Below are 70,397 nucleotides of genomic sequence, written 5' to 3' on the forward strand. Positions count from 1 at the left end.
GTAGATATTATGTTTATATAGTACACCTCAACAGGCCACAACTGGGCAAAATTAAATTATGCTTGTTAAGCACTATACCAAAAATAAATAACAAATATATACACTTTTTGTAGTGCAAATAATGTAAATGGCCTGATCTTTATACTTGCGCGCTGGTGTGTGCGTCGAGCCGGCATGTGTGTGTTTGTGTGTGTGTGTGTGTGTGTGTGTGTGTGGGGCAAGTACTTTCGAGCAAGTACCGACTCTAGAGTCATATAGTAAGAGAAACAAAGTGTCTTCCCTGTTTTTTCTGACCACGGTGGAAAATCTGTAGCAGGAAAAGTTAATCCTCTCCTTGATTTCATAACACCATACCTGTCTCTCTCTCGTTGACTGACTCGCTTGTGTTGTTCGTTGTGTCCGACTATGCGTGCTTTCGAACACCTGCCCAACTCTACCTCTGATTGGCTTACCATGACATTTTACTCAACCTCAGCCAATTGTCAGCATTTATGCGCTTGCGTCGTGCACTGCCCACTAACCAACCAAACCAAGAACAGTAAAAAAAAGTATTTGCCTCTCGGCTCAGACTCAGAGATCTAGTTGGTCTGATGAAAAAAACAGCTTCAATTATAGTAACGCGCCGCATTTTTTGGCAGTAACGGTAACAGCGTTATTAAGATGGGAAGAGTAATCAATTGGATTACTCGTTACTGAAAATAAGTAACGCCATTAGTAACGCCGTTATTTATAACAGCGTTATTCCCATCACTGCAGATTAGAACAATTTAATGAACCAGATTTAAGCAAAAATAATACATTTGCATATGATCCAGTGGTATTTATTGAGGAATTTGACTGATCAGGAATTATGCAGCATTTAAAATGGGTCTTTGTAACTTTCAGTTTGTGTTGATTCGAGCAGCCGCTTTGGACAAAAGCGGTAGTGTTTTTACCACACCTGCTATCGTAAAGGTCTTTTCTTTACGGTGCTGTATGACCACTGTATTACCGAGTTAGCATTACGGGGAGGTCATATAGTAGCGATGAATGTTTTGCTCAAATGGAAAATTATTCATTTGCAATAAGAGAATTAGATGAGACTTTATTGTCCACCTTGGTGAACATTTTTCTTTGGCTTCTTCAAAACATTAAAACACAACCATGACACCACATGCTCACTAATAAACATTCAACATCAATTGTGCAATGAGCAGAAAAAATAGCATTCTTTTCACTGTTAGTCTCATTTGCTGTTACAGGTCATTTATGATCATCAGATGAAAAATTATACAGTTTCAGAAACATTGAAAAGTTACATATAGTAACTTTAATATACGCCTAATAAAAGCTGTAATTTGGCCACAAAACGAAACATGCCAGATTCACTTCAAACCTCCTGAGAGGAAAGTGAAAAACTAAAACAGAAACAATGTAGAAAGAGAAAGAAAAAAATGAATATCATAACAAGTTTTGAAAAAAACATTTTGTAACCCTGACTGAACTGTATCAATCTTGTTGGAGAGGGCAGGTCTGGATGTGTCCGCCTCAGGTTCATGTCCCTGTCCTGCCCAGTGTGAGTGATAAGTAACAAGGCCCCCAGCGAGCAGGACAGGTGTGTCGCTGATTCACTCTGCATTACATCGTGATTAATGGTTTTCTTAATGTACTCATGGCAGTAATAGAAGTCTCTCACGACTAACCTTGCATAAAAATGCAAATGAATAGAGACAAACTGCGGACAAAACACAGTGGGCAGGGCTAAGTCTGGAAGCCTTGGGAAGTGGGTGTGCATATTTCTTTATTTCAGGGAGAAGAAGTTAAAATGGTAGATTAGCCCTTGTTGTGCTGGAATAATTCAAGATCATGAGTCTTCATAAGAATAATTTGGGGTTTAAGAGGAAGGCCAACAGAGAAACATGATCATACAAGTGACTCAAAGTCTTTCTATTTTAAAAACTCTTTGTGTATTACCAACTAGGTTACCACTTTATTTTAACTCGCCATATTAAGTATTTATACGCAAACAAACAATTCATTAATGTTTATAACACACTAAAATGTAGTTGAGGGGCTTTAATGATTAATTTGTTTTTCTTATTTATCTTATCATATGACGCATCTGGACTCCACTTATTTGTTTTTACAGTCATGAAATTAACTTCTTCTTCTTCTTCATCATAATTATATTTAAGTATTCATCTATTCATTTCTAAATACTTCTTGCTACTTTTTTGTCAAACTACTATTTCCGAGGACAAGAATGAATCTGTAATCTTCATGTCTTAATAAGTTTTGAACACATTTATAACTGCTTATAAACATGTGATTGATGATGTGCATGTTTATAAACAGTTTATAAATGCTTTAGAATACATTACATTTTATAATTACTGTATATAATTAAATATGTTTACAGCTTTGTTAAACTATGGTATCAATCATTCATACAGATGCTTCGCAGAAGGAGTTACAGTTATTGATACATTTAAAATGTCCTTATATCTGCTTACAACTACATTATAGTGTTCTATAAACCCTTTATTAGGTGTCTATATACTCATGAATGTGTGGTTAGTGTTACACACAGCATAGACAAAGTTGCTTGAAAGATATAAGACTGCAGTACACTGTTTTTGAAGGAAAAAGTAATTTAAACATAAATCCACAGGAGCAACCCAGTTCAGCCACGGTCACCAGAGCATTTACATGGAATAATAAATATTTCAGAAGTTTACTTGACTGAGTACATCATGATTGCTGAGGCAGCCTGTTCATCAGTAGGTTTTTTTTATCCCCCTCTTTTATCATCATAAATAATGTTGATTAATTAGCAAGTCAAAATCACTGAGGATAATCCATGTAGAATATATCACTGTCAGGAGAACTGTTGAATATTGCATTTACACCAGGAGTGTTTTAATTACAGACATCTTAACATATTAATTAGGACTTGGAAGGAACAAAACAGTTGGAAATAAAAACCTTAAAAATAACTTTTTCTGGTCTGTTTTCTTCTCTTGTGAGCTGACGCCTCTTCACCTCTTCATTTGAGCCTTTGGTTCTCTTTTATTTACACCAGTAATTCCATTAGTATATCAAAACGTGAGTAGTAGCTTCACTGCTGTTGTTTGACTCTCCTTGATTAAAACATAATTCTAGGTATCTTCTTAATTACCAAATCCCATAAAAAGACCAAAGCTAACAATGAATTGATACTACCAGTGTTGTCTGTGTATCCACAGCTTATCCATCTGTGCCATAGAACTCTTAAAAGCACATCAGTGAGGCACTGTGTTGTACTGGTTGACATGTTCCTTCACTATGATGAACATGGTAACTGTAGTTTATTTTTTATTTTACATCGTCCTGCTGCTGTGAGTACTCATCCACAGTTGAAAATAGTCCCCAACAAATGCATTATTTACACAGAGTGACGTAAAACTATCCACAATTTCAAGGAAATTACTATAAATAAATGATTATATTTCTATAGTTTTAGAAATAAAACTATTTATTTGTGACTTATTATTTAAAGGTACAATATGTAACTTTTCTGCTATAAAATGTCTAAAAACGACCATACCTATGATATATATGTTTTTGAGTTGAGTAGCTAGGTAGCTTTACAACAAACCCCATTCACCCCGTAAAATCCAAAAGGTGACATTGGCATGTGAAATATACGGTGATAATGTGGTTTTAGCTGCTGGCTAATCATTAGCCAGCAGCTAAAACCTGCTGGCTCACTAGCTAACTGGTCAGCTAGCTACCAATACAGATTGAATCAAGAAAAACGTAATTGTGTTGGGGAAACTGCAGCTATTTTATTAGCATGATATGAATAAACGTTACTAAACGTAACGTGAATAAACTTGAATGGGTAGCTAGCTAAACCAGCCGTGAACTGATGCATTCTAATCAACGATAGTGTTTAGCAATAAAAACTCCCATAATTCCACGCAACTTCCAAACGTCATCAAACGTCTGTGTTTACAATACATTGTTTTGGTTGAGAGACCCCTAGCAGCAGAAAGTTACATAATGTACGTTTAATATGTATGTCATCAGTAGGAATGAACAGGTGTGAGGCTGAGTGCCACAGACACGTAAGTAATAACTAATTTGAATCAGACTTTATTTACAGCAGGGTCTCACTAGAATAAAAGAAATGGTTGCAATGGTCTAAAATGTTTAAGTCACAGTGAGGGGTTGTTTTGTAATAGGTCTAAGTCTCTCTCCAGGCTCCAAAAAGCATGTTTTACTGCTTTATGAAGCCATGGCACACTCATATCATCCTTTATGAAGCCAGCAACCAGCCTTCTAACACACAAGGCCATCAGAGCCAATCCCATCAGAAGAATGTGGGGCAGAGATGAAATTGGGCTCTTTAACTCCCTGTACCGTAACATGCTAATGCAGGACAATGACTCGCTCATTGCCTGCTATTATGGAATGTACTGGATCCCCAACATGAGGGCTGTGACAGAAATGATTGTATGATACATGAAAATGCAGACTGGGCCCCTTACGAGAGCGAGAATCTAACTTTTACTGTGGTGTTGTTAAGGAACATCTTTTGAAGTTGAAAATGAAGATTGATGTCTTACATTGCTGTTATTAATATATTGATGGTGCTGTCAAAAACATTACAAATAAAAAATTTTTACTTTATTGATACATTAGCCCAGGTAATTGATGAAAATCCTGTAAAACTCCTTAATTTCTTCCCCCTTACACGCTATTTGTCTACCATCTGCTCCACTTAGAGCTCCCCTGGGGATGGTTGTGATCGGTTGCAGATATCACTGTTGATGAGAGTCCTGGGTGCTCACAAGTTGAGTTTATTCTGTAAGAGAGCAATATATTCTGTACAGACTAAATATTTAATCTTATATAATATTTATCATTCAGTATGAAACAATAATTAAGCATAAATCCACACTATCAGAGGTCATTTCAACACTTTAAAGTGGTCATATTGTGCTTTTTGGCTTTTCCCCTTTCCTTTATTGTGTTATATATCTTTTTGTGCACATTATAGGTTTACAAAGTGAAAAAGCCCAAAGTCCACCCCAAAGGGACTTACCATCTCCAACAGAAAACACTGTTCACAAACTGCTCCAAACAGCTCTGTTGTAGTCCAGCCTTTACTTCCGTGACGAACGTGCGTCACTTTGTAACACACATTATAATGCTCGCCTAGCTGCTAGCATGGCACGCCCTCATGCTCTGCAACTGACAAGCTAGCTGTACTTACTGTGCATGTGCGACTCTCAACAAAGATGGTGCAGAAGTGAGATGCCTCACTCTGTAGCTAAAACAGAGAGCTCAACACACAGGGTGAAAAGAGGAGCTGCAGCAATGTGCAGTACAACAAAAATATGGTGTTTTCTGAAAATAAACATTCTGGTACAACCTCTAAATACAATTATGAACCTGAAAATGAGCAAATATGAGCACTTTAAAAGTGTTTATATGTGTCCAAAAAGGTTTACAAAAGCATGCACATCCAGACGATAGGTGCTGGACAGAAGGACATGGTGTTGGTATTTTGCCACTATAGTGCAGTTACCACTGACTCTTTGTGTAGTTGAAATTTAACACCCCATGACACTGTTAGCTGTTGTTAGCTTTACTCAACACTAGTATGCTATGTTAGAAATAAACTCCCTCGCAGTGTCATTTCTTTGCTAAAGCATGCCCCCATGTTAACACTGTAAGGGCTAAATAGGGTTTTAATAAAAATATCTCAGAAATTGCATTAAACAGTGAACATAAAGTAAACTATGCTAAAACAAAGAGAATTGTTTTTTTTAACGTATCAACACATTGTATTAAAACATGCAACACATAATTCATATATTAGCAATTTATAGCAGTATTTGTCATGACATACTGTACATTCAAATTCTATATTTATGTTAAATCCAGTACATGTACATACATTTATTTACATAAGTGTTCCATAATAATCTCAAATATCCTGTAAACAATATGGTTATTTTTTGGGCTCTGTGGACCTTCAACATCTTTTTAAGTTCACTTAACTCAACTTTAGATCTGAGAGGTGGTTAACTTTCTGTATACTTAGTATAATTAATATCAGATTTCCAAAGTGAAAATAGTCAACATGAGCTAATATCATATCTAAATCACAAGCTATTATGTGCCACAAGAGTTGCAAGTTGTATTATTATGGTCAGGAGAGAGTTAAGACCATCCAAATTTGTGGGGTCAAAGTTTAAAATCGAAAAATAGAGTTAAAAATATTTAGCTGTATTTGACAGTAAAATCAGGAAAATTTAAAAACTTTAAAAACACATGCATGACATTGCTTTAGATTAGCCTCTGAGCCGTTGGGCTAGCAAAAGACGCCTGTTGTGTTAGCGCACCAGTGAGATAAAGCCAAAAATGCTGTTAAATCACAGACAAGCAAGACAAGAATACAGTAATACTGTATTTTTTTTACTTACCAAAGTAATGCAATAGGAATGGAGGTCCAAAGAGAACTATGTCTTTCTGGGGTTACATTTCTTGAGGTTCTGTTCCATTGTGAAGAGAGGAGTTAACCAGTTAACACTCATGATGTCACAGTTTAGGTATGCATGGTTACATTTCAGAGAGTTATTAAACAACTTGATGTCAAAGTTCATTTCAAGAAAAAAGCTTTAACATTGTGTTTAACTATTTGTTGACAGAGTTTAATCTGACAGATTTCACTCAAACCAGAGTTAAATTAACTCTAAAAATTCTGAGAAGATGCTCCTAATGCTACAAAATATACATTAGATTTAAAATATGTATGCTTATGGGATGAGAGAAGCAGCAAAGTAGGAGAGGGGGCAGGTGGATTTAATCTCTCCGTAATCATGATGGCCGTTGATGTGAAATGAACTGTAGCCACTATCCTTGACCAGTTCGCAGTGGTCAGCGGTCCACATCCAGGAGACTAGATTGGATTTATTGCTACTGGGCCAAAGGTAACAAATACATGCAATATAAAGGCGGAGATGGATGTCATTATCACTGGATGGATTTTGTGCCCATCAAGAGGGGCAATCACATGGAATAGATTGATACTGCAAGCAATACTTTTATATTAGGCTTATATATCTTAACTGGACAATTCACTTACAAGAAGGCAAAACAGGAAGTGGTTGAACAAAGCAACTCTGAAGACAAACTTTAATCAGAAACACTTTATAATTTTTCTCCTGTTCGTGCATGCATTTTCTTCATTTCTCTCATCGTTTAACTTTAAATGTGATACTTCAAGAATCAGACTGTCAAACTCTGACTTTTGTGATTACTCACAAACCATTTTCGTCCTGAGGTTTCAGTAGACTGAGGTGGAAATATCTTCATCTCATCGGCAGGGCTGGCCGAAAGTTCCTGGGAGTCCTCGGAGAGATGAGGTTATGAGAGGTCATGTAGAACAGCTCGGTGTGACAGCAAATCAGAAGCCACCCCTCCGGATGGAGTCAAGTGAAAGAAAAGGAAACAAGGAGATGAAACACAAACACAAACCTCTGTGGGCAAACTCAGACTCATCCCCTCAGAGCTTTCTGCATTGTCAGTGACTTATGACCACATTGCATCATAAATAGAAATTTGCCACAACTGATGTTCATTAAATACTATATTATGATATTTGCTTGGTTGTTTTGGATACACAGGCTCTCTTTAATGTAATCTTGTATTAGGAAAATAAAGAAAGCCTACATATATATATTTGAAAGTGTTTGGTAATAGATTTTTAATGTTCATTTGTCTATGCCCCGAAGGCTTGGATCTTTGACATTTGAAATAATTGTTGTTCGAAGGATCATCACCAGGGGAGGGTTGTGAATAGTATAGGGACGATTTGAGTAAATGACTGTGTCAGCCTGTTTATTTGTAACATGATTGCCTCGAGCCCTGCCGCAGGACAGCTATTAGAGGGTCTGGCCATAAAGAGATAGAGAGAGAAAAGCCCAGCGATCACCCAAAACTTAGCACTTAATGTGACAACTTATCAGACAAAAGCTCCCCACAGAGAATGTGGAAATGAGAGAAAGAGAAAGAGGGAGGGAGAACATCATTGTCGGGTAATAGTACGATGAAGAAGAAAAAAGTGTATTATAATCGCAATTATCTGAAGTGGTTGCAGTGTCAAAGATCACATGTCTATTCAGAGTCCCAAGCATTGTCGCATATGTCTTAGCATATTGCACAAAGCTGTCCAATCCATGTTGGCCTGAGGGGAGGCAGGGAGCAGAGGCCTGTATTTAATTAAATGACAGTAATACCTCTCGCCTGTGGCACGGCCTGAAGTGTTAGTGGAGGATTTTTACTGCCGTCTGTAAGAGCTGCTAAATAAAAACTGCAGGTCCCAGTGGGCCTGAGAGGATGCATGTCACTCCCAAGATGTAAACAAAACAGAAATAAACTGCAAGAATTAGGGACAGAACTAGATAGAAAATATGAGGGTGGACCAATAGAAGGAGGTGAGGATGTGTGTTTGTTTTAAAGACTAAAATAATAATAATAAATGTTGTGGTGTTGAATAATTGTCACTGTCATACTATCATTATCATTGAAAGCAGAGATCAAATGCAAATTGCAGCTATGGTAGTTACAGAGAAAGCACGAAAAGGTATTTTATCACTCTCATTGCATGCAATTATCGACATAATTATCCTTAGATAGCTAACCTGAAGTAACAAGCACTGAAAATAAAAATCACAATTTGTCTAAAATGGAGAAAGAAGCACTAAACACAAAATATTAAATTATTTTTTCTTACGGGCAAACTGTTAGAGGATGCTCACTTCCCTGCAGCCAAGTGCTAATTTTGACACTGGTACTATAAAAACATTTCAGGCTTGTTCTTCTTCTCCAACAAAAATGACGTGTAGTTTATAGACTCCATGTCCCCGACACAATCGTAAACAATGAAAAACTCCACTTAAAGACAGACATGTTCAGAAAAGTGTCCTCAGAAAGCTCCCAGCATCACAAGTCTCCCCGACAACTCCGGCCTGGCTGAAGAATGCTTGTAATCTCTTCTGGCAGGGATGGATCCTGTGGCTCAGGCCAACTGTGGAGTGGACACTCCTATTGTTGCCTAAAACCTCAAAGGAGAGAAGGAAGATAGAAGGCCAGGCAGGAGGCGGAAAAGAAAAGACTGGGAGAAAAAGGGCTCTGGAAGCAGTTAAATATAGTGCAGGGATGGATGGATTAACAGTGTGGAGTTGACGGAAGGAGCAGGTAGCATCTTTAATCCTCCTCATAAAACTCACCTTTCCCTTTTGTCCTGGGTAAACCATTGTTATCATGGTATCTGCCAAATTCAGTAATATATCCTTAATATTTTTTGTTTGCTCTTTTAAAATCACAAGAGGGTGAGTTGGATTTTTGTATATTTAGTTATGATAAAACTAAAACTTTGCATGTTCCTGTTGACTGTAGACATTAATAAGGTGCTTTGATATGGAGAGGATGTGACTGCCCTTTTTGTAGGAAGAGTTTTAGTACAGAGATAGTGTGTTTGGAGGAGGTGGAGGGGGAGGGATCAAGATTTGGAGATTATGCTAAATCAGGGCCAGTCAGAAAAGGGGGTGGAGCAGAAAGCTAGACAAAGACTGAAGAGGATGCGGCCACTGGCATTTAAATGGGCAAGAGGGTGAGGAATCGAGAAAAGAAGCAAAAGGAAGAGAAAAAAAAACAAGAGCGAGAAAAAGCATAGAGTTTCTCCGGTATGGCTGACACTTTTTTTCTTGCTCCTCAAACAGATGCTGAGGCAGATGGTGGTGAATTAACAGAAGATGGGAGAAAAAGAAATGAGAAATCCTTAAACGGGCCCATGGAGGGCAGACATTAAAACATTGTGTGTGTGTGTGTGTGTGTGTGTGTGTGTGTGTGTGTGTGTGTGTGTGTGTGTGTGTGTGTGTGTGTGTGTGTGTGTCTAAGTGCACAGGTCCAGGGGAGAGGCTGTTAAACAGTATCTCAGCTGGGAGGACTAAAGAGGATGGGTGGAGGATTCCCAGTCAGAGATAGAGCTCGCGATAATAATCACAGGCGTGAAATTACAATGCTGATATTTGTTGCACCCCAGGGTGTGGTGTGGTGGGGGTACCGGAGCTCGGAGGGTCCACATATCACCAGAGGCCTGTGCTGGCTGACGGTCATCAATGATCAGAAGAGCGGCCTCTCGCCCACACCTCTGCCACTGTAGAGTGGTGTGGTGTTTGTAAGAAAAAACAGGAAAAACTGGGAAGATACTGTTTTTTTTCTATTTTAATTGTAATTTGCATTTACAGTAATTTTGGTTCCATTATTGTTGCATTTAATATTACATTTAGAATTTAAATTTAAATGTCCTTAATTGTGTTAAATAAAATATGACATTTGTTATGTTGTATACAGATAGACACACAGCCATGCTTATTTTATTTTATTTATTTGTAAAGGGGGTCCCAACACTCTTCGCTACGAGGTGTACACTGATCGTTGTAGCCACACTCATGGGTTGAACTACACACATCTGAGTCTGTTTGATACGTTTGATACTTTTTCTAATGTACAGTAATTAAATACATAATTTAGAGGGAGTTACAGTGTTTTGCACTCAACACCTGGACAAGAAAGACGAGTGTGTGTTTTGAAACATTTATTTGTAAGGAACATGTACAATATTAAACACAAATGTTTCCATTTGCTGTGTTGTACCAGAGTTAACATCAAAGCCTGAACAAAATGTGCGATACACTTGTAGCAAAACAAGGCAAACTATCAATTCAAGGTCTGCATGGTGGACAACAGAAACCCCATTATAATAGCCTAGGAGGATGGAAAACACAGCGATCTGCCCACTTGACGCCTGCTGGAGGGGGAGAGGAAACCATTGCAGTAATGTTTGTGCATATAAGAACTGCAGACTTAACTCGTTTTAATCCCATTTAAAATGTTGTTGAGACCAAACCGACAATGTCGAGTTTTCTTATGGTAGTTTCTAATATATGCAACACGGTGTATTTTGTTGAATCTGTGCTAACCTCTGATAATCAGTGTTCTGTGTAATAAACAACACGTTCCTGCCTGTTCTTCTTGTTTAATAGTGAAAGCAGAAGCAGAAAGGTGGCTGGATGCATGAATATCCTCTTGGCCAGGAGCCAAGCTCTGACAAGATATGACACCACATTTTCTTCCATCCACTCAGTGAAAGGGGGGAAAAGAAGCTCATTTTCATGTCCATCATCTCCTGCTCTTGCCTCTGTGAAGGCCCCCTCCTCCTCCCCCATTTCTGGGGTGAAAGTGAAAAGTAGATGTGTTGTCAGGGCAAAACTGATAATGGCAGTGGGACACAGACTGATCCCAATTGCCCTGCTTTCAGCTCCTGCCACCCCCGTGCTCCCCACCACTAAAGGGTCCACTGACAGATGGGATGGGGCGCTGTGGGACAGAGTGCTGAGTTGGCATAAAAAGCCCCCCAAACAGGCCTTTTTCTTGGCATCAGGGGCACAACTAGTTTACTGTTGGGATCATTACTGTCTACATTTTGCCTTGCATTCATCATGGGCATGGAGCCCAAAAACAACATAAAATCAAGACTTTTTTAATAGCAATATTTACATTTGAGCAAACTGATCATGAAGTTGAAATCAGTATGTTGAAGAGTGAAACTGGGAAACCACTCACTCATGATTTAAGTTAGCAAAGGTTTCATTGCTCATGAATTCATGTTGATAATTTGCTTTTTGTTTAATATACCTTCTGATTAGTTTCTCATCAGCATTGGGATACATTCAAAGCTGCATTCCAAACATTGACTGAGTCTGGGACCAAAGCCAGTTGAGCACTGTACCTCTACTCTACCCTAATGTGTTTATTTTCTGCCATTTGTAAAGTAGCCGGGTGCCTACAATTCACGGTGGTTATCACTTCACGGGCCCATTTCATTCAGATAATCTTCACCTCTCAGCAGAGGGAGAGATAACTCAGGGGATCTATCACCAGAAGGAGCAAAAAATGAGGGTCATTATAATGTCATCACAAGTTATCCTGCTGACCCCAAAGTCCCCGAGATTGAATATTGTTCTCTGGAGAGAAGACAGAGGACATGAAAGGAAGAGAGAAGGGACAGTTATAAAAAGAGAAAGAAGCATGTTGACAGACAAGAAGTGAGAAAAGGAAAATACTTTGAAATAATAACATATTACAATAACATACTTATGCAGAACCATGTTGCATTGGATCAGGTAATGGATAAGCTGCCTGTTAGATTTATACTAGAGAGAATAGGCTGGCAAAGACACACTTTATCTTCAGACATGAAAACAGCCCTTCCGCTCTGGCACAATCCCAGCAGGGGCTGGTAGGAAATTGCTGTTTTTACATTTCTGTATCATTTTCCCATAAGGAATATGGATAACAAATGAAATATTCAGCCCCATTGTCTGATTTATTCCTTTTATTATCCACAAATATCAGCCCGGCAGTCAAAGGATGCCTCGCCACATTCAGGGGACTCTTCCCACTCGGGGCCTGACAGCCTATCAAGTCTGCTTGCATAAACAGGTCAGGATCATGTGAGTGCTCCAATATGTTATACTTTAAGGTTTTCACCATGCACAATCACTATACAGAAATCGAAAATTACTGAGTAAAAATTCCCAGCGGTATCGTTGCACGCCCCTGTGCAAAAACTACACACCTATCACTTGAAATATAAGAAGTCAAATAAACAACATTACATCCACATAAGAGCCCAAGACACTTAAATAATAGCATGCTGCTCCTCATCCCTTACAGGTTCCTTTTGACATGTGGTTTCTAGCCAGAAGTGTGTGATCCCGCTGCAGTAAAAGCCCCAGTGTTGTTGTTATGTCTATTTGCAAAGCAGGAGAGACAGATGCCCAGTTACGGCAGCATCGTAACACAATGAGCCTCATCAGATATTAGTAATTGACCATTAATGAACTCCTTATGATAGCCCACTGAGGAATACACACAAGGGCCCTGGGGACCACATGACAGCGGGGGAAAGGGCCTCATGGCATTAACATACTCCCAAGGCTACAAGAGGCTTTTAAATGGCCAATCAATAAAGAGCATTAGTTCATCATGCCCTCTGAGGGACCCTGGAGGTGTCTGTTGTGTGTTGAAAGGCAGCACAAAAAGGAAAAAACGTGCAGTCAAGAGCCCTATTCTTTGTAAAAGATGAATGTGAGAAACCAAACATGAGCTGAATGTGTTGTTTATGGAGTAAGTAGTTTTGTATTATCTAATTTATTAGAGAACAAATTCACAGCAGCAGTTGTGTTTTATGGCTGTGAAAAAAAGATACATTTTCCAAAACTCAAGCAACCTATGCTGCACTTCCCAAAAGCTCTCTGTACTTTTCCAACATTTTAACCGCTACTGTAAAACCAGGACAAGGGCATCACAAATATCATGTGACATTTACTGTACATATCCCATTAGATAGCTATGAATAAAGCTAGACCTGCTCGGCAGCGAGCGGTTTTATTCTTAATTTTCTCATTTGTGTTATATGGCACAATGAAATGGATATCATTACATAGAATAGCACTATCATACAAATACCATGCTGTGTCCTTGAAGGCGGCATTATAAATGGTTCATCACTGGCAACCAAATGGCAAGACAAATTTATGGCCACTGATCTCTCTCATCATCAGAGCAAAGTACTCAGTAAAATTTCATTGTAACTTCCAGGAAAATAAATAAATTTGCCCCCTGACCTTGAGGAAAAAATCCCCTCCCACTCATCCATCTAGGTGGGGGGAGTGTCTCCATCACTCCCCCCCCTCTCTCTTTCAATCACCTCAATACATCTTACCTTCTTTGGCACTGTGTCCATACATAGATAGTAGGCTAAAGATAGGTGTCCCATCGTCACTCGCTCTATACCTCGGCCCCCTGAGATTTTTGTAGCGTCTCCTCTGTCACCCTCGTCTCTGTTAAAACCTCAGCCTGAACCCCTGAGGAGCAAAGATAGACAGAAAGGGATGTGAGAATACAGAAAATAGTAGATCAGGAGGGAGGGAAAGAGGGAAGAAAGAGAGCGAGAGTCTAAGTGTGAGGGGTGGAGGCGAGAAGGAGCGAGAAATGACAGGAGAGAAATATGCAGAAAGTCTCACTTTAAATCAAGATAAAAGACAAAAATAGACAATAATAGAGGGAACAAACCCCTGGACGGTGGCTCTCTCTAATGGAAACACATGGCTGAGAGCTGAGGTGTTGTCAGCAGTCTGCCTGCGCCCACTGACATTCCTGCCTGATAATCTGGCCTGCTATAAAATTAGAATAGCAAATACCCCACTGACAGAGATGCATGTCCTCCCTCTCTTGTGCCACCATAAAAAACTCCTGCCGGTGTCTCCGAACGCCACAAACTTCAATTTAAATTTACAGCGCCGCAAAAGGAGAAGTGATATGCATTCAAAAATTTTAATAACCTATTAAGTTATGACTTCAATTTCACTTTATGAATATTTTCCTTGGGGAGCGCTGCCATCACCAGAGAAAGACAGAAATTTAAAAAAGATAAATAGTGCCATTAATCTATAACATTTCTTTCCCATTATTCTTGAAAATGAGAAGTTATTTTTGCTCAGATCGTCATGTAATTAGCTCCTTATACTTGACTCAAAATCCAGAAAATGACCATGTTCGGGAAATTTGAAGCCTGTCATTTGGCGAGGAATAAAAATCATCATTTGTCTTAATATATTGTCTATCTGACAAGCAGTATTTGAAGTTGATTAGGTTTCAGTAGCTTTACATTAATAGCAACTACTGGATCAGAGGGAGGTAAGTCCTCTACATCTGAGAGTGACAAGCTGTGAGATTGAGCTGCTGCAGAGGTCAGTAAGCCTTTTGTTTTGAAAGATCACTGTACTATAATTTCTCAGACGTCGTTTATAACCCAATATCGTGCTTTACGGCATAAACTGGTTTTAAGCAGCAAAACTATTAAACAACTCATCACAACTCCACTTTGTAGAGGGTGAATGTGGGAGTGCAGCAGGGTATAATAGCTTTAATCTGTCTGTTGTTTGTCTCATGGGCATTAAACACCATCTTGATATGAGTGAGACTACAGTGCACACAGGAGGGGGTCCTCATAATATTTAATAGGTCATCAAAGGGAATGGGGGGTAGACTGCTGACATTTGCCTGGATAGTTAGGAGAAACCCCAGGAGTTGTCATATGACTCATTACCAGAGCACAGTCGACTTGACAGCCGGTTGCATCATCGTTCAAAGAGACTGTCTGGCAGAAAAATCATGATCCAATACATATAACTATTCAAGCCACAATGGCCCCATTAACTAGCATGAGATTTTGATTCTTGTTTCCACCCTGAAAATAGAGACTAATCATTTAATAAAACTCTATTACTGCCACCCTGAATGAGACAGTTGCTGCCGTTGGTGTGAAAACCCCTGTGAGTACAGCCGTGCTTCCCACATAGATAGATATAGATGGATTATATTTTGGCTCTTTCACTCTTAGTGCAACACTTCCTCACCACCTCCTCGCCCACTACCTCTGGTCAAAGACCAAAAACTACAGCCCTACAAGGGGTGAAGATGAAGGGACATCATTTGGAGCTGCAAGATTTTCCACAAGAGAAAAAATGAAATATGTTGACTGTGCCATTTGTTGACCTCCTCAGGCCTGCTGGACAGCAGGTGTCAGAGGAGTAAAAGTTAATGTGAACTCCAATGTCTATGTTATACTTTTACAGCCCATAAGATACATTTAAATAGACATTACAAATGCATATTTGTCATGAATATAATTTATAGTTTACAGATCAACATATTGTCATTGCCATTATATCTGCTCTGTACAAAAACTGCAATTCCTCCGGTAACATAACTTTACCTACAAAAGGTGGTGACACAATCTTTTGTAATATTATCATAAAAATGTGTTTTGTTGTCAAATGACAATAACCTATTTGGTTAAGTTAAAAAATGTAAGTTTTAGGGCTGTAATTTTATATTCATAATTTAATAACTGTTCAGATATGTGTGTGTGGGGGGGGGGAATCAATCTGTAATTATCCAAATGAATTCAAAATTTGATGTATAATCAGAGCATGCCTTGGAAATTGTTGTTGTCATTGTTAACGCAAAATGGTGGAAACTAGTGAGCCATGCTGAACAGGTAATGACCAAACCATGTGAAAAGTAATGTGTGGAAGCTTTTTTCATTTGACAGCACAGATGGAAAATTTGTTGATAAAAGTAAAGCTGCAGTCTTTTGAAAATGCAGCTGCTGACTGTAAAAGTAATGTTACCACAAAAACAAATCTGAAGTCACTTGTGAGGTTGTCACTCAAGTCTGGCAGCAAAGGAATTGTGACTGCGCCACAACTGAGTTGTGGAAGTGCCGTAGTTACCAGCCGCGACAGCGACGCTGGTATTACTTTTCACCTTGTGAGTCTGTGTGTGTGTGTGTGTGTGTGTGTGTGTGTGTGTGTGTGTGTGTGTGTGTGTGTGTGTGTGTGTGTGTGTGTGTGTGTGATCGTGTGTGCGTGTGTGTGCGTGCGTGTGTGTTTTTGTGTGTTTTTATGTCTGTCTATCTGTGGCCAGATTTTGTCACCATCATAGTGTCACAATTGTGCAAAATGCAGTGATAAATCTTTACAGTTGTGTAGTTGAGATTAAAAATGAAGGCCAGGTTCAAAGATGGGTGTGGTCCGAGCGTGGTAGTAGGTGGGTAGAAAGTAAGGAAGGAGCCTTGGCCCCCCAATTTTACACCCCTGGCCCGTCACACCGTCATACCTGGTGTGATCCCATTGCAAGATGGTCTCTAGTTTGGAATTAGCATTGCATTCAAATTAAGTCAAAATATATACATGCTCGATGTCAATCATTTTAAGTCAATTCTATTCTAGCTATTAGGTGATGCAACAATCTGTATTTGGGTTAGGCTGTTTTATTCAGGGTTATTGTATGTATTTCCCTCAAGTCCACACAATCCACAATTCTTTGGATATGTAGAGACCAAAATAAGACATTTACTTTTTAGATTAAAAACAGAATTTTCTCATTACATCAGGTTCCATATGTTACAGTCTCAAAAGGATGGGCATCACATATGAAAATAGTGGCCTCAACCCAATCTTGGCTTGATCATGGTTCAGCATCAAGATGTTTGCCATACGGCAAGCTGTAGTGTTGTTCTGTGTTACCACAAAATAATATTTACTGTTACTGTAAGCCTTTGTATAGTTACATTTTGAAGAACTACACACAACCTAGAGGAACAGCAGGCAGGATGACTAAATGCCATAAATCTGCCTGTAGACATCCCAATTAGACATACAAATTTGGAAACTGACCCTAAAAGTCTTCACATTTGAACTCAGAAAGTTTTTTGTAACAAAGCAAACAAACATGGACATTTCAAAAAAAAGAAGTCAGCTGTCACATTCAAGACCCCTCCAACTTTGGACAACCCCCATAGCCCTGCACAAAGCAACACTACAGCACTTACATGCCCCTCACACATTGATTCCCCTCCCAAGGGCCCAAACCAATTTCTCTTGTTTTCAGACACTCTCCCTGCCTGAACCTGCAGTGGCCATCAAAGACATTCATCTATCCGCCCAGGGTGACTATGACTGATCTTGCCACCAAACGATCAATTTGTATCCCTCTCTCTTTCTCCTTCTTTCTTCTCTCTCTTTCTCTCTTATTTTCTCTTTTCTTTCTCTCTCTGTCTCCTTTACTTCATTCTCTTGCTATTTTGTGTGCAGAATATGATGAAAAAGTGAGAGTGCAGATCGCCTTGACACCATGGCATGTGAAAGTAACAATGCAATCACCATTTGACCTTGGAGAACAACTAATTCACATGTTCATCTATCTATATTTTGACATGTGTAACTTTTCATTGCAGTGAAAGCCTACAAATCATTCATGCAAACATACAATCATAATTCTTTACTTGCAGAATTTTTGCAGGCTAGTTGATCTTTGACATGCTGAGCCATCCATACTTAGGATCTATAGACAAACAAAATGCCCTCGAAACCACACTGTAAGTTACTTCAGAATGGCTTCAGTATGCCTGATTTGTTCAGTACTATGTGTCTCTCCTTCATTCATTAAGCTGTAATTGGACGTGATGCTCATCCAGGAATGCAGCATCCTCAGATTCCTCCAAGGCATGCAAGGTGATGATGACAGTGTTAGAAAGAGCTATTAATCCATCTTGTAATTGCAACGAGCAGACGGCAGGGTTGGTCGTGTCTGTGAAAAGGCTGTGGAGAAACATTTGTCACCAGACGTGAACAATAGAAGGCATTATGTTATTTTGGTGCATCTGCATGTGTGATAAAGCTTTTCAATGTGTTTGTGGTGGTGTAAATCAAATTGTGTTGTGAATGGTGTGATTGTGTGCATGTGATGCTGGTCTGTGCATTAGTATATGGCTATGCATGTATGTTGATGATAATGTTGTTTGTGTGTGCATGGTGTTGGGTGTGTGTGTGTAGGGGAGGGGGGGGTCCCTTTTCCTTGCTATTCACAGACAATTTGTAAGGCCGGCTGTTGAAGCCAGGCTGAAGCCCGTGGAACAGCTGGAGCCCCTCCATGATTGATAAACGTGGCGGCGAGAACTTCATCTCCCCCTGAATGAAGACAAAGGCCCCACAATGCTCAGCCAGTGTGTTACGCCTGCCTGTCGTTAAGTGTGGACTGCGGACCTGCCCCGGTCCTCAGCTGGGGGAGTCGAGGTGCCAAGAGGGAGGTCAGGACCCAAACTAATTACCATTTTATGACAAAACGGTTCTTTTGTCGTCATTATATAATTGATTTACCTTTCAGGGGGAGATCATTATGAAGTGGCTTTGGGAGGGTGGGATTTAAAGTAGGCTAAAGGGGATTAGCTTCAGTTGTACATGTTCTCAATGTTATAAAGGTGGCCACAAGAATATATGTTTACAATTATAAATACGTATATATAATAGTAAAATAGCTCTCTAATCCAAATGAAGAGAAATTATATAATACTGTATATGTATGTTTTTTGATGATGAATATTCTTAACAAACACTGCACTTCATAAGTAATCAAAAAACAGATATACCAGATATGACAATTGTGATTAAAATCATTTGTGGCAGTATGGTTAATAAATATTGAAACAGTAGAAATCACTGACCCTATGAGTGGACATGTGCTTTGAGCAGCTATGTGCATCCACCATGAAAATGACAGAGAAATCAGCATCAATTGCGCATGATTAAAAACATATCACAATGTTGTATTGATCCTGGCAGATATCACCACATTTCCCAGAGACAGGTTTTAACAGAGACATATTCAGAGGTTGGCTGCCTCAGTGTCGTAAACTTTTGCTTAGTTTGTGACCCATGCATGATCAGGTCAGTGAGTCAAATCAGGGCCAGCTTTGTCAAAGTCGCCATGTGGTGATAATCGTTATATTTGGCTGTGATGAATCCCACCCAAGGATCTGTTTCCTGTGACTACACATACTGGAAAGATGTGTAGTGGCATTTGGATTTTCCATTTTTAGTCGTCTTTCCAGAAAAAGCTATCTGGCTTTGGAAGGACTTTGCTGTTATTCCTGCACAGTGTTTATTCTTGTTTTAGAAAACCCTAACTAATACATCTATTCAATGCATTATTTGCTTGTGTGTATAAACCCCTAGTTGCAAGCATTTCCTTCTGTGTGAGGCAAATGATGTTTTGCGAACGTGCTCCCAACTTTCTTTGTTTGACTCAGAGAGCAATGTAGCCTGGGTACATCCATCCTTGACCTATTTAATGGCTGGGTTCTGTTGAAGACCCGCCGCACAAATTGAAAAGTTTTCAGTCGCTAAGTGAAATGTATGGCTCTGCTCCGGTCCAGAAAAATTGGGGATTGTTCTATTTTAATTCCAAACGCAATTTCAGACATCCTTGCGACAAAGTGGATTTCTGGCCCATTCATTGCACCGCGCTTGTCGACATTTCAGCTGCCAGGACACACGATGAATGAGTGAATATTGATGAACACAAAAGATGTACCCGGGCCATTTTTTCCTGTTATTGTTGGCGTGGAGGTGGGGAAAAGAGAAGAGAGGAGGCACCCTTTGGATCCCCTGGGATTAAGGAAACCCTCTCCATATTCAGAATATTCCCTGTGAAGTTCAGAAAGAGATATCAATCTCACTTTGAGGCTCTGGGCCTTCATTTGTTTGTGAGACATGCGGAGCGTTGCTCAGATGACTGGGCCAATTCTTCAAATCCCACTTACAGTAGGAGTTCGCACAAACACACACACAAACACACACGCATACACACCATGCACAGCAGAGCATCTGCCACTTCCCTCATCTTCAGTGTGTTCCAGGCGTCAGTGTCTTCAGTGGTGTCTGCAATGTGGCACTCGAAGGTCTTGATTGAGGAAGCAGTCGCAGCTCTGTCAGCAGCTGAGAATTAAGAATAAAAAATACACCATGGCTGTTTGAGCAGAAGCAACACAAGTCTATATTCGATAAATGGGTTAGTTTTTCTTTGTCACATTCTTTGCAGGAGAAGGTGTGTGCATATGTGTGAGAAAGTGAGCAAGAAAGAGGTGGTTGTATAGAATAACTTGCTTAGCTGTATTTTCTTTCTCTCAATGAAGGGTTTGTAAGCCATAGATTTGGGGGTTCATCTGCTTCCAAATAAAACTTGACCTCTCATCCTGGATGCAGCTAGGGATCGTTACTGCTAGGGATCTTTGTTGCACATTAGCCCTGCGCTCTCTGCCCTAATGTCTTGTCACTTCCTACTGTGCACTTTCAAACTAAAGGCATGGATCTAAAAACATGAATAAATTACTTAGAAGAAATGTGACAAGTTGAAATTCAAATAAGCATTGACACGTTCTTCCACCATTATTTTCATGGTCTTCATCATTAAATTTGAAATCATGTCTCACAGTTTTCCTAAACATGTTTTGTCTTGTTGCCTATTTGTGTAAGATGGAGGAGGTGCTTCCCCTTATTTGGAGCTCTGGTCTGATAATCATGATCAGAGGTAGGAGAGCAACTTGAGGGAAACACATGTTAGATTGCCATAGTGGAACATTACACTGGTGCTTCGCATGTAAGATGTAAGGTTCTTAGCCGCTGACAGTACAGTAAGCAGGGCCAATAATTACTCTAAGAAGTGAAATAAGTACACGCATCCCCACAAATAAAGCCATTCTTCACCTCAATGAACCCCCCCCCCTCTCCGGGTCTTTCTCTCTCATGGTGTGGTTGATGTGTCCTCATGAAGCCCACCGCAACAAATAGATGCTCAATGTTATCAGCTGACATTTTAGAAGGCAGTGTTTGATAGTTTGAAGTGTATTTTGGTTTTCTTTCTCACCTCCTATATATTTTTTCCATTGTTTCCTCAAAAGCACACTCTTTTCTTTCTGTCTCTATTTTCACCATCTTCCCACCTATTTTCTATAGACACCAGTGTGTCAGGCATCCAAACCTGACTGTGGTTTGGTTTTAGCAAGGCAATGGGCCATGCAGGCCTTTTTTCCCACAGTGGGCTTCTGAGTGGAGTCTTTGCCCTCACATGCGTTCAGTTGGGCCTGCTTTACCCACACTATTGATTGCAGGTGATGTTCTGGACTCAGTCCAGCTGACCTCGAAGGGGAGTCAGATACATCATTGTCCGAAGAGGAACCTCTGGAGTCCAGACAGAAGCAGCACACGTGTTAAGCAGTCAGACTTTGTCCAGCCACTGAATCTGTCACCAAATGTTTTGGACACAAGCGTCTGGGCTGCTTAGCATGGTCCAGTAATTTCAATAGTGAAAGAGAAAATAATGTATATACTCCACAGACAAACATCCATTAATCAGCTGTTGTGTCTCCTGAATGGCCATCCATGCACCACACATTCCTCACTTCAACTTTACCTTCTGCTTGCTAATTAGAAATATTAATATGCAATAATGTTAACATTGGGTCTAATTTGTGCAGCGTGCATCTTTGTTTCTTACACACCTCACAGCAATTGATGGATATCCAATGAGATGCAGAGTCCCTTCCAAAGGGAGTAGCTCTGCTTGTGACACATCGCTGAGGCTGGGGGGAAGTACGCCTTAAATTAATTAACATCGGACCTCTTGTAGCTGCTCACTTCTGTAAACAAACATTTTAATACGCAGTAATTAATTAAATCTGCCAAGCTACTCTGCCCCTCCCATAGATCTCCCTTCATTCTTATTTTCCCATCTAGTTAAAGAGTTTATTATGTGCTGCGTGAGATGAGGAGTAAATTCACAACTTTAAGCACCATCTCTCCAAGTCACAGATTTCTACATATCTAACTAATATCTAATGTGTAATATTGTCTCCCATTTCTGCCCAGAATTCACATTTCATGTAAGGTGAAAGATATAAGGAGCAAATGTTACTTGGCACTTGTGAGGAATGGACCAATAAATCGTACATCGCACCAGTTCTGCCCTCTTTAATAGCTTCTGGGTTCTGGCTGTGAGAGAACAAAAAGGTACCAAAGCCTCTTGGGCAATACTTTGACCGACTGCAATGAAAAATGTTTGGTCTGACAGACAGTCACAAATGTGTGTGTTTGACATCCAATATACTGTACTTGTCCACTATGAGTGTGGGTGTCTTATTTTATGGTCCAATGAGATGTTTTCATGAGATACATAGTTTTTTTGTGTTAATTTAAGTTGTATTTAGCCCAACATGATCATTTTCTACCTTTGAATGATGTTAAACATTAAAATACAAACAGTTGAATTGACTATACTGCAAGTATAGAATATTCTCAAGTATATAAAAGAATTAGAGCAATGTCAATACTAATTGTATAAATGAGAAAACATCCATTGAGTGGAATCTGTAGGCCGACTTTATTAGAATACAACTGTGCCAAATATCGATGGATTAAGATTTATTTGGCAAGATTTCTTATTCAAGATGAATAAATGCAAACACTTTAATAAATCCCTCAAATTATTTACAGTGGATAGTTTTGCATCTATCAGAGATGGGGTAAAAAAAAAAAATTGCATGAGTTTATGGAAATCCACATCAGCAGGGAATGGATGCAGACTCAAGGGGCATCACTGCACAGGTAAGCTGCTTTTGGAGGGTTCATGTAAATCCTGAAGTCCAAAAGTCAATTACTGGGGCATCTCAAGCGTGTGTTACTGAAAGACTCTGATGTTTTATTGAAGAGAGGCTTTAATTCATCAGGCTTCTCAGCTCCCTTTCATGCAGCATGGAGAGAGAGAGAGCAAGGCACCTCCTTCAGATGGCCAGTGTCATATATCACATACACACACATGCATGCACGCATGCACGCACACACACATACACACACACACACACACACACACACACACACACACACACACACACACACACACACACACACACACACCAAAAGAGAGAGAAAGAACACACACTGATGCCCAAAAACAACTCTCAGGTGGTCTGCTTCACTCCACTGACCAGACCATTACCCCACACACACACACACACACACACACACACACACACACACACACACACACACACACACACACACACACACACACACACACACAGCCCTCTCAGTGCAGACCACACAGACTAACTACACAATAAATTCATCCATGCAGCATCTTGTGCGCTTTATGTACAAAATTAACATTTCAAACAAGCCAAAGACAAATTTATTAGAAAAAAAAGCAATTCTGTCATATTGTAACCACCCACAGTTTGACAGTGACCTTACTTGCTGCATTGCTGGGCCTTGAGATCTGACTAAAGTGCTTTCTTTTGATGAAATCCACAGCACCTTGGTAGCTCGTTTCCTCACAGCTGGTTTAATGTTTTGGGAAGACGGGGGTTATTGTATTGTACTGCCATTCCAATCTGCCGCTCACAGTGTGTCCCTGTGCTTTAGTCTCACTGGAATATGAATAAACAAATACTCTTTGCCGGCTGACACAGTCTCATCACAACAGAAAGAGTCCTCCGTCTTTAATGTCTCCACAGCTGGAATGAAGGCTCATGGTGGCATTGCCCAGAGTGAGGCAAGCAGACAGCTTATTTTTCCATTGTGATTAGCCAAACTGTGCTGCTCATATACAAATGGAAATGGGATGTGCATGAGTGTCCCCCTCTCCTTACCCTCTCTCTCCCATCTGTCAAGACAATAGATTTTAATCTTTAATCCATGAGCAGTCATTGAATACTTGAGAATTACAAATTACAGATGTTTTACTGTGTTTTTTTCTCCTACAACACCTCCTGCCCGCTGTCTGTCTCCCTGTTCAGGCCCTTCAGCTACCTACTATCATGATGTTGACACACAAAGGTGTTCAGACTCTGACATTTGCCACAAACAAATATGTACAACACAGACAGACACACACACACACACACACGCACACGCCCACACACACACAAACACACACACACACACACACACACACACACACACACACACACACACACACACACACGCTCACATTACACACCCTCATTCTGTGCCATCATGGTACCATATGACACTGTCATCATTTGGTAATTAAACCCTTGCTGGCTTTAAATATGAAAAGCTGGCAAGAGTTGATGATGATGATACTGGCTGTCGCTCAGCCCAGATTTCCAACAAACCATCCAGACACCAGGCAGGAAACATATTGTCCCGTTGTTGTCTTAGTTTGGCCATCCGTTTTCCATCAGAGGAAAATAAATGCAATACAACTATAAGATTCATATACGGGTTAGGGATATAATATTAAGAAATTTGTGAACTTTTGTCTGGAAAAAAGCTCAAACACATGTGACTTCAGCCCTGGTGTATGGTGTGATAAATGATGGGCACAGTCAAGTTACAGTGGCCTCCGAATTAGGAAAGGGGGATGGTGCCAGGGAGAGATGGGGGCATAAAGGGTGAAGGAGGGAGGTTTATTTAATGTTCAGCCCATGAGCAAGTGGGACATTATTTTTAAAAAGGGGAGAGGAGGGGTGTGTGTGTGTGTGTGTGTGTGTGTGTGTGTGTGTGTGTGTGTGTGTGTGTGTGTGCGTGCGTGCATGCATGCACGTGTGTTGGATGATGAAGGGTGGAAATGCAGGTGAGAACTTTAGCTGTCCGTGGAGAGGAGACAGGAAGAGAGGGTTTGAAGATACATACTTCAACATTAACCTGCCCCCCACACCGCACACACACTCCCTCCCTTTCAGCCCCCTGGCAATCTTGGACAGAGTAGATACCACTGACCAGTCTAATGGACTATGCCATAAGATCTCTCTCCCCCACGACGGCGTCCAACCAAAATCACTCCTCTCCCTCAATTTTCAATCTGCCTCTCCTGCAGACTCCGGTCATAACCCATAAATGTGGTGTGTGGCTCTGAGAAGAGCTTAGGTTCCATTACTGACAGCCCACACAGCTTTATGGCCATTTAAGATCCTCGATTTGGGTTCCTCCCATTTGGATGTTCCTGCAGACCCCCAGTGTGTCGCCTGAACAGATAGGGGGAAAAAAAACACTTATTATGATCATTAATGTCGAGATTAGCAAGGCAGACTCAGCTCTTATGACTGGAAATGTATTTTTAATACTCACAGCGATAAACAGTAACACTGTAAAAACAACACAATAGCGTGTTGTGTGTGTGTGTGTGTGTGTGTGTGTGTGTGTGTGTGTGTGTGTGTGTGTGTCTACCACCCTGTGAATCCTGCAAACACATTGGCTGTTTCTTGTGGGTTGTAGAGAAGTTGTGCACCACATATTTGGATAACTATTTCATAATTATATAAATTGTAAAGTCACAAAAGTAAAGCTCACTGTTTTAGTCCATGTTTATGTATTTACAATGTTTGTAATACTTTATTCAAATATATTTGTTTTTTAGTAACATTCTAGGTGAAATAATATATTTTCTATACAAAAGTATGCGTTTAAACCACTAAAATTGATAACAATATGCACCTCTCGTGAAGAACTGATGGTTTAAAAAAAGCACTGAGAGTTGCAAAGTAGACCACTGTTTAAATGACATTTTAGTAAGGAGTAAGTAAGGAACAAGCTGAGTATCTTAGATATAAAGTGTTCCATTATATCCATTACTGGTCCTTGGTCCAGTGGCAGCCTTATTACCAATTCTGAACTTCAAGCACTGTAAAGAGTCTTATAATACAAAATGTTTGTTAAATAGCCGATAGAGAAGCTATAATCTTTTAATGTTGAATTTTATAGCTTTACCACGCTCTGTCGTTCTTGTGGATATTGTAATATTGCATTTTTTTACTGGTTATTCATCTGTTAATGTTCCAGTTACTAAGTTTTATATTCTCCCTTATACTTTTTTTTTGTGTTTCCTCACACTGTTAAACACACAGAGAAAGTTTCCTTTGTGAAGTTTATGTATTTCTGTGATATCTGACTAGACTCAATCTCATGAGAGGAGCACTTTGAGAAAACTGTCTTGGAGCCTATAGTCAAGGTGTTTGATAAAAAAAAAAAACTTTGTCGACCCTCAAAGTAACAGATGTGATTGGACCTCTGAATGACAATGTACACTTGAAATAACTTCTGAAATTAAATAATAAGTATTAATTGAATTCAGAATTTTCACAATTGTATTTTGTATGCCTGTTTCTTGCTTGCCCCCAACCCCCACCACCAGTGTGTGAGTGAGTGTGTGTGTGTGTGTGTGTGTGTGTGTGTGTGTGTGTGTGTGTGTGTGTGTGTGTGTGTGTGTGAGAGAGAGAGAGAGAGAGAGAGAGAGAGAGAGAGAGAGAGAGAGAGAGAGAGAGACTCTCATTTTGTTATAAGCCTGCACAAGAACTGTTATAGCTCATACAAATTAATGAATCTCGTTTTAATAAATCATTATTATCGATTGTCGTGTCGCTTAAGTGTTCATGAGGATGTGACATTTTTGGGCATCTAACTTTATGATGTCTGTCCGCTAATAATTACCATGCATGTATTATTTCTCTGACAAAAATTGGCATAAATAATTTCACAACATTTTAATAATTGCAAACTGAATTTAATAGACTGGAAAAGCTACACAACTACAAACCAACTCAATACTTTCAATAATTTCCTGTAGGCTAAATAAACTTTTTATTTTATTTTTAAAGTCGGTTTAAAATCCAGTTTTTAAACACAATTCAGTTTTACAGTTCCTTTTAATTCAGCACCTGCAACGATCTGTGTTCTTTGATTTCTATTTTTTTTTTCCTATATCAATTCCTAGGTTATTGGAGCAGGGATGCTTCCGCTTTTTGTTGTCGCCTAAACCGTTTAGTTTTGGATGATCGGTCAAAGATTTTGACAACCAGCGGGGAGAAGCACAACGCCCAGCCGGGGAGGGAGCGCAGGAGGCCGGACAGATCTACTGGGCTGCATCGGGGAGACGCACCATTAGACAAGGAGAGAGCCATGCCTCACAGCGCTGGTCGACCAGGTAAGGATTTCTCCCTCTGCCTCATACTAATGGCAGTGTTTGTTTGCAGGTATGTTGGTTGCACTGTGTGGGGCAAAACTGTGAGGAGGCTTTCTGCTTATTTGTCTGGATTTTTATTTTATATATTTGTTATTTTGTTGTTAAAAAAAAGAAAAAATCAAACAACGCATAGTGTGCTTTTTTTCATATTGTGCAGTGGCTTCATATATTTACACTTCGTTTTGTTATTGATGTCAAAAATTAAGGTCAATACATTATATTTTGATATTTTGTATTATTATTATTATTAATATTATTGTTGTTATTATTATTGTCATTGTTGCATCATTTTTTTAATAGCCTATTAATATCATCTAAGCTTGCAGGCTGTAATTGAAAAACATAGATCACAATCTAATTCACCTCTCAATTTTGGGTTTAGATGGAAAGATCAATGGAAAACAGTTGTAATGATCTAATTAATTATGGCAAAATTAAAAGCAAGTAGAAAATCAATCTGTGATGGTGTCGAGGATAGAGTCAAATTGATATCCATCTGCTCCCGTTATAAAGCGCATGAATAAGCAATCTAAGGACGCAGCTGATATCCTGCAGTTTGGCATAGCCTATCCATATGGCTTTGGGTGTCACGAGACACCAAATCATTGTGGGGTATTACAAGTGACTCCCGATATGATGCGGATGTTTTGACTAGTAGGTAAAAAATAGATCCAAGGGAAATGTGTTCAGAATTAGTTTGGTAAAATTAGACAAGAGTGGAGAGTGGAAGTATTAGATGCATTGCACCTATTGCAGGTGAGTTTTTTTATATGGCGTCTATACAGCTAAGTAGACTAGTACAGATTGAAATTGCTTACATTTCTAAAAGGCTCATACTGTTGAAAATAAATAAATCTATCATTACACTCTCACCTCAATACTCCAAGGTTTATACACCAATGCTTGCACAGGACAGAAGTAAAACGTAAGTTAACAAGCTGTACAGTCCAACTTTGAACTTGCAGTGGCTCCCAAACTGGGGTCAGGGGACCATTAGGGGTCCTCAGAAATATTGCAATTCCAGCAAAATGTTTAAAAAAAATTGTTAAGATTCTATTCATATTTTATGTAACTCTCTAACAACTCTCACATCTACAAATATTAGTGGGAACCCCTGCATCGTCGCAAACACGCAGCAAAAACACAACGGGAAGATAAAAAACAGCAATATCGATTGTTGACGTGAACGCGCATTACAGGCCATATGTTTCACAAAACGGAAGAAAAAGATTTGTTTCGTCCATTCATCATCCGCCCCTTCCGCTGCTGTCTTCCAACCTCAATGTTCTTATTAAATACCCCAAAACAACTGATTCTTTTTCAGTCTATTAGTTAGCCTACTTTTTATTAGCCTACTTATTTATTTGCACTTTGGCTACAATGGGGATAGTGTTTTCTTAAAGGAAACATCAATCAGAACAGGCCTAAAATGTAACATATGCTGATATCAATTAAAAACAACACTATGTTTAAAAAGCTGGAACGTTGCTGTAATTATTTGAAGTGTCTGAAATATATTAAAATCAACTGTTTTATAATGTGTGACAACTATGCCGAGGCTCTTCATTGTATAACGCAGGCCAACAAAAAACAAATCGAAAACAATAATCGTATTAGGTCCTTGGTGGCTGGGTTTTTAAAGGGGGAGAAGTCAGGACTAACAGTTTCTTAATTATCACGCCGTTTGTTTTGCTGTAGTCCTATGACACGGGGACGTCATCCTAGCAGTGCAGAGAGGTATGGGGGGCAAATCGGGGTGTTGTGGGGGAAATAGCAGCAGCTTTAGGGCAAAAGTGCACTGACGTGTGAAATTACAGCCCATGGTGCTACATATTGTACCAGAAGCTCACTCCCCAAAAAAAGCAAAAATAAAAAGATGTATCGTCCTCAAACTTGTCCAGAGGGCAGCTGGACGCAACACGGAGTCCTGTGCCATGAAGTCCACAAATCCTTTAAATAACATATTATTATTATTATTATTATTATTATTATTATTATTATTATTATTATTATTATTATTATTATTGTTATTGTTATTGTTATGATTATTATTATTTTTTTTTTTTTTATTTCCACAAATACATACATTGTAGTAAATGAAAGGAGATTGCAGTTGTATACGTCACGTTGGATGACTTTACCAAAACACTCTGCACTCTACACTGTGCACACACACTGTTAATATCATCAGTGCATATGAATACAAACAAACATATATATATTATGCTGGAAAAGCTGCAGCTACTTTGGCTAAACAGTCAGTTATACAGAAGTTAATTGGGTGTTTTATTCTTTGTTTCCTTTCGGATTGAGGTCTACCGGAAGAGATTAAGAGCGCATAATACAGCTACAGTAGGTTTACCTCCAACCTTTGACCCGGCCAGCTCCAGCAGCATCAGCCTACCTACCGGCCTGCCTGCCTGCCTGTCTGCATTAGCACAGCGGGCTGTGTAACCTACTGTATGAGCGCCATCTACAGATCGATGCTGCACACAGGCTGTTGGTGAAAATGATGGTGATGATGATGATGATGATGATGTTGATGATGGCCTACTGACTGACTCTCCCTCTGCAGGCTGCGAGCTCACCTTGCACACATCCTGACCACACACGGTTAAATGCAGTCAAGACATGAAGCACAGCAGCTTTTTTAGTAGCGGAACATTGGTTTTGCATCATTATGCTGAACTCAGAAGATGCAAAGACTTCTTTATTAAAGAGTGTTTTTTTATTGATTTATGAACAGGACGCTAAAAAAAAGAATGCAATGAGAAAGAAAAAAAACACATTTTCCAAAGAGATTTTATTTTTTTCATGAAAAAAAACAACTAAGCTGTGATATTTCAGGCTTTAAACTTTCCACCAGAGGCTCACTTACTGGGCCGCCAGAGGTATTTGTAAAAAATAAACCTATAGTTCAATTTCATTATTATTTAAACTGTAAGAAAATTGGGAGAATTTAAAATTAAGATTGTTTAAAATATCTTGTTTAGGTCCTTCAATATCACTTTAAAAATGTAGTGCCAACAATAAAGAATCTTCCCATGTGGGTCCCAGTCTCATCATGTGTTTCTATTGGGAGTCCTTCATATAAGCAACATTTGAGAAGCGTATGCTTTAAACAACATAACCCAGCCTGACAGTTCTTTACCTCTCTTCTACCCCCTGCCTTTAATTTCCTTGATTCTTCACCCCAAAGCCTCATCATTTCCCATTTCGTCTCCCTCCCCTTCCTGGCTGTCGGATGCAGGGACCTCCTCATTTGAGCTGCAGGTTTTTATGTGGGCGAATCACAAAGTGTTGGAATCTATTGCCTTTGTCTGACAAGTCATCCATCTCTATGCGAGGGGATCTGCGGGATGGAGGTAGTGGGGGGGGGGGCTGATCTGTGGGACTGCAGCTTTTAGAAACAGACACACAAGGAGAGGGGCTTCATTCTCAGCCCAAAGCTTCGCTCAGGCACAGCCCATTCTGGAGGAGAGGGGGACGCACTGCTCTGTACTTCGCCGTGTCCATGTTGTTGTCATCTCCGCCCCTATCTGATTAAACTACAGAGCCCGCCTGTGCTCCACGCCGTCAGAGGAGAGGGATTTTCCGGCCGCAGATTCCCGAGCGGACCCGTGGAGACTCAGCTATACTCTATTTGTTTTCCTCATGATGTCCTTTACACACAAACAGTGACCCGGTTTGAGTCAATGTTACTGCGACTAGTGCGCTCTGCACACGCGTGGGTCATGCTCTGCACCTGACAGCCCTTCTGCAAGACTTTTGAGTTTAGACTTGAACAGGAGGAAAACTTAGCATCGCCCCAAGAAGTTGTCCACTGCTGCGGACTCTTCGCACACGGAGTGTTGTACACCAAATTATATAGGCTATCCTTTTTTTTTTTTACCGCTTCAAAGCTCCATCACCGAGGCGAAACGGCGACCTCAGTCGATTACCTTTCGTTCCTTTGCTATCCCATGGATATTCACTGCAAAGCGGACCCCTTCTCGGCGATGCACCGTGAGTATACTGAATTAGTTTACATTTCGGTGTTGTGACTTTAACTCCTGCAAGATCGAAGATGTTTGCAATGACTGCGGTCTAATTTAGAAAACATGCAGTTAGATATTTTTAAAGGTCCTTTGATATAGCCTATATATTTTTCATTTTAAGTCCATTAAGGTTCGTTGTTTGCCAATGTATCCTTACTGTACTTAAGATGAACGCAGCTCCAGATTAGTAGCCTAAATTAAAAATAAATTATTATTATTATTATTATATAGCCTACGTTCATTTTTGGTAATAATAAAAATGAGAATTAGAGGCAGAGGAACCATGATAAGTGGCTGCTAAATGTTTTAAAACAGGAACATGTCTGGCTTATTTTTAAGAGCACGTGGTCACTGAGGAGTTTTGTTTTTATTTAGTATTTGTTGTGTAAAGCTTTATTGACTCAGAGGTTAATAAAAATTAAAAAACTGTGGGCTGGTTTGAGTTGCATTTACTAATAAGAGACAGAGAGACGAAATAGAAACTCCCGAATTTAAATACAAAGCGTTTATTACCTGTGAAATGACAGTTCGAGAGAGAGCCAAGGACACGCTGTGTGTAAATAAATAAACGTGTCACTTTATTTATCTCACACTTTATTCAGGAATTAAACTGACGCAGCTGCTCTAACTGTTCATTTTCTTCATGTTTTCTTCTCCATACGATATGGGTAAAGAAGACCCGGACTGCGTGTAAATTATTTATTCCTCCTCATTCGCACCATCCGCGTTTGTAATATGAGTTATCAAAGCTCATTTTAATTATTTACAATAATTGTGCGAGGGAAATTAAACAGGTTGAAACATAATATCTGCGACATGTGTTAGGCTGCAGTGGAGGATGTGCTCTTGGAAAATAGAGCCTATTGCCAATGTATAAGGAGAAAGGAGTTTACATTTATTTATTTTTATTTTTGTGGTATCAAAAAGAGCCAGTGAGGTATTTTTAGTTTATGTTTTATTTAGTTTTTATATTTTCTGTATTTGAAAGCAACACAACTCCACTTGGATTTTACTCTTTGGCTGCTTCAATTTCTACCATTACTATTATAAATATTAGGCCTATTATTATTGCTATTATAATTATGGTTATTTTTATTTAAAACCCCACTACTGTTTAAAGATATTTCAGAATTCATGCAGCAACAAAGAATGGAAATTAAAATGTGCATGCGTGCGTTTGTTTCTGTGTGTGTGTGTGTGTGTGTGTGTGTGTGTGTGTGTGTGTGTGTGTGTGTATACACATGCACATTATACTGTGTTTATGTTAATGTGATTCAACCTTTTACGCTAAAACTAAAACAAGAAAACAAAGAAAAGAAAGCTAAATGAATGAATCCACATGAAGAGACGGCATGTCTTCTGCAGGTATGTAATGTTATGCTCCCCTGTGCTGCTGTTGTGTCCCACGCAGGGCACGGCGGTGTGAACCAGCTCGGCGGGGTGTTTGTGAACGGCAGACCCCTCCCGGACGTGGTGAGGCAGCGGATCGTGGAGCTGGCCCACCAGGGCGTCCGGCCCTGCGACATCTCCAGACAGCTACGGGTCAGTCACGGCTGTGTCAGCAAAATCCTCGGCAGGTAAAAGGGGGGATCCACTACAGCAACAGAGCCCTATGTGTGTCAAACATCAATCTTCTATAGCTCGTAGCTATATGCGCACCCAGCTCTATTTCAGCCTCAGTCATCGGTTATATAGGCAGGCCATTTTTTTTTTATTCTATCTTTCTTTCTTTCTGCTTGAACACAGCAGTTCTGCGTCCGAGATTTTCTATCCATCACCTGCAGCCTTGCAAGAGAAAAGCATCATAATCATGAAATACATTTTCGGAGGAGAGTTAACAGCTAAGCATTAAGGATAAAAAATATCTCGGAGGAATATGAGGCTGTGTTAATATTATATGAGACAGGTGATAAAGAAAGTGTATAAAGTAGCATGAGATCACTTGAAAACTGACTTTTCAGGTCTACAGACACATGGTGGAATATTACTAGCAGATTAAGAAAAACAACACAGTCTACGGCCATTATAAACTCACCTTTAAGTTCCATAATCCTTTGGAAAAATACCATAAATACACACGTTAGGTTCGTATATATTTTTTTATCAGTGTAAAAGGTACTTTAAACCCGATAAATTAGCTCTACATTATTTTACTTCAGAGCACAAATGCTGTGAGATAATATTTTGAAATATATTTTTTTCAGCTATCAGAAGGCATTTCAGAGGTATTTCATTTCACACACACTGAATGTTTGTCACCAACATTTACCAATAGGTCGTGGTGGCATGTCGTGCATGCTAAGCTCATGGGAACTGGAAATGAGGTCTAAACTGTGCCTTTTACAGCTAAACTGTTCTTTGTTCTGTCTGTGTGATTTTAATTACACTGCTTTTCGTTGAAAATCCGCTCTGTTCACCTTCCAGCTGACACTCAATTAGGGCCATATTACAGCACACTTCCACAGCAATTAATAGATTAAAGCCGCCATCATATTTGTAGTTTTTTTGTTGTTGCCCAATATAACTGCAGAAGCTCGGCGAAGATTTATTTCCACACAAACGATATTTAAGCCACCTTCCCATCAATCAGACTGGATTATTGAATTACTGTAAGGAGGGATCCATTCAGGAACATTCCCTCTGTCCCCATGCAGGTACTACGAAACCGGCAGTATTAAACCCGGAGTCATTGGTGGCTCCAAACCAAAGGTTGCAACTCCGAAAGTGGTGGATAAAATTGCTGACTATAAGCGCCAGAATCCAACCATGTTCGCTTGGGAGATAAGGGACCGACTATTGGCTGAGGGCGTCTGCGACAACGACACTGTCCCCAGCGTTTCATCCATCAACAGGTAGGTGGAAATAATTGCATTGTATCATTAAAAGTAGGCCTATATGTCGAATCGTCCCAATGTGCGTAAATTCTCACTGAAACAGAGCTTTTTTTGTGTGTGTGTATTTCTAAATGTGTGCATACACGTAAGAGAAAATGTTCGAGTGAGCCAAATACAAAAAGAAAATCAGATGAGAAACAAGGGGGAAAACCCCACGCGTAAATGGGTTAAATCCGCTCTGAAATATAGCAGATCGCTATTTCATCTTCACATACAAGGCTGAACTATAGTCAGTCCCAGCCGAGCCTATCCGTTGGTGGTCTCACAAGTGCAATTCAATCTCCTGTGCGGCCCTCCACAACACAGCCAGCACGGGAGCTGAGGATGGGGCCACGAAGAATCACATCTGTCTCGATAAAAACCGATCAATACCGCGTAACCAGATCCAGAGTCGGAGGGAAATACCCAACAAAGTCGTTCAATAGGCGGACCACACTGCAACAGAGGCGGCAGCAGCCTCTTTATTGCCAACCAATTGCTCTGTTTTCCAACACCAAGGTGAATGTGGAGCGACAACAGATCACACATTTAGTCTTGGACAATTTTAAATAATGTAGGCCTATATTATAAATGATTCCGGTTTTAATCACACATAATTATTATTATAATATTAATAATTATTATTTGTTTTAATTACAGTGGAATGAATCTAGAAAAATATTGACCCTAGAAAATCAGCAGTGTTGATTTAGGGGTAAATGGACTTTAAAAGAGTTTCTGTTCCACTGAAGCAGCTAAAGCAGCAGACACCCTACACCTTCACCTTACCACATGAAGCGGGACAGCAGTGGACAAAGTATCTTTAGACAGAGGACTCCGGTGAAAAGCCCCAGTGCATGTGTGCAAAGTGAAAAAAATCCCCATAGTGCCTGCGAGTGATGAACTTTGGTTAGGAGGCACTGTTCCAGAGAGCTGGTCATCAGCATTACATTTTAATGAGCTGAAGAGAGTCTCATAACACATCCAGCTAAATGCAGGCGATGGATGAATCTTTACCAAAAAAGAGAGAGAAAAAAAATCTAAAATCAGATATGGAAATTATGGTTTCAACAGGTCTTTTGGCCCGTTTTCTGTTTTCACCTGTTGTTCCTAAAACCAAAAGGAAATGTATTTAAGGGTGTGTGGAGGCAATGTTTTATGTGTTACTAGAAAACATTTCTGACCATCTGTTTGGTTTGAGCTGTGTGGAACAGCACTATTAGGAGAAATGTTGTCCTTTGAAACAAAGTTGGCCTGCACATTAATAATTAACATCAGTGTGTGTGGCAATGTACAAAACTGCATTTTTTGTTTTTAAAACATTCACAAAACTTTAAAAATCACAACATAACAGTCAGTTAGCTCCTCTCTTGAATTCCTCTCCAAAATGTATATTAGCGTTTAAGAAAGGTTAGTTGATTTTTATTTTACAGCATATTTAAAAACAAAATGCAAAATGAGTATTTTGAAATCTAACCTTAACTTGAGTAATAGTTTACTCTAATGTTCACATTACAGGCTATTTTGAATGTCTATGGTTGTCTTTGTTTCTCACTGTTGGTCTTCAAGGGAGGATTGGGAAATATGTGGAGGAGGGAGAAAGTGAGGAAGAGAAGTATAAGAGGCAGGCAGGGGGAGAGAAAGACCTCTGGTGGTCTCTGTGGTTAACGGGATGACCTCTGCTCTAAAGAGGATGTCCTGGCTTTAAACACATTTTTCCTGCATTAATTATTAAAGATTACACAGAGACTGGGTTGCACTTTGTTTTGTTGCCGCAGAAAGGAATTTCTCCCCTCTGCAACATGCCCAGTGGACAGAGGCATAACCATCAGGTCCTAAGCGGCTTTCAATCATATTGATCCACATTTTAATCTTTCTTTGGGGATTTTTGTTTTTTTTTACAACACCCAAACACCAAAGTCGTTAATTCACCCATCCAAATTGCTTATTCAATATCAACAACATAGACTTGAAACAAAGTCCTTGAATTTATGAGGCTCCCTCGAGTCATGAGGTCAGATAACTGTTGTGGTGAGATGTTAGCAATTCAAATAAAATATTGATGTGTGTTTTCTGGAGGAGGCTAGCCTTTGTTGCCCTGCCTGAAGGAGAGAGTATGGCGCACACATGAGATAGCGAGGGGAATGAAAAGTGCATGATGTACATTTTTGCCCCCAAGGAAGTTAACTCCATAGCCGCCTTGATTCAGAATTGATAGCTCATTGCTGGATGCTGCATGCACATGTGAATGTCGTTTGCCTCATCTGCAGTCTGTAAAAGTCTGTTTTTGTCACACCTCTTGAGTAAGATGGCTTCCATGTGGGATTTTTGTCTGTATACAACGCTGTCTGTTATTCAATGTTCTCACGTTCATCTGTCAATCAAAAGATTACTATAGTTTAATGTAATAGGATCATGTCCCATAAGAGCTAAAGCTGAGCTTGTGTAAAACCCACTGTACCTTTCCAAAAATCCTCAATTTTAAAAATGTAACATTATTTCTAAGGCCTCATATTTTTGTCATCTTTAAAGTTTTCAGATTATTGTGATGCTTCTTCTTTTATTTTATGCTTATTTATTTCAAAGTGCACCACAGATTAAAATACATCGATGTGGCAGTGGTCTCTGGTTGGGCCAATAAGACACTATTGCTTTCCTGTCACATATAATTTATAGATCACCATTTGCATTTGCTGTTCCTCTCCGCCATTCGTCGTCAACTTTTCTATCCCAGAGTCCCAATCAATAGCTCTGATCCTCAGTGAGCCTGGAGAATTCCTGTTTGCTACATTGAGCAACAAAAAGACCAAAAACTACAACAGACACCAGAGAGGTGACAGAGAATACAGGGAGGAATAAAGAAATTAAATAGAGAAGAGTGAAGATAGAAAAAAGAAAAGAAAGAGAAGAGGGGTTTAAAAGACAGGCATTGTAAAGTACAGTAAAACGGAGAGCACATTGGACAGTGGAGTAGAAATGAGAAAAGGGGATGAGGTTGGGAGAGAGAGGAGTGAAAGATCAAGTGTGAGAGATGGAGAGAGTAAAGGGAGAGCGAGGAGAAAAAAGGGAGTGGGGAGCAGGAGAGGGAGATTATTAGAGTTGGCCAGGTAGAGCCAGTGAAGCTGATCATTGAGGTGAATTGATGTGATTTCATGCTTTGTTTGCAAGATCATTCAGACCAAAGTGCAATGAAGACTTTCCCGCCACATCACATCTTACTGGTATAGGGACTTTATCATATTTCTAACCTCAGAATCCAGCTAGATTGAATCCACAATCTCAGGGGGCAGCCCCTATTCAGCCTCACACAGGTGCAGAGAGATTGCCCCTAAAGCCCTGAGATTGGCTATTTGTGACAGGGGCCTGAATATCAGGATACAAGCGGCCCAAACGATGGAGCATTTGTACATGCACAGGCGTAAGTGGACGTGATGTGCTGTGTTTAAGTGTCCCGGGGCGGCCGGGCTGGTGTGAAATCTCCATGCTCTGGAAACAGTATTGATTGATCCATGTCTGTTGTTCACTTTACCAGGATTATCCGCACCAAAGTCCAGCAGCAATTCCACCCGTCCCCTGACGGATCTGTTACGCCGCTCTCCACGCCCGGCCACACCATAGGTAAGCGTGAATAAGGCTACACACAGATTACAGCACAGTCAAATGAGCTGAACAGAGCTGCTGAAACAGGAGGAAAACACCTAAACATGAACACTAACATGCATTTTCACATACACATGCACCTGAATAAACACACTTACTTTACCAACACACTAACTCAGCTTTTTCCATCAGTGCCCAGCACTGCCTCGCCCCCTGTGACCAGCGCCTCCAACGATCCCGTAGGATCCTACTCCATCAACGGCATTCTGGGTATCCCCCGCTCCAACGGCGAGAAGAGGAAACGTGACGATGGTAAGGGAGACACAAGATCCCTTTGTTTTCCATCCTTTTGCAGTAATTCTCTCCATCACTCGTCTCCTACTTTTGTCTCTGTGTGTGAAGATGGCATTTATGACAGCGCTGCAGCCATGTGTGTTTCTGTGTGCTGTCTGCAGTGACTTGTTATGTTGTATATCAGACAGGGCGAGTGTTGAGAGAGAGTTGCGATTCAATCAGCTTTTTGATGCCTTGCGTTTTACCATACGCCTACAGAGCTGCATCTCAATTTTAAACCATGTTCAGACGTACTGTAGATATCACATATAGCTGTCATACAACTCTAATCCCCCTTGGCAAGGCATCAGGGCTGCTGCTCCTCTGTAACTTAACAAAAGACAGAAAGAGAAGCTCTGTTGTGAATCTTGGCCTTGATACTATCAGTTACATACCAGTCATTTAATATTCTGCACTGTTAAGATGCGTAGATGAATTTTTTACTGAATTATATTTTATTCTGAACAGCATTGAAACAATCAAAAATGAAATAGTTTGGTAAGACTGTATACTACACTACCAGGGCAAGAAAATAGACCTAGATATGCTCAAAGATTAAATGGAAGCCTATACGGTTCAAGACAGAATTTCACATTCCTAGGCAAGGCAATAGAGTGGACACACACGGCCTGAGGGCTAATAGATTATCGGTTTCGCAAACAATTGGCTTTTTTAATGCCTATGAATTAACATGTCCCCGGTGGAGGCCTGAACAGGTGTAGGAACAGACCGGTGGAGGCAGGGAGGGGTGTGTGTGTATGTGTGTGTGTGTGTGTGTGTGTGTGTGTGTGTGTGTGTGTGTGTGTGTGTGTGTGTGTGTGTGTGTGTGTGTGTGTGTGTGTGTGTGTGTGTGTGTGTGTGTGTGTGTGTGTGTGTGCGCGTGTGTGTGCCTGTGTGTGCGTGTGTGCGTGTGTGTGTGTGTGTGTGTGTGTGATTATGTGGTACTGCTTTGAGGTGGCTGATGGGATGAAATGGTTGAAAATGATCTCAAAGAGCACTCATCAAAACAGGCCACTTCCTTCTTTTATGTTTCTGTCTCTTTAGTTCTCTGGAGTGGCAACCACTTGGATGGAAGGAAAATAGGACATTGTAAGTTGAAGTTAGATAACCTTCTTTTTTGCTTTGGTCAATCAGATCACACTACTTTCCTCTCAATTACTGTTTTTACTCTTCCAGGGTTATGAGTTTATGGGGACGGAGAGATTTTTCCAATAAATAATCTCCCGAGAAATTAAAATGAATTAAGCTAAAGTGACTGTGGAAAATCATGTTTTCCATGTAATGGCATGCAGTTCAATATACAATAATGTACAGGCTAGCTTATTTATAACCTTTAGGTAAAGATAGCTGTAGCTTTTCAACAACAATTTTATTGTAAACTAAAAAAATTAGTTTTTAATAATTCTGACCTTGGCATTTCCCCTTAATTTGTCAAGAGATCCACTGCAGCCCTTGTGATTAGTTATTTATGTTAATTTTCAATTGCCCACATTTTCTTCAATTATTTCAGCATTGTTGTTATTTTACAAAACAAAGCTGCTAGTGGCCCATCTAGCAAAAAGTTACCTGCTGAAATGTTAACATAACTTAGTAAATACATAAATGCGTGAATAGATAAGTACGTGAATAAATACATTAAAAGATGGGGAGACCTAGCGCAACAAGGAGTTTTCATGTGGTTTAGAATATTCTACAGATGACTCACTGGACTTTGTTGCATGTCTGTAAACCAATCAAAGATTGGAAGCTTGATTGTGTTAACTTGACCATGGTGAACATGAAAAAAAGCATTGCACAGTCCTTGTACCGCTGGTGTTTTGATGCTGGTGAGGTGTGATCCCGATGTGGCTGAAGTCAGCGTTAGCCCTTTGAGGAAGAAAAAGGTCCCCATTACTGGAGGGCTGTAGAGATAATGTAGTGTGACACGCGTTATGTACACTGGGTCCCCATAAGACGAGCTTCAGGGACATAGGTGCCATAAGAGCCATTAATCTGTCCTTGTCATGTGTTATTGCAAATTAAAAGTAGCATGTTACACTGGACGGCTTCGAGTGAAGATGGGAGGAGGTGAAAGAGAGATAGAGGAGCAGCGGAATGAGAGAAAAAAACGTGCTTTTACGAGCTATGGAGGGAAGAAGGAGGTCCTGGCAGCCTCAATGAGAGTTGAGCAAGAATTAGTTTTAGGATTTGTGCATGCATATATACACACACCTATGCATGGAAATGTGTGTTACGTGTGTCTGTTTGTAACTCCGTGGCTTCAGATGCTCCTCACACAGTGAGCATAGTGACATTTAAAAGAATTTGCAATTCTGCAGAGAAAAGCTATTAATTCACAAATTAACATCTCCCCTCCCCTCCCTCCCTCTATCTTGGATGTGCAAGCTATCGAAAAGACAAAAGAAATAGCCTTAAGGGGGGAAAAGAGAGAGTCTCAGCCCTATCTGTGGAGAGATTGGTTTGCATGTCTGCAAGCAGCGATACCAATTATGCCAGTGCTGGGAGAATGCGTGTCAGTGCGCCCCCTCCTTGCCCCCCCCACACACTCCCACCACCATCACCACCACCACCCCAGCCCGAATCTATCCATAGCCAGATTTATTTGTGTATCTCATTACAGGAAATGGAATGTTGTTCCTGCCAAATGCATTAATAGTGAAGTGGGGAAATTAGCCTGTTGTACAGCATGCTCTCACTTAGTCATTTAAACCTATGGTGGAAGTAAAAGCCAAGAAAAGACAGAGAGGGTTGGGTGACAATTGCTGTCAAATTTGTATTACAGTGCTAAAGCTTGGGCTTTCCAGTCATTTCTCGAAGATGATTTTGAACATTTTTTTAATTTTCTGAGACATACCTGCTCCAATGTTTTAAAGGAGATTGAGTTGAGCTGCAGTTTTATGTAAATTCAGTGTTTTACTAATCTAGCACACAATGACAGGTTACTCCTGACCTTGCTGCTGTATGCAGGTAGGTTGATGTGACCTAACTGTATGTTTCTCTCATCGCTGGTTAACCATGTCCTGGATGGAGCCAAGCGGAGCTCTGGGGAGGACAGGCAGGGAGCTACAGTGATAAATTCGATGAAGAAAGCAAAGGTCATAACTTGTGATTGTAGCGTGGGTGTGGGATGAGTGTAGAAGGAGCTGATGAGAGTGTGAGCGTGGAGAAAAAAATATGGCCCTGCAGGTTGTTCATTCTTGACATAAAAAAACGATCGACCCAGCAGCCAGAGTCATATCCACCTTGTTCAATAGCTTGAGGAAAAACTGAATACAGTCACTGTTTTGATTTGTTCAAATTTGATATTTGTCCCTTTTGGAGATTGTCCGGTGTGTATCTTTTAACACATATGACCCATTTGTGGAGTTTGAATCAGTTAGTTTATGGATTTGAACCCCAGCCCACACTGGTTGGCTAGTCAAGCCAGTCCATGACAATGAGTCAATAGAGGATCACTTTAGAAAATAAATGCATCCAGAGCGAGACAGAAATAAATGGAATCATGAGCACCATGATGGCCCTGATGGGGTGTGTGTGTGAGAGAAAAGCCCAGGTTTGAGAGGGGCCACAGAGCGTAACATAGAGACAAGAAGCTGTTAGGGCCCCGACAGTAGAGGAGGAAACAAAAGGGTCTACATTGCATTTCTCCCCCTCGTTCTCCTCTTTCTCTGTCGTTCTTTCTCTTCAACATTTCATCTCTCCTCTTATCGTCCCCCTCTTCTTTCCCAAGTCTTGCAGGTTAACCATTTGCATTCAGCAACGTGGCTGCATGAGCGTGAGACCCAACGTACAGTTGTAAACAATATACAATGAGATCCGTCACAAAAAATATAAGGAGAGGGAATTCACTCAATGAAGAGGAATCGTGTCAGAGAAAAGTCAATTACGGGCAGCGATGCCGAGAATTAATGGAGCGATGCATTACTCAGCTTGAGGAGGGAGAAAAGGCAAGAGAAAAGAGGGGATACGTTAATTGCATTTCCACAAATACTCGCCCACACAGGGTAGCAACGCTAAACGGCAGACTGGTCCAGAGGAAGGTAGAGATGAAAGCAGATGAGGACAAAGAAAAACAAGAGATGGGAATGAAGTCATGCTAAAAAAGGAAACGTATCTTTTCTATCAAGTCTTTTTTATCAAGGGGGATACAATATAATTTAAACTTATTTCCAATGCAAACCAAATAGTTTCATTTTCCTAGTTTGTGGTGCAGCAATCTGCTTTACACTTTTCTCTGCTTACAGTTAAAGACCGACTCTCTCTCCCACCTGATCTACAGCCACCCTCTTAATTATGTTATAAACTCACAAACTGTATCCAAATAGTTTTACTTATTTATTATAAACGTTCTGCTTTGGCCCGGATCTAAGACTTTAAATGAAAGTAAATAAAATAACTAGATTGCTTCAAAAATACTATCGACGCAGCCTCAGTGATGGCAGTGAGGGTAAATATCAAATAAGCATCACTATGCCTGCTGACAGTCAGTACACTGGTTGGTGATGCTAAATCGAATTAATAAAGCTCTTAAACACGCCACAACATAACAGGATCTTAACAGCCATGGCAGTGTTTCTGCCTCTCTCCCTCTCTCTCCCCAACCCCACCTCTCTCCTTTCCGCTTCAGAGGTTTCATAAATATAGCTAGCTTACAGGGAAGGAGTGTTCACCCTCTGGGTATACCAGTTTGTTTGTGCTCTCTTTTTTTTATCAAGCATAACTGCATTTTTTAAAACATCAACAAATTATACCACAATTTGCGATAGCATCATTTCACCTATCAGCAGAGGACTCGCAGCCTCTGATCTAGGAAACCCTGTGTCATTGATTTACGGAGAGAGCCAGGCAGTGTGCAGGAATTAATTTGCCTTTCAAACAAGCCCCTACCTCTACTCTCCACTGAGTTATCTTATCAGAGAGACAGGGGAGATGAAAGAAGGACATAAAGTGCCACTATGCCACCGCAGGACATTAATATCCCCCTTAGAGACAAAGCAAAACACAACAGCTTTTGATACCATTGTGGTCTGTCTCACAGTAGCTACTGCCATTGATTAACGCTGTATGTGTGTGTGTACAAATGGCTGAAATGAGTGTGAATATTAGTTAGAAAACGAACGTACAAAGTCCACTTAAAATGTTTAAATAAATCATTGTAAAATATAAAACTTTTAGAAGGGGGTCAAACACCTTCCGTCTGTTCAAGGTGATAAAAGAAAGTATTTACCAGAAAGCACATTGCTTTAGGGTAGATGTGTGAATGTCACCGTTGGAGAGTCTTGTTTTTTATCTCGGTTTGTCTCCTAACACTTTGGTGTTAAAACGAAGAGATGCAGTCAGCTGGTGATGTGGGAGTGATAAAAGAATACCTGCTGAGACACCCAAAGGGGTTGAAGAAACACTGAGAAAATGAAGCCAGTCAGTGACACACACACACACACACACACACACACACACACACACACACACACACACACACACACACACATAAACACACGCACACGCGGTCTGACAGTCGGGATTCACACTCCACTTGACACGCTGACTGTCAAAGGATGAATCTGATTTATTGCAGCTATCTTGTGATATATGTCAAACATGAACCTTTAATGGCAATTTCTGAAAATAAATTAGTTAGTATTATTTCTATTTAAAGGCCAAATCAGTAATTCTTTGACCGCATACATTTGAAATATATTTACATACATAACTGCAAATTGTGAAACCATGATTACATATAGGCCTGTTTTACTCACATTTCTAAAACATTACTGTTGTAAACAAACCTCATAGTGTTGCTAATATAGATTTAGCTGTTTACTGTTAGTCCTTGTGTTAAAATGCCTGTCAATCAATTAGTGGGTTCCAAAATTGGGTTTTTAATTTTGCTAGCTTTTCTTTACGCTAAGATCACAGAAAGTGCACTGAAAAGTGTCCTGATGGGAATCTATGTCGTTTTGCAGCCAGTTCAGAAGGCTTGATTAAGTTTGTGAGCGGTGCTGAGTATAAGCATGCTCCTCCACAGTGAATGACAAACACTATTGATCAAGCTTGCCTCTTTTCTCAGACCAGCTGATACGAGGTAATTAATTACTCCATTTTCTTCTGTACCACAAACAACAATTGAGTTTCTTACAACAACACTAATGATGCAACCCCAACCCTTCACCCAAGGGAGCTGTTTGAAAATAAAGCATGTGCTAAAATATTCGGTTAACTGATGGTAGGAAAAACTGATTCCTTCACAAATGTTACACAAAGCTAAAGTCAATATATTTTAGCAGAGAAACACACATATACACACACTCTCCCATCTACACGTACACACACTCATACCCAATCGCAGTCCTCTATTCCATTCTTTCCATGGATCTATTTCTTGGTGCGAGTCGGGTTCATCCTCTGGCCTCAGCCATTGAAAAAAGGTCAAGCAGCCGAGCAGAATGGCAATAACGCCCCTGAAATGGTACCATCAGTGGAACATGATTGATCAATTGAATTCCATAGCACAGAAAAATGTGGGATTAAGTAGAGTATTATACGCACAATGAGTTGAGGCATGATGTTCATTCCAAGTTCATTTCGCCTCCCTCCTCTGCTGGCGGATCAGGCAATCAATAGCGGCCTTGCATATCATATATCACCGCTGGCTCGCCCAGGAGAGAACATAATCTGCTGCAAATTTAGAATGACAGATTTGTATGCGAGCTAAAGCCCTCATCCGCTGTTGGTGGCGGGGTATAAGGAGGAAGGGAGGGTGGCGGGAGGCAGGCAGTGGAGTGGAGGTTCCTGGGATGTTGGCTGGAGGTTTTAGTTGCAGATTTTTTTCTTTTCTTTCAGTGTTCAGGACTTGATGAGTGAGCAGAGGGAGAGCTGCAGCGGTAGCAGCGGGCTCCCTGGCCAAGTTGATAGGGTCAGAGATCAGGGGAACGACGGAAGCATAGGCTCATTTGTTTATATAGAGTGCGACCGAGTGAGGAAATGCATACGCTTGCCCTCGACGCCCCGTCCTCATTCGGCCGAGTATCGTCCCCACTCCATTCTGTTTTCCCGAAGACAGGCAATATGTGGGGGATGGAGGGAGAGAAAGAGAGACAGAGAGAGGGAAGGGTAATATGTTCAGGAGGAAAATAGTACAGTTAAATAATGGCCCTCCATTTCCTGCTGGCAGAATGAGAGGCTCTGTATGTAATCGTCAGCCCTACATTCTCAACCTGAAATACACGCTCTCCCTTACAAGTATATATTTGCACTGAAGGTAATCCATCAATTACCATAGACCTATCACATGATGACCGTGCTGATGGTGGCCACGAGGAGAGGTGGGGGGAGGCAGAGAGCTGCCTGACTGAGTGTATGTGCGTTGAGAGGAAGAAAGGGAGACAGTGAAGAACAGAGAGGGAGATAAAAGGCAGACATGCTGGTGGGTCTCCCTGAATTTACTGCTGCTCCTCATGCTATCACCCTCACATCCATTGAGATCAAACAAACAAAAAAATCTCCTTATGCTTATGTCACATTGCTAGCCTGCTAGAATAGGTAAATCAGGTCAAAAAGACTGGAGCTATGCCCTGATACAGAATGTTGTCCTCCCCTTCCCTTATTCCTCTCCCTCTTTCTTTAGATGGCTCAGATGGCTCAGGCCCAGGCAGCGACTCTCAGGGCAGTGTGGAGAGTTTAAGGAAGCACCTGCGAGCAGACGCCTTCACCCAGCAGCAGCTGGAGGCCCTGGACCGTGTGTTTGAACGTCCTTCTTACCCTGATGTCTTCCCCACTTCAGAACACATCAAACCTGAACAGGTTGGCTACACAGGTTTCTTTCTACACATTGAAATGTACAGCCCTGCACTGACATCCTGGTTTCTTTCTTCTCTTTTAGTTGTAGTAAAATAATTTACATTGATTTTTTTTTACTTTTTAGAGAGAATAAACTGGTACACGTACTGACACAAGTGACAAAAAGCTCTAAACAACTTCTTGCTTAAAGCAGCCTACAAGCCTTCAGCCTATTACAGCAAATAACCTTTATTTACATTCATTAGACTGTTAAACAACAAGAGACTATTAATTTTTCCTTTGGAACTCTATGTGGGTGCCCATGCAGCCTTAGCAGTGCCCTAATTGAGTTCATTTTCATCTCTGCGCGATCGCGAAGAATTACAGCGGCGATAAATCAGAGGGACAGCCCCTCAGCCTGCTATACAGCCCTTAATGCAGCTAATTACCAAAGTGATTTCTACGGCAAGATCAATACCAAAACGAATTGGAAATGACTTGCAATCACAAAGAGTGGAGGAGAAGGTATTAAAAAGGCGAGAGAAAGGTGGAGGAGGGGTGAGAAAAACGGCATCAGAATGGTCCAGAAAAATCACTTTTAATTTAATGTAATATTAATCAGGCCGCTTTCCACTCTTTCTGTGCACCTCCTTTTTTCTCCCTGTTTCCAACACCCCCTCCTTTTCATAAACTGGTGAAAAGGTGGGATATTAGGCTATTAGGGGCTTGTCTGGTGTCTGCGTCAGGGCATTAAAAAGCCATTTTGAAGAGGCCAGGCTGAATAGGCCTCATCCCTCCCACACTTCTGGCAGCCATGTGGTCAGGTCATTCAGGCCTCTCTGTGCTTGCCACTCGCCCTCCGCCCAGCCCTGCCCAGCCCTGCCCACAACCCATCTGCATGACAAAATGGCTCTTGTGCCGCTGAGGCCCAGTGGAATAGAGTGGAACATCCAGCCTAGTGCCAGGGAACAGTTGTAAGCAGACAATTAGAGTTTATCTGGGATAGAGGCAGACAAGACTGGGGTCACCAGCTCACCCCTGTGGCACCCCTGTCCCATTGAGACAAACAGATGCACACACGCACTCCGACACAAACTCTTGCAGACACAAAGGTGTGCAAACACACTTATCCTTTTCAAGAAGAAGAGTCAGGTCAGGAAGTGTCATCTCATTATCAAATAGGATTCATATCACAGCTGCTAGCAGAGTCTTAACCTGAGATTAAAGTGAATAAAGACTTAGAGACTTGTTGTTGGTTGATCCTTAAATGACGTTTTCTGGTGCAGTGCAGCAGTGTTGCAAAAATTGTAAAACATGAAAGATGGCTGCAGCTGCACAGTATGTTTTATCACAGTTGAAAATATATTCAATGAAAACCTACAATATAAAGTAAAAAATACTACTAAAAGTATGAAAGGCGTAAAAAACAATACACACTATTTTATCATTTTATTAACCCCGTTTTATGTGTTCATCCTAGAGGCAAAACAACATTTTGAGGTTGTACTCCCCTTTAAAAAACCACCACATGTCTCTCCTGTAACAAAGCCCTGAATGTCTCCTCCCTTGACTGGTCACAGGGATGACTGCAGTGGAGCACAAAGAGCCAGCTGACACCCCGTCCTTTCACTCCTCTCCCAATCCCTCTCTCATCCCTCTCTCCCTTTCTGCCTTCTCCTCAGACAAGCCCTAATGCATGCATACATCATAGGTCTTGTTAAAGCATGGGGAGCAGGGTTGGGACACGTTGGCAAGGCCGGGGGGGGGCACAGAACATACAGGAAATATTCAGAAGAAAACACAGTTTAGCGGATCACAGACAGCTTTCTCAGTACACTAGGGGTTTCCTTCAGACATATTTCATATATAACTGAAAAAGTGGCTCTAAATCTCACACACAAAGTGGGCTTGCGTGCAGTGCATGAGCGATATTACCCAGATCATGGCACAATCTGGTGGAATGTGAAATTATTTAATGTAAAATTGTGTATACAATTGTGTGAATTGCTCTTTTTGATTGCCACCTTTACTCACACGTGCATTCCACCACTGACATATTTTTGCATTTGTTATTTGTCTACAGGCGAATGAGTACTCACTCCCATCCCTGAACGCCGGCCTGGATGATGTGAAGCCGAGCCTTTCCACCAGCGCCAGCTCCGACCTCGCTTCCAGTGTCTCCCAGAGCTACTCTGTTGTGACAGGTACAATCTGACTCACGCTACATTGATCCCTAAAAGAATACACACAGCCGCAGCAGGTCGAAAACATCTGCAGCAAGGTGGTCGACTAAGTACTGAGAACACAAACATAGTGTATCTAGCTCTGCTGCAATGTCTTTCCATATTGTTTCATGGCCTCTTCCTAACTGTTCTCTAAAAGTTTTTTAGTTTAGTAACACCAAGCATATCGTGCCCATTTTCCAAATTCCCATCCACCCCTTCTCACCAGTGAATCTGACACACTGTTTTCCAAAAGGATCCTCATCCTCCTGATATAAAGCAAATCAGTCTAATCAATCAATCCCATAATCACCAGAGGTTACATATATACACTACACATATATGCACACTATAGCAGCTGTTAAAGATGGGAGCAGCTGACAAAGAAGACTATACTGCACCTGAACTTACTGAAAATGCCCTATGCTGTCACTTTACACCCAGATTACACTTTATGACACTTAATAATACTAACTGATAATACTGATAATCATAAGTCAATTGTTTGCGCCTTCACTTCTAAGCTGTTTTTCTTGTGGATTAAAGTATTAAAATGTAAAACTCCACTGTTTTAAATTAACTTTTTTAAACGTTCTTCGATCAACTTTGACGGAGCATTGTAAAAAATCATCTGGATATTGTGTCATCATCGAGTAATCAAGATTTTGACTGTCGCTTCCTGATGGCGGGCACATTTTCCAGCGATATTAAATTCTTATCACCAAATGAAAAAGCTCTCTTGAGCCACTTTTTGAGGCACTGTGTGTTTATTTCTGAGGGACAGAGCGAGGTGATATATCATCTGAGCCCATTAAATCCTACAGGCCTTTCACACGCTGCTCCTAACTGGCTATTGTGTTAGCCCAGATTGGCCCGCTAACAGATTGACTGGGAGCATTTCTCATAAGAGACAGCTGCTGTTCTCGCCGCGACACGACGTTGTCATCAAAGGCAATGATAGCCTGTTGATTGACAGCGGTTGGAATAGCACCGTGGCTGCCTGGCTGCCTCATGCTGTGGAGAGAGAGACCCAGATACAGATGAGACAGTGAAAGAAACACTGATATTACAGGTTTTTTCCAACTGCTGCTGTTTTCAATAGTAACTTCCACTGAGATCCAACAGGTAATGGCAGGTGCAGTGTATTGAATATCTCGTAATATTAACTATCTGTATCATGTTACCCACACTCACCCACCCTGTATTGCACTATGGCTTCTTTTGCTCTGCTGTCGAGGTTGATGGCCGCCTGGCTAATTGAAATGTTGTTTCAATGTGGCTGCTGAGGCTCTTTCCCAGGAGAGGTTAGGTTTATTGATGGCCACACTGACTCCAGAGTAATATGCCAGTCTTTTAATAAAACACCCATAATTATGCAGTGGGCATCAAAGTCAATGAGTCCACTGTGTGTGTGTGTGTGTGTGTGTGTGTGTGTGTGTGTGTGTGTGTGTGTGTGTGTGTGTGAGAGAGAGAGAGAGAGAGAGAGAGAGAGAGAGAGAGAGAGAGAGAGAGAGAGAGAGAGAGAGAAAGTAAAGAGGAGGACAGCATGATTGAAAATTGCAGTGGACCTTCTCAAATGATCCATACAGTCCAGCACAGACCCAGACACAGAGCTATGGGAAAAGAAAGACCCCTTTTTTATTCCTGAATATGTGGGAGGTAGATTTGCCCCAGAAAGTTGGGCCTCAAGAGAAGAAAGGTGTGTTTTTGTCTTTTATGCTGGGCTCCTCCTATGAAAGCGGTCTCGCTCTGGGGAACACACTCATAGCAGGTGGCCTTCAAGCCACCTGGGGGCCAGGGGGCCTCCTAAAGCTACATGTGAGGGCCACAGATTGCACAATGAGGATGCAAACTAAGAAAACTTTTCTTAGAGTGGAATATGACAACAACACACTTTAGCACAAGCATTAGAAAATGCGTCTGAGTATTTTGAGCAATTAAAGTCAAAAGTAATATCCAGTAAGCTTTTATTATTTCATTTTAATGACTATGCAAAGTAATGCATGAAGCATTTGATTGGGTGTAGGTTGTTACTGCATAATATTATTTTTTCTGCCATTAGCAAACCCTGTAAATAGGAATGTATGCCAAGGCTGAAAAATGCTAAATTACCTTCCACACTTAGGCTGGGATCCAATTATCAATACATTACGCTCTTATACTGGATGGAGCTACGAGATTATATTCATTCTTTAAATGCTTTCTGCTCCCAATTAAAATTCACACAGTTATTGATCTTGTTGATTTTTATGTCCTGAAATTTGCATAATCTATTAAAGATGAATGATTAATGAAGTGCTCAGTTTTGCGTTCCAAGGGCGCGAGCAAAAGCGATGTCGCCCATCTTTTGTGTCCTCTGTTTACCCTGATGTGTGAAAGAGACGGTTACCTAGGAAGGAGGTTGGCTGCCAAATCAGAGAGATTTAGGGCACTGAAACGTACCGCTGGAATTTAGTAAGAAACACCAATCATTTACAAATGATTTCTTCTCCTGCACAATGACTATTTTTAGATTCTCAACATGTAAATGCAAATCATTGTAATGTTACCATTTTGTAAAAGACTACATTTGTCAATGATTCTTTGAAAGGAAATTATTTTATTATTTTCTCTTAAGAGAACCATAATAAATGAAGCTGCTTGCTAATTTGGAGATTATATTAAATGTCAAATATTACAGTAGTATTGTGCATATCCAACTGGTTGTGTCCATGGATGCAACAAAATGTCATGATTATCCCCTGGTCTCTTGCTCTGGTCCAGCATGTATGTGTCTGCACAGTTTTTTATTGATACCTGAACAGAGTAAGCAACATGAAGTATCCTGCAGATCTGGTGCATCTTAACTTTAGTTATCCTAATCCTGAGACTTTATACGGGAGACGAATGATTGTATAATGTTGTAGCTACTTATCAGTAGTTAAATAGAGTTACACCAAATGAGAGTACAGCAGTCTCTGTGAAGGCGGGGCTCCATAATCACTCTCACTAGAGCATGTGGGGAGGCTGGGGTGTAAATGGGCACCCCTCTGACCTTCTTCAACTCGAGCAGATGCGAAGATCCCGTGTGTTTCAATCTCTCTTTATATCTATCTACCTTCTCTCCTATCTATTTCTCTTTCTCCTGCACCTCAACTGTATTAATGAGGTGAAAAAACACAGCTTTATTTCAGATAAATTTCAGCTGAAATGTATACCACACTGAGCCGTTTTTATGACTTGGCAGTACCAGCCATTCTCTGCTGGGTGGCATACAACAAGCAGCCACCTAACTTGCGGTGCCTGGTGTGTGGCCTGGTGACAAACGGCGTGTCTCAGTTCAGAAGCGGCAAGCTCGGAAATGAATGTTTATATCACCCCCCACAATAGCACACTAACCTTTGAGCACACATTGGATAATGAATGACTTTAAACCATGTGGATGGGGAATTCAAGCTATTTGGCCCTGCAAATATTCTTTACTCACAACTGGAGGAAGCCTTTTACAATCATTCTTTTGTTCCTTTCTGGTGTGAGTGGTTATAAATGACCACCTCTACAATGCAGGAGAGTGAAGGCTGTACTTGAAGCGAACACGAATGTGTCTCTGTCAAGGTAAATTTAACATTACATTCTTTGTAGACTCCTCTCCAGAGGACTTTGCCCTACCTACACAAGATAGAAGTTTTGCTGTGATCTTGAACATACTGTAGGAATAAAAAAAGTTCTCTGTAGATTGAGTGTCAGCCTTTAAAAACAGTTCTGCCAGTAAATGGTTTGCGCACTAAAGTTCCTCGGTGTACGTTTAAAAATGAAATGCTCAATTGAGAGAAGGCTGTTGTAGCTATATCTGGACGCATCACTCTGAGGGACATTGTAGGTTCTTAACAGTCCATTTCTATGGTTGATGGGGTCTGTAGATGTGGTATCAGTGGTGGAGCAGAGACAGATGTTGGAGAACTCTATAGCGTCTCCACTCTCTCAGAGATGTGTTTGCTGGGGAGAAGAGTCCCTAAGGACCCTGAGTTTATCTTCCATCTCCATCATCAGGGCCTGTGATTTGACAGGCTCCCTTTAGCCAGACTCTGCCTCATCTCCAGGACAATAAGCAACACCATGTCTGATTAGTTTCAAAGTTCAGTGGTCTTGAACGCAGCATTTGTATCGGTTGTTGTTGCGTCGTAACCACTGTCTATTTGACAACGGTTGCTCAGGCGCTGAGAAAACCGAAGCCTACAGTAGTATGCAGGAAGTCTCAGATACAGTGTAAACAGACTTGGCCTGGGCTTCATGTTTGGCACCCTCAGTCTTTTACTAAAGGTGGGCCATGCAGCTTCATACAATCCACTTTTCTTAATTGTGACAGTGATTGGTTTATCTTTTATTAAGGCCAACTCTTGTTAAGTATGTCTTTGTACAACATGTTTTTTTGTCATGGGTTAAGCTCACTGTGATCGTGAACATCGGTAAAAACTGTAATGCAGCTGATTAAGGTGTAAGTTGAATATAGAGCTTTTCAGCTAACCCCTAAAAGTATCTACTGTATTATCTTATATTAATGAATGCCTTTTTTCTGGGGTGATTGGGGTTATTATGCACTCAAATCAACCTCAGGGTAACTTGACTTGTGAAGCTGTTTTAACTTTAAAGACTTTAACAGAGTGCATGTTGGATATAATTAACTGAAGTACAGAACTGAGTGCCAGCCATTTGCAATCATCCCTATATGTGGACCTTGTTTCCAATAAATTCATGACATACTTGTGCAGTGCATGTGACAAACTTTAGGGTCCATCCAATTAAATGCAAAGCCCACTCATTAGAATATGTCTGGTCATTCCAGGAATTCGTGGCAACCATCTTTTTAATGATTTGATCACAAGTTAAAAATGTACATAGTTAAACATTGTGCTGTTCCCTCCGTATCCCTCCTATTTGTCTCAATAAGATGAAAGTATTCTGTGTAATTGCAGTACCTCGGTTTAAATCCACATTTACAGCTGTCACAAAGACAAAGAGATTTGTAGAACCTGCTTTAGATTTCAATGGGAAAACAGTCAGTTACGTTCCCTGGCATTAGGTTCATAGGGCTGACAGGGTTGCATCCCCCTTTCATAAAACAGCCCTTATCTTAATGAGGAATCGCAACACACAGTCCTGTTGTAAAGTAACAATGATGGGGGAAGCAGCTAATGAGGCTATCATGGTGTCGGGAAAGAGCCATCTCTCCCTACAGGCCCCAGTGAACAGAACAGGCTCTGCGGCAGACGTGGAGAGGCCGAAGACAGAGCTCACATTGATTGCATAGGTTCAAGAGGCAGAGCCGGTGAAATGAAAGATGCCAAGACTCATCAGCCAAATTAGATCAAAGTGTAGAGTTTTGAACTGTCTGCGAGTCAATTGTTTGGTTATTTGTGGGAGTGATTTTGTTGTGAGAAAGCAGCCGTGAGATTATGTTGTTTGTTTTCCCCAAAACCTTGGGGAAATTTTTTACGTATTTCAGCTTGATTGATCAGGCGCAATGTGTTGTTGCAACATTTCACTGGTGTATGTTTCTACTTAGTTGAATGAATTACTGCTGGGTGCATATGAGATTATTATTGTTTTCAAAAAAAACAAATCAACTGCTTAAGACTGCTTATCTATTCAGAATTCATACAAAATGTCTGGTCTTGAGTTGGTAAAAGATAGGAAGTAAATGTATAAAAGCAATTGCACTTCTTTTAGTGTTACTCATCCTTTAGGCTTCCTTTAATTCATACCATATATCTGTTAAGGATTTGGAGTCCCGTCTCTGTTTGATTTATTGCCCTGTGGTAGTGTTCTGCTATATGCATGACAAATCTACAAACTTCTGCTGTTACACTTTTGATTTGTTTTGCCCTCTGCACTGAAGTTTTCCTTTTGGTTATTTGGGCATTTAGAAAGCTATACATTCATCCCTCCATACATCTGAGTGACTGAAGTGAATGTATGCTGTATGTGTGGGGTTGCATGTTTACATTATATCTAGTTTTTTTTCTTTTTCTTTTCTTTCTACCTGGCAGACTCTCACCCATCATATCCACCTTCCATGTGTGTAAAGCGAGAGCCCCATGAGGCATCCTTTGCCCCCTTCACCCCCTCCTCTGTTGAAGACTCTACTCTAGCAGACATCTTGTCCCACCAGTCCAGCCTCTCTGTAGATGCCTCTACTCCCAGCTACCCTGCCCATGCCCACGGCCACTGCTACAGCCAGTATGCCAGCCAGCCCTTTATAGCAGGTACAACTTTACCCATAAGGCCCTGTAGCCAGATCAAACCCCAATCAAGCTCACTCTTTTCAGTCGATTTACCTCTGTGTTCATTTTTAATAACTTTTAAATATACACCAAATTAAAGCGTCTGCCTCTCACGTTGCAAAGCCATCAATCCCATCATGCTTTGTGGCCCTTCTGTTATGCATACAGAAGCACTGACTGTTTGCTGCTCATTAACAGTGACTGCTCTCTCCCCCTCTCCACCCTGCTTTTCTCCAGCTCTGACCCCTTGTTCATCTCTCGGGTTAACAAAAGGCCTCCTGGTCCCTCCAGCCTCGTGACAGGCCCAAGGTCTGAGGGGCCAGAGGAGGCTTAAAGAGGGGGGTGCAGAGGCAGAGGCAGAGACGTAGGGCTGTTTATGTCCCTGTCCTGTGTGCCCCTTCATCCAGCCAGACCCGATGCTGCCACTGTTAATTACAGGACTGAATGTGGAGCAGACAGAGCTCTCATTGGCCCGATGCTCCTGTCAGTTTTAAAAGCTGCTTAGGACTTTAGTATATTAATGTTACAGCTCTGTCAGTCTCTGATTGGAACATTTAATAAAAAACAATTAGTTAGTAACTTTCCTCAAATTAACATGCAAATTACCCTGTGATATAGACTGGTGACTTGCCCAGGGTTGCACCTTTCACCCAATGCATGTTCCAACCCCATGCAACCCCAGACTGGATTAGCAGTTCAGAGAGACACCAATGGATAGACAACATGCAACTTCATGTAACATGCTGCAACATTTTACATGTTTGTGGTCATTTTAAGCATTTGTGAACTATTTTTCCTTAGAATATTGCAAAATTAGCTTTCATACTATAAGTAATGGTGTGATGCATTGTGACAGCTTGTCATTGCTTGGTATTCTCTGTGACTATATGCATCACTTCACTGTGTTTCTTGTTCATGATATGAATATCATGATTGCAGCATTTAGGGAGAAATTATTTTTACCTATAAAAAAGAAAGCATGTTTTTATGCTTTACCAGCAAGTAAAGCTTTTAAAATATACATTCATTGTCAACTTTTCTGTGTTCAAGCATCCATGTAATAATTTTCCTCCTGTGTGCCTGCAGGTCGAGACATGGCCAGTACCACTTTACCTGGCTACCCGCCTCATGTCCCCCCCACAGGACAAGGCAGCTACCCCACCTCCACACTCGCTGGAATGGTTCCTGGTAGGTTGCACTACTCCATTTTTACGATGCCATTAATTTGACTTTTACAGGTTTCATTTTCAGCAGGTAGTCCCCTTCAGTTGATCTTGTTGAGGTCACTTTAAGTTAAACAAGTGGTAATGCTTTTCTGTGATGTCTTTAACAGTATGCATGTAACACATACAAAAACAAATTTGAGATACTGAAGAAACTTTAAAGCATTGCTCTTCACTCAAAGGATTGAAGCGAGCTTGTTATAGCTTTGTTAGACTGTGGTTAGACTGTGGTTAGCGCGTGGTTAGCGTCTGCGGACGAGGACATTAGATGAACTCGATAGGCGATCACCACAATCAGTGGCCGTGTGATAGGACAGTTCCTCTCAGTTACACTCCAGCTCCCAGCGCTCATTACCCTCGTCGTGTCCACACAGCGCACTCTCACCAGCCTCGTCAATAAACACTGCTTTTGCTCCTCTCCTCGCCTCCCCGGACACCCAGGGCTGCAGACCGTATCTCTTTCCCCTCTACTTAACCTGCAGTTCAGGTTCACAGCAAACAGTTAAGGGTCAAAACACAGAGGCGTGGAGGGCCTGTAAATATTTAAATCACTATCTCTCTCAGGGATGAGCTCAAGTTACACGACCAGCAGTGGGGATGCTATAGCTGCCAGCGTGTGTAGATCTCTCTTCCAAACAACTGAAAACACAATTCCCTTTATTGCTCTGAGACATGTTCCTTTCACACTGACCAATAATCAAAGCAGGCGTGCAGTATTTACAAGTGAGCTCAGTGTGCATGAGGGTAACATTTTAACATGTACATGGAGGTAAAAGCTGATATCTGAAATTAAGAAAATGACTTATGCATTATTGGTTTATATGCCACTGGAGAGTGCCTATGGATATACTCATACATGCACACAAGCACAGCTACCTTTTTAATCCAGAGGTTGTAGTTTTTGTCATCTGGTAGTGAAAGATTTAGTGACTTGCCCCAAACACTGCTAAAGCAAAGGCCATTCTTCAGCAGCTTCGTATAAAACCCAGCCTTTATAGTCTCGTAAAAGAAGGAAACCTGTGGACCCACAGCATCGCTCTCTGACATCCCCTCAGCGTCCTGTCCTTTCCACCACTACCTACACAGGGAGGACAAAGAGCGGATGAGAGTCTCAGAGAACCTTATAAGGAGTTTTAAAGTGAAGCATCATCACTTAAAAGCAGTAGGGGGAAAGCACAGAAGTCCTAACTTAAGGAAAGAATAGAGAAAATCCTAAAGACTAACAGAGGATTACAGTAATAAAACAAACAAAAATCAATTCACCTGAAGGGACTGTGGAGACAATATATACAAGCAGCCAGGATAAACAGCAGAAACATTATTTTGAGACAAGATTGTAATGTAACCGCAATGTAACTTGTGGTAAAGGCAATTTTTATTTTTTTACGAAAGCTGTCAGTCATTTCAGTTTGTTAGCTCTTTGCTAATGTTTCTTTTTATTGATTTGTTCTCTAGGAGGGGACTTTTCTGGAAACCCTTACTCTCATCCACAATACACCACTTACAACGAAGCATGGCGGTTCAGCAATCCAGCATTACTAAGTAAGCAACTTTCTGTTATATATCAAAAAGTTTTAAACATACTGTAACATTAATAATAATAATAATAATAATAATAATAATAATAATAATAAATCTCCTGACTCCATGTATTCTCTGTCTTTGGAGTTTTACACACGTCTTACATGATGTTTGACCTCGTGGTTTCCAACGGCTCGTTCTTCTGTTAACTTTCAGGTTCCCCTTACTATTATAGTGCCGCATCCCGTGGCTCCGCACCTCCCACTGCTGCCGCTGCCTACGACCGCCACTAGTTACTATGGAGACCAGTTCAAACTGCAGGGCCAGGGCTTCGGCCTCCACATTGTCCCTGTCTAAGAAACACTGTAGTCAAAGGGAAGCGAGGTGGAATCCTAAAGGAAACCCCATGATGTTACGTGATGTGGAGGAAGGATCGGCGAGGTTGACGCCGGTGCATCTAGCCCAGTTTCAGCGTCACAAACCTTGGGTCAAAAGGGCCCGCGGGCGTTCAGAACTCACCCATCATGCCCTCAATCTCTCACAGGCCGGAACATTTCCAGAATGACTTTCAGAGATTATATAAATATATATATATATATATATATATATTATAAAATATAAATTGAAGAAAAACAGTGTGAAGAATACCATGTGGAAAACAATGTTGTGGGTTTTTATTTTTGTTTCTTTATTGCTGTTGTTGTTGTTGTTGTTGTTATTTTATTCATGGATCCTCACATTGCTTTTATGTGATGAACTGCAGTATTGTTCTGCTCTAGAGAGATAAGGTCCAGGGGAGATGACAATGGTCCCATAGCTTGATGATGCAGCAACTTGAACCAGTGTTGCTAGGCATCTTTGACACTTAAGGAGATTGTGGCTCCACACTGTAGGGAGGGCTTTACTCTGGTGCTTTGACTACGTCTTCTGCTCCCATTTCTCCTGTCCCACCTACATTATCAGATAAACACAGCATGTCCTACAACGTTTACTGACTCACACTCCCTGTGGCAAACAATCAGATGTAAAAATGTAAATCATTTTGCAAAGTATTAAAAACATGGTGACCACAAAATGGCCTCGCCAGAATTTTAAATACTTTAATTTTTGTTTTTCTGTCACTATTTTTTAATGTAAAAAGGTTATCAAAGATTATTTCAGAGTAGTTGTTACATTTCCCTAATTTCCCAGTAATGTCCGTGTTCATGCATGATCATCCATTGCTCTTTTTTTGCACTATAACCTCAGCTTTGTTAATTTATTTGGTACATTCACTTAAAATTAATTTTAATGAACCTACCAATTTTAGACATACGTTGATACTTTATGTTGGAAAGTGTAGGTGTTAAAACACAAAGCAGGCAGACAGACAGACAGACAGACAGAAGACATCTTTTTGTGTAAACATCCTTTTCTGAGTAAAAGCGATGCTTTCGAGTTTCTGAGGAGTTTGTAAGCTATAGCCCTATGGCTACATGAACAAATTCAATTCTCCTGGGTTATAATCCATTCAGCTACTTAGTCATACCACTAGATGCCTACACAGTTTAGAAAGCTGTACACAGTTGAGCGAACCAACTGTAAATTAGCTTCAACAATTGCCTTACAAACCTGTTTTTTTTAATGTAAATTCATGCCTGTTCAACAAAATTAATTGCCTTTGCAAACACATATTCACCTCCCTCCTTGATTTATGTTCTACTCTCCATTGGGACTGAAAAGAAATACTGATTCAGTTTGCTTTTTGGAAAAAATATTTTGTGAATGTACTTTTAACTACATTTGCCAAAGACTTAGTTTGATATTTAATATTTTATTTACAGTATATGTATGCATAAATAAATCAGTATTATCTTTTAAATAAGTAGTCAACACTGAACATGTATGTCGTAACTCAACAGGCGAACAACATGATGCATATGACTGTAATGAAAAAGGTGAAATTCAATGACTCAATACTCCATCAGTTGCAACAAAATGCTGCTTTGTAGAATGATTTGTGAATAACGTGAAGACAATTCTTCTCTGTAAATATTATCACACACACCATTCCAGGATCATACTAATGTACTGGCTCCCTTTGTAGATATACAGACTGAAAAAAAAACATGCATTACATTTGTGTGTTAATGTAATGTTGTGCTATGAGGAAAAGCACAACTACTGTATAACCTGTGGCTACATATACTGTAGTAGCAGGTTTCAGATGCTAACATCACATAGGTTGTCTTTGTCATTTTATTTTGTTTTCATGATAATGTCATGATAATGTTTTATGTCACTATGCAATGAGTTAAATGGCTTTCTGTATCATCTTTTGTTGTTGGGCTCAAATTAAGTAACCCCCAAGGAGAACAGCATAAAAGTTAACAAGTTAAAAAACCTCCGGTGTGAAATGTTTTTTTTCTCATTTCACTTTTGCTCCACCAATTCCCTTAAATAAAGATGCGATCAAACTGAAGTCCTTGGCAACAATCAAAGATATTGTCCTGTTTGCTGTTACTAGATGTTGTGAGCATTATGTTAATCCAAATAACAGTCATCTGTGCCTCCATGTATAGAAACACACTTATTACCAGTCATCCATCTCTCCTCCCTCTCTCCACTCTCTCTACCAATACAACTCTTTAGGGCAGGGCATCCAAGATGAAATTGACTTTAATTCCACACAAGTAAATACATCATCTGGTACAGGGTTAGCTGTTGTTGCTGAGGGCACCGGATAACATAAAAACAGACTGCATTCCTGCTCTTCTGGAGAAGCTATCCTCTACAAATTGCACTTAGGATTTGCCTATTTCTGTCTATGTGTAGCTCGACATATCTGAAAATGAAACACCGGCACAGAGTGCAAGCCACCGTCATTCAGGCAGAGTCTTTGCTTTAGGAAGCGGGGCACCTCTGAAGGAATGGGTCTTCTGCTGTTGTAAAGATGATACAGGAGATGTGTCATGGACATAAAAAGGATTTCTGGTGAAAATCTATACAGAAAGCCTTGTGGCCTCAATCATTGTTCTGTTTCAGTTCTGTTCCAATTATTTTTGTGCACATGAGAAATAAATTCTTTTATATGTCAGTCGTTGACTCGGTGTCCCCTCATTATTAACCCCATAAGAAAATGATTCAGAGTTCAAGGTTCCTGGGGAGCGTTCCTGCTGCTGGTATATTGATGTCTGGTTTTATGAACAGTCAGGACGACAGAAGGCACTCATACGGGTTACAGCTCTCAAATATTAAAGACATGATAGATGCAGAGCATGTTGTTTGTGTGTATCAGTGTCTGAAGAAATCATATACATTATGAATCCTGTTGAAATTAGCCTACAATAAAAGGAACAATTGCATTATGTTAACACGTGTGTGTGTGTGTGTGTGTGTGTGTGTGTGTGTGTGTGTGTGTGTGTGTGTGTGTGTGTGTGTGTGTGTGTGTGTGTGTGTGTGTGTGTGTGTGTGTGCAGAACAGAGGGAGAAAGAGAGAAATAAAAAAAAGAAAGGGAGAGAGAAGAAGGAGAAACAAAGAAGCAGGACAGTTGGGAAGGCAGGAAAGCGTTGCCCCAGCTTCTGACTCCAGTATATTTAATGATGCATCGGTTTAATCCTGCCATATCACACTGCTGCTGCCTCACCTCCTCTCTGCACTCTCTACTCTGAAACACACAATTGTTGTAATTCAATTTCCCTGCTTCCTCTGCCTATTGTTTATTTCATGGATCCCCTGTGAAGCATCAAAAGCTGCTGTTTCTGTCAGCCCCCTAACTGTCCTATGTGTTTGTCATTCAGGGCTTGTTAAAAGATAAAACACACATACACACACACACACACACACACACACACACACACACACACACACACACACACACTAACACTCCTTCCTCTCCCAGCTGAGAATTCCCAGTGGTAAAATTATTCCATTTAGATGGGAACTTTTTTGTCACTACCCTGTCTAAATTGGCATATCTGGCTCTCTCGTAGAAACCAATAAACTGTGAACCCGGATGCATCTGTCAGTCAAGCTCATCTTTACTTTAGCGGGCCAGATGACAACAACAGGAGAAGAGACACACACCAGCAAAATGGGGCACGCTTATTGGCTCTCATCAGTTAGGCATTACGAAAAGCACCTGTCATCCTCAGGGCTTCTCAAACCCCGCACAGAGAGGCCCTGCCACGGGGGCCAATGGGCCTCGCGCAAGATTTACTCAAACACTTCACCCTCATTGTCAACTTGGCTTGGTGATGCCCTACAGCTAGGCCTCTTTGGCATGATTCATGTCTGTCACTGATAATATATACAGGGAAATAAGCCCATTGTAAAGCTGGTAGATGTACACAGTCTGAAGCAATACCTTGCAAAGTTAAAGTTTTATGCAGACATCAACTTATTGCATTGAATTATATATATATATATATATATATATATATATATATATATATATATATATATATATATATATATATATACTACCGGTCAAAAGTTTAGAAATTTCCATTCCACTCCATTACAGACAGAATACCAGCTGAGATCAGTTGCATTGTTTTTTTTTATCAGGGCAGCAGTTTTCAGGTTACATTATGTGCTTACATAATTGCAAAAGGGTTCTCGACTGTTGTAGAAAGAAGTATCTGCTCTTTAATGCAATATCTACATTGCCCATTATCAGCAACCATTCATCCAATGTTCCAAAGGCACATTCTGTTTACTAATCTGATATCATTTTAAAAGGCTAACTGAGAAAACATTGGAGAACCATTTTGCAATTATGCAAGCACATAATGTAATCTGAAAACTGCTGCCCTGGTTAAAAAAACAATGCAACTGATCTCAGATGGTATTCTGTCTGTAATGGAGTGGAATGGAAATTTCTAAGTGACCCCAAACCTTTGACCGGCAGTGTGTGTATATATATATATATATATATTTATTTTTATTTTTATTTTTATTTTTATTTTTATTTATTTTATTTTTTTTGCTGCTTTGCTTGCTGCTTTGCTTGCTGCAAAGTCTTATGTATCCCTGTAGTGTCCTTGAGTGCCGAGAAAGGTGCCTTTAAATAAAATGTATTATTATTATTATTATTATTATTATTATTATTATATATATTTATAAATGTTTTAATTCAATTCTTTTTAAGCATCTGAAATAAGATGAATGGTCAGCATCAGTGGTGGAAAGTACAATTATCTTAAGTACAATTTTGAGGTACTCGTGCTCTACTTGAATATTTCCCTTTTATGCTACTTAAATCCTACTCCACTACTTCATACTCTACTACATTTATCTGATAGCTGTTGTGACTAGTTATTTTTCATTAAGATTTTTCGATAAAAAAAACATATGATAGGCCTGTAAAACAAATGTAAAACCTGTTACAAAAAAGCAGGGCCCCTTGCCACAGGTTTTAGATGTCTATGAGTTGTTAGCAGTCAAACCAATGACACATTTCCCCTTAACCTTCTCAGATGTTTTCATTTAAATAACTCAAGACCCAAAGAATTATCCAATATTATACAAAAAGCAGATTACAGAAAAAATCCCAAAATGAGTACAAATTTGTGTAGCAGAACTTTGATTGCTCTTCTTTCCTTGTCTTCTTGTAACCCAACCATTGGACTAAACCAAACAGTATATAAAGCAGTTAAAAATAGCTGCATCTGGATGAGCTACAACAGTAAAATGCTGCTAGCATTGATGCATTAATAATAACAATCAATAATGTGATATTTGATCATTTATCAGCCACAGGGGCCTTTTACTTTTGATACTTAAGTACATTAATCCGTATGTACTTACTTGGAGTACTTGTATTTGTAATGGAGTGTTTCTAAAATGTTGAATACAATTCCCACCAGTGGTCGACAGAGTGTTTCCTCTGAACAGAATAAACAGTGACAAAGTACAGTGAAAACACCTAGAATTCAATATATACTGATTTTTCTTTGTGTTAACATCCACGAGATGACCAGAGAGTGTGACTCTGTGAATCTCAAGTTGTGACACGAGCGCGGTATTGTTCAGAGACGAGGAGCGGTGGTGGTCTAGCAGTGACGTCCTGTCATCTGCCTGCATGGGAGCCTGTCATCAGCCTCATCATGTGGCTGTCATAGTTGATGCTGGTGAGGGGAGAGGCCAACCCTGCTGTGTCAATCAACGAGCCCTCATTAGAAGAGGCTTTAATTAGTGGCTGCACGGGTGCAGTATTGTTCACAATGCCGCCTTCGTTAACTCTGTTAATCCCAAATGGATTTGGATTGAGAAGAGGCAGCACTACAGCGGCCCAGAAGTTTAATGTGAAGCTACTTGTGTTAAAACTGAAAGAGTTTTTTCTTAAGTTGGTTATATCTTGAGAAGTGAATATGTCTTTAATAGTCTGGAAGTGTCCCTGAAGATGCAATTGTGTGTTTATCATCCTGGTCCAAGGATGAATGGCTTTAAACATTAAAATAAAGGCTTGTGAAAATGTCATGGGGAAATAAATCATCATTTCATACTAAGATTATTTCAGTGTGGCAGGGGGAGTCAGAGAGTTCAAGCCCAGTCTCTGATGATCCCAATCCTGACAGAATGATGATTATGAGGTTATTTTCACTGTCGGCGGGTGAGACCATCCAGGCGACAAGAACATGACTTTGTGATGTTTGTAATGAGTGAGCATTGATTGACTCAACACAGCCTAAAGATGTTTCCTCCATGTTCAAGCTCAAAGGATGCTCGGGCTCTGTGTGTATGTGGTACTGTAGCATAGTTCGCAATTAGAATAATGAACAGCTCAAGAGCTGTCTGGAGAAATGCAGTTGCTGCGTTTCTCAACCCAGGTCTCATCTGCCAACTATATGCTATTATACCATTCCCATCCCAGTTAAATCAGTCAGCAGTGCAAAGCCATTTCCCTTCAGGAGCTAAATTATCGTTTTGAATGGCCATTGTGTGACACATTGTGTAATTATGCACTAAATATGCCTTGCTACCTGATTATGTCACTCTCCGAAAGAGTTGAGGAGCTGTGGGGCGAGAGTTGGTGTTTGTGTGTGCACATCAAGTGGTGGGGAGGGATTTGAAGTTGGGGAGGAAATGTGTGGGGGTGTAACAAAAGGCCAAAATGTGTAAAATGGGGTAGCACTGACCTGCGTGCCCCCTTCAAGCTGAGAGAGGGTCTTCTGTCTGACAGAAGCTCAAGCCTGGGGGTGGGGGTCAATTTGTTTGAGTCCTAACTGTTTTGGTAAAACATCACAACAAGAGCATCCAGCTTTCTGCAACTCCAGTAGGACAGAGCAAGAAGAAGAGATAAGGCAAAGAGGGGAGAAAGAAAAGTGTGAGGCCAGAATCACCAACCCCCACCACCTCTGACTCGCTCCCCACACCGCTTCACCCCCCAACACACACACACACACACACACACACACACACACACACACTCTCCGACGCCACCGCCCCCTCCCCTACCCAACACCCAGTCACTGTCAGGCCAAACTCATGATGAATTGCCCTGTCAACAGAATTCATTCAGGGACCAATTAATTCAGCAGAAATGAACTAGAGCCATCAGTCGCTGAAAAACTCAGTGCAAAGAGAGCAAAGTAGCCTCACTTCAGGAAACGAGGAAGCGAGGGAGGGAACGAGGGAGAGAGGGGTGAGTCTAGTGGAGACGAGAGGGCAAGTAAAAGAGAGAGGGAGAAAGAAAAGGAGAGGGAGAGAGAGCGTGGTGGAAGTTAGTCTGACAGAAATTGGTCATTTAATGCTTTAGCGCACTGGAGACAGCCCCTGTCATAGACGAAGGCATGGCAGGGGCTCCCCTGGTATTTTATTTATTAATTATCCTATGCAGCGAGGGGCCTTTAACTGTCTCAGTCCAGCCCCATCAGCCCGACTCCCTGTCATTTTCTCTCCACAAACAGATCCTTTAACACCACGCTCCAGGTTAATGGAGACAAAGCCAATATCCAACCAACCTTGCCATCTCCCTCAAATACAGTATTCATCTGTACCTTATCCAGGTAATTATGTCTCAGGCGATCTCCTAAATATGTCGTTGGGATGCTAATAAACCACTTTAGAGCTGGCGTGCACAACACGTCTGACCTTTTCAACTCACTGCTTCCTGATGGCTACGCCTCCCAAGGAGGGCAGCAATTATTTACACCTTATTGGGAACCGCATGTCATTTGGAATAAACACAGTTCCAAATAATTTAATGATGGCTGCATATTATTATTCAGGATATAACAGAGACAAACTCATGCTTATTTCCTCATAATTGGCTGTTGATATGTAACATGATTAAATATGAAATCTTTGTTGATGAAAGAAATGCTTTGCAAAGTAGAGCTACCTGTTGGGGGGGATTTCACTCACAAATATGTGTTACCTTAAATGCTCCATCTCTGTTTCCTTAGCAGTGTCGACAAAATTCAGCAGAACCGTGCTTGCCAGAAGCTGTTTTGTTGGTGATAACAAATTAGTACTGTGAAGGGCGATATCAACACCAGCTAATTAAGGTGTCGTGTGATTTTGGGCTCCAGATCAAGAATCTGCTGATTCATCCCACGGGTGATTATGATGTCCATATGGTCAACGTACAGCGTGCTACACAGGGAAACACTATCAGCCCTCTGCAGCGCGGGCTATGCCAAAAGTTTGATCTTGTCTTTTGTGGCGGTGTTGGGTGGTGTTCATCAAGGCTCTGAATTATTAACGGCATCTTTTCTGTAAGCCCAGGATCCTCTAGTGGAAAACACGGGATGAGGGGCAGCTGGGAGGCTGCCTGCGACTGGCTGCCCCTCTTCTCTGACATCAGGAAGTGAAATTCAACGCTGTTTCCACTGTCGTTCATTGATGGGCTTGTGTACCTTGGATGCCCCCTTCTTAGCGTCACCTTAGGAATTATCACACCTTATGCAACATAAAGGTAATTTTAGGAAAGGTGTTTTAGTGTTATATATGTGTACTAAAATCTTGAAAATCATTAAAACTATAAATATGCCTTAACTGTTACATTAATCTTACAGTTGTTGTGGCCAAGTGATGAGTAATTACTCCAGGGACTCTGGTGGCTAATAAACTCAATTCTGTCTCTCTCTCTCTCTCTCTCTCTCTCTCTCTCTCTCTCTCTCTCTCTCTCTCTCTCTCTCTCTCAATTCAGTTCTTTACTGTAGTGCTAAGCAAAGTGAAAATACACCTAATAGACAACACTGGCATATAAGCCAAGTGAACCTGACAAATGGAACAGAAAAGCCAACAGAGAAGAAAGAGGTGCTTAGGCCAACTGTCACAGGTAAAGTGCTTTCCTGATTTCTGTTTACTCACCATGCTTGAAACTTGACTTGTTTTCCTGCAGCTTACTGAAGAGACTCTGTCTGTGAGTCAGCTGGCTGTCAGTGTATCTCACTGGCAAAAACGATCATTTAGCATCACATTTCAGGTGAAAAAAGTGCACCAATTGCAGGTTTTGAGAGCATGATAGCATGGTCAACTAATGGAAGTATTTTTTTCCAATTAATTGAAAAGGATATCATGTTTGGTATTTAAAGAGTACTGGATTCAACCAGAAGACACCTGCTACTTTAGCTTTAACACAACCTCCTCTGCCTCTCGTCAAACTCCCATTTACTACTGAAATAGACGAAAGAGAAAGACTTGTATGTTCTCTGCACATAAGGTGTTACGAATTAGAAGTGTAGAAGGACAGGAGTGAGACCTAAAGAAAGACACTGCATATAAACAGCGAGGAGATGTGCTGTAGAATATAATTAATTAAATGAGACTAATTAGGAACATGAGAGCAGGTGCCAGGCTATGAGCTGACAGGGAAGACAGCGAGACAACATGCCAGTACAAAAAAAAGAAAAGCACAGCCAGCCACACACACACACACACACACACACACACACACACACACACACGTGTGCAAGTGCACAACCAAACACACAGCTGCAGTTATGAGGGTGTATCGTGACAGGCACAGGGACAAAACAACTTTCTGCGTTTTGTCATGTGAAACCCCGCAGGAATACTCCTGACAGGAAGCAGAGACCCAGGCACCGTGGGGGTCTCTTGCCTTTGTCTAGCACACATTCTCTTTATTATTTTGTTCTGCAATGGTGGAAAGAAGTTTGCACAAGCCAAAGATTTCTCTCCCCTAATTATTTCAGAACTTGCTCCAGACTGCAAGCAGTGTAAATTCACAGACTGAATTTCTTCCTCTCAGACCTCTATTAAAGCTCCTCATTCTAGAGCTGCTGCAACAGGGTACGTTCAAAAGGATTCATTTAAATTTGATATGGTAGACAGCTATTGGAAAAAATTTAACATTTCTTGTAGGGATAAATACTTTCAACTAGAATACATTGAATACGTTTCTATAGTTATTTTGCTAATCAAATTGAATGTGGACAAAAGACACAGAAGGCATCTTTTATTTAGAACCTGATGAAGGGGACATTTTTTAAAAGGTCTTTGTATTTGTCACTGCGCAGATCAAGACGTTATTTTACATTAACGTAAGCAAACACTGCGAACAGTGTGAGCGAAAAACATCCTTACCCATTTCTTCATTTTTAACCCTAGCCTTAACCCCATGTGCAAAAGCTAAGTAGATGTGGCAGTAATCTTATTGTTACATGCCAAAACAATTAAGTTGTATTATTGTTATGAATATACTGTTTATATAAAATCATACAATAATTTGTGTTTTATCCAACTGAGGATACAACGAAGTAGAGCTGAAACAATTAGTTGATTGACAGAATATCAATCAGCAGCTATTTCAATGAAGAAATTCAAGCTAAAAATGCCAAATATCTGCTTGTGCCAGCTTTTCAAATGTGTTTCTCTGCATTTAATATAATTGTAAATCAAATCTCTTTGGATTTGGAACTTTTGGTTGGACTAAAGAAGACATCACCTTGGACTCGTGAAGAAATTGTAATCAGGATTGTTTTCCCTATTTTTGAGATTTCATAGACTAAATGATTAATTGATCAAATGCAAAAGATAATCTGTACATTAATTAATAATGAAAATAATATTTATTTGCAGACCAAAGTAAAGTCACAAATGGTGGTGCTAGTTAGAAAGAGTACATACTGTAGGACCAGCATTTAGGGTTGTTCATTTTCTTCACCACCGTCTTTGTTCCGAGAGAAGAAGTAAAAACACCAACACTATGCAGAGATGAAAAGAGCTTGTACTTGCTCTCACTGCCTGGTCGTGACAATGAGGTAAAGTACTTATTTGCACAGTGCCACAAATAAAAAGGTCACCTGTCCCTGCCAACTAGAAAAACATGTCAGGATGCTGCTTGGAATTCCTATAATGCAACTTATTGTCAGGTTTAAGTGTGAGCTCCTGCACCGCACAGAAAAACAAATTGTTCACAATTTACCCAAGTACAGATTACAAACATGGCATTGGATTAGGGGGATTTAAAAAAACAGAATTTCTTCAAGATGTCCAACTGGAAAGCAATGATTTCTAAAGCTTAACAAAAGGAGAAATCTTCTCTTTTTGATGTTAGAAATAATGATAGCACAAAAGCAGTTGTTTTAGCTTGGGTGAGATAAAGGGGGGGAAACCATTGCAATAGGAAGAACATGATGAAACCTCAGACTTTTCTGCCATCAATCACAGCCAAACACCAAGGATCTATACCTAACTTTCACTCTGTAGAAAACACACAACACAACAGCATTTAGAAGGCTACGTGGTCCTGCAGCCAAGACTCTGCGAAGCGGACAGCTCAATATCTAGCCTTAGTGCGGCTTGTCAATGCAACACCAAACTCAAGACAGAGAGAGATGGGGGGGGTTTGGTGAGGGGAAGGCTTTTTTAATTATCTGTGGTTGGGTCGGACTGTGCATCATCATTAGAGAGACTAAATAGCAGTGGTCACTGACTCAGGTAGTGGTAAACGGCACAATTAACAAGCTGAGGAGGGAGAACTGTATTCAATTTGAAAGCCTTCTCTCCTAATCCATCTCCAGTGATCAGCAATGCTGCTGAGCTACGCCCTTTTACATTCAATTACATTAATCAGGTTATTACCCAGCAAAAAGTCAACATTTTAATCAAGAACTGGCAAAGTAGGGCAGGACATTATACCTAGACAGGGCTAAGTGACAGTCAGAAGAGGGGAGTGATGACATTCTACTGAAGATCATCTTTTACTCATGGAAAATCGCACAGCACAGAGAGGTTTGTAAGTTCTGGATGCATATATTTTGTTATTAATCTGATTTAGAAATGCTCCATGTTTGTCAGTGTTCGTCAGAACGAATCTGCCGTCTTTTCTACATTTGCACAAGTCTTAATTCATTCCATCTTTTAGTGGGCGCTTTTTTGAACGTGTACAGCACATGAATTCAGGCACTTTTTCTTATGATTTTTACGCCTCTTGCCTGCAAATCCTCTGGATATAATCCTTGCAGAGGTGTTGTAAGCACAGCAGATGTGAAAGAAATGTAAAAACACAGCTGCAGGGTTCACATCCCAATAACTATCCTGATAGACTCAAAATCCTTTGACGCGCTCTTTGTGGATACCTTGGAAAGACATTCTCTAACACAAGCCATTATTCATATATGGATGGAAACAACTTGTCTATATGTATGCAGAACAATCCACTGTGGTCAGGTAGGGGATTATTTCATTCACTGCAGAAAAAAAGCCAATTTATATGAATATGTGCTTACTTCACAACCAGTTCAAGTTGACTTTGCTGACTGATTGCTGACTGCACACACAAAGTGAATCTAATTTAGTAGAACCTCTGGCTAAGCAATAGTTTCTTGCCCATTTTTTCCCACTAACAGGGAAGAAATCAATTCTCGGGCATCTATGACATTCAGGAGATGCTTGTCTTGTTTTTATTTTACTTATTTCCACACTTCTTTTTGCATTTTGGCTTGTTAGGAGTTCTGTGATGGCTGACCCGGGAATTGGGTTCTGATTAATGGAGGGAAATTCTTGTTGTCCACCCCATAATGAAAGAAGACAGAGGTGAGAACAACTCAATAGGAGAGATAACCACTCTTTGATCCAAACGGTCATGCAGAACCTGTACTCGCTGCATCG

The 70,397-nt window shown here is 40.5% G+C and overlaps 1 protein-coding gene across 1 annotated transcript; it reads left to right on the plus strand.

The window, feature by feature from the left end:
* The first annotated feature begins 32,900 nt into the window (after positions 1-32,900).
* On the plus strand, positions 32,901-60,366 carry pax2a (paired box 2a). The gene is made up of 11 exons (XM_078273760.1): positions 32,901-33,100; positions 34,178-34,375; positions 37,929-38,014; positions 38,189-38,308; positions 39,374-39,418; positions 45,954-46,129; positions 48,189-48,309; positions 54,354-54,569; positions 55,674-55,775; positions 57,266-57,352; positions 57,567-60,366. Exons 1-11 carry the CDS (start codon positions 32,901-32,903, stop codon positions 57,686-57,688), a joined length of 1,473 nt encoding a protein of 490 aa, XP_078129886.1. The 3' UTR covers positions 57,689-60,366.
* Positions 60,367-70,397: the final 10,031 nt, after the last annotated feature.

Source organism: Sander vitreus, chromosome 17 (genome assembly GCF_031162955.1).
Source record: "Sander vitreus isolate 19-12246 chromosome 17, sanVit1, whole genome shotgun sequence".
Taxonomy (NCBI): domain Eukaryota; kingdom Metazoa; phylum Chordata; class Actinopteri; order Perciformes; family Percidae; genus Sander; species Sander vitreus.

What these genes read in the sequence shown, in the direction of transcription:
- pax2a (XM_078273760.1), top strand. Translation starts at nt 32,901, where the DNA reads ATGCTCCCCTGTGCTGCTGTTGTGTCCCACGCAGGGCACGGCGGTGTG. An exon ending in CACGCCCGGCCACACCATAG is followed by an intron (nt 38,015 to 38,188) that starts GTAAGCGTGAAT and finishes TTTTTCCATCAG; the next exon opens with TGCCCAGCACTGCCTCGCCC. An exon ending in ACTCGCTGGAATGGTTCCTG is followed by an intron (nt 55,776 to 57,265) that starts GTAGGTTGCACT and finishes TTTGTTCTCTAG; the next exon opens with GAGGGGACTTTTCTGGAAAC.